Source organism: Chenopodium album, chromosome 2, assembly GCF_948465745.1.
Source record: "Chenopodium album chromosome 2, dcCheAlbu1.1, whole genome shotgun sequence".
NCBI classification, from domain to species: domain Eukaryota; kingdom Viridiplantae; phylum Streptophyta; class Magnoliopsida; order Caryophyllales; family Amaranthaceae; genus Chenopodium; species Chenopodium album.
This window is the reverse complement of record NC_137835.1, coordinates 59411952-59484040: the sequence shown is the minus strand read 5'-3', so window position 1 is coordinate 59484040 and position 72089 is coordinate 59411952. Positions and strand designations below refer to the sequence as shown.

Here is a 72089-nt window from a genome sequence, read left to right as displayed (position 1 = left end):
TATGCCTCCCCCTCAAACAGAAAAAGAAACCAGAGGGTTTCTTGGCAAACTACAATACATTAGTCGGTTTATCAACAAATTGACTATGACTTGTGAGCCAATATTTAAAAAATTAAAAAAAAGAATTAAAACATGAATGGGACAATCAATGCCAAAGGGCCATTGAGAAAATCAAATATTATCTCAAAAGTCCACCAGTTTTTGCACCACCAGTACCCAAACTACCTCTTAGGCTATACATCACGGTTACAGACACCGCCATAGGTGCCATGTGGGCACAAGAGGTAGAAAAAGTTGAGCGTGCAATATACTACATAAGTAAAAAATTCATTCAATATGAAACAAAATATAGCACCTTGGAAAAAACGAGTTTAGCATTAGTGTGGGCAACTAAAAAACTACGACATTACATGCTACCACACTCTAATCATGTGATTTCTCAACAAAATCCAATAAAGTATATGTTTGAACAACCACCTATACATGGAAGAATATCCAAGTGGTTGGTAATGTTGGCCAAATTCGAACTAAATATATTCCTGAAAATCAATAAAAGGGAAAGTAATTTTCGATTTTCTGGCCCAACATCCTATTCAAACGAGTCATGCAGAAACTACTCATCTTCCGGATGAAGAGATTCTCATGACATAAGATGACAAATGGGTAATGAACTTTGACGGTGCATCCAATAAAAAAGGATGTGGCCTGGGAGTGTTACTCATAAGTCTAGAGGGAGCACATACCCCAATCTCTGTCAAACTAGACTTTGAGGTTATTAATAATGCCGCAAAATATGAAGCGTGCATTATTGGATTAGAAGCAGCAGCTAGCATAAGTGTGCAAAAATTAGAGGTATATGGAGATTCTAGTTTGATTATAAATTATATACTAAAAAAATGGAAAAGAAAGAACTCCACAATAATATTATACCAAGCATACCTAGAGAAACTCATCGAGCATTTTGAACATATTAATTTAAATATCTCCCAAGGGACGTTAATCAATTTGCCGATGTGCTAGCAAAATTAGCCTCAATGATCAACATTCCAGAACACTTAAATATGATGCCATTATGCGTTGATAGAAGAGAAGAACCAGCATATTGCAACACAATAGAGGAAATAAATGACATCGAAGGAGACAATCCTTGGTATGATCATATCCTCCAATATATTACCCATGGCACATATCCTAAAAATACTTCATCGAAAGACCAACGAGCCTTGAGAACACTCGCGGCCCAATATGGTTTATTAAATAGTCAATTATGCAAAAAGGGGCCTAATGGTAAAAGATTATTGTGTATAGACCAACCCAAATCCACATGCCTTATGGAAAATACTCACAAAGGTGTTTGTGGACCTCACATGAATGGTAAAATGCTTGCTGAAATAATTTCACGACAAGGGTACTATTGGTTCACTATGGAACATGATTGCATACAATATGTTAAAAAATGTCCAGAGTGTCAAATGTTCGCTAATTTACAACACCTTCCAGCATCCGAACTATACAATCTTGCTTCCCCTTGGCCATTTTTGACTTGGGGAATTGACATAATTGGAAAATTTTCTCCAACCGGAGCAAGAGGGCACGAGTACGTATTAATTGTAGGAGTTTATAGGTACTACGCAGCGGAAAAACATGAATCATATTCAATCAAGTACCAATCCCAAGAATCACATGCATAACACGCAAGACACATAGTCATACCTTTGACGCGTGAATTCCACGAAGCTATTCGACAGGAAAATCAGGGAGAGAATAGAGCCCCAAGCGTTGCTCCTCTACTTAGTCCACGAGATTCGAACGAGCCGTCCACCAATACTAGATTGGTCGAGTGATTGAGGAAAACCGCGATCACCACCTTTATGGACAACCGACCACCGCACGAACCACCACCACCACGAGACACCACCGGCGCCTAGGAGGCGAAGAGATCCGTGTGAGAGAGAGGACTATGAGAGGGTTGGGTTTCGTGTTTGCTAATTAGGGTTTGATCACACTGATCAGTTAATTGCATACTATACTGCAAACCTAGGCACCTAGTCTATTTATAATCTCATTATAATTAGACTAGGGATGAAGCCCAAAAACCTCTTAATTCACCTACATGCCCGGCCACCTAGAGTGATGAGGCCCGTGATGGGCCTCGTCCTCTAATGCTCGATCTAGCCCCTTTGTGTGACCTTATAGGATCCGCCCAATTGGGCTTTGGCCTATTTTACTAGTCCAAAGATCGTTAGTACCTCTAGCTATGGCAAAACGACGACCCAAAAGTACGAACTTAATTATCTCCATAATTTGATCCAATTATATATCTAGTAATTGCACACGACGAAGACATAACTCCTTCAATCTCCCACTTGTCTGAGACAAGGGTGCAATATTCAAATTCCTTAAGTCAGTATATGTGTCGATTTGATAATATGATTGCATCACATGTCGAGATCATATTAATCTACAAATCGTTTCTTGAAATCTGAGTTAGAATTACAAAACCAAATGATTATTGTGTAATGCATTTGAACGCGGCCACGTATTTTCTGAATTCTCCCTCTTCAAGCGGCCATGACACATTTCCTAATTTAATAGGTAGTCTCTATCCAATCTTGTGGTAACATGACTCCCACTCAACTTCTGAAATAACCGGGAAACACCCTTTATAATCTCCAGTTACGGCTAGATGTTTGAGTGTACCACATTCACAACATCCATTGAATGAAATCAATGTTCCACTCATGTCAAAGGAATCCACTAATATATACGGAAGCTCTATACTTGAACTTCAAAGTAGGTCAATAGTTCGATCATGCATCATTCATGCATATCCAAGTGATTGACCGAGCATCACTATGCCCCTATAGCCTATGAAACTGCGCTATCCAATCAATCTTACATGCTAGTTCATTTATTGAAATCATTTATGTCCACTTTAATGATCTCGAACTAGGAACTTAATAATATATGAATTTTGTTCACCTGTGGGGTTTCAATTCACCAGGTCATCAACCTGATGAGCCCATCAATTCATAATTATTTTGGACATTTTATTTAATTTCCAAAGCCATAATTAAATAAGAGAAATAATAATTTCTATTTTAAACATAATTCTGCAAATTGATGCATTTCTCATGTAATATGTTTTCTCAAAACATATACAACTTAAATTACATAACTTGCTTCAATCCTAAGACTTTAATATGACTCTCATATCTTAGTCCATGGAAGGGGTTTAGTGATTTCTCACTCATAATAAAACTTTGCAGAACACGACATTCCGCTGGTCAATGATCTCATAATTGAGGTGATATCTCATATCCTTTTGTTTGGATTTGTGATGTGACTCTAGCTCCTTTGTTCTTGGGCAAAGGTGACCTGTTAGTCACATGACATTTTAATCCGAACTTCCTCTGTAACTATCTGACTATAGTTTAATGCACATATTCTGACATTGAGTATGCAACAGTGCTCTGCTTTGAACTCTTCAAGCTCATTGTCCTTTTCCATCCAGACACATATATGCATTTAGATCACCATCTAGAATCATCTTGCCTGTTTGGAAAACTTGCATTCGTGTAACCTTTTGACAACTTGCTTAAATTACCATTTAACACAATAGCTAGAAGAATTCCTTTTAGTGCTTCTCAAGTACTCAAGGGCTGTTCTTGGTAATTCTCCGTATGCTTATTCTGATTTTGCTTGAAACTTGCTACATATGTACAAGTCATATGCAACATATTGCTTTGTACATTTCATGGCACATGTAATGGATCCTTTTGCAAAATCATAAGGTACATTATCCATACAACTCAACTCTATTGGCTTTTGAAGCACTGAGTTTTACTGAGTGTAAATACCATGAAACATGGGAAGACATCCTCTCTTAGAGTCTTGCTTCATGAACTTGTCAAGATCCTTATCAACATAAGTCTCTTAATTCATTCCAATCGTCCTTCAAGATTCACTTTATGGATCTTAATTCCCAATATGTACTCAACATCTCCTAAGTCTCTCATATAGAAACAATCTTTCTAATCGCTGCTTGACTTATTCAAGCATTGATATATCATTTCATATGAACTGTATGTCAACTACATACTAGACTAAGAAGACCAATTACTCCCACTAAACTTCTTGTCTCTACAAGATTCCCTTTTCGTTCTTTTAAGGAAATCAAACTGTTTGATTGCCTAATCAAAACGAATGTTCCAACTCCTTAATGCTTACTTCAATCCATTAAATGAATTTTTGAAGTTTGCAAAACTTTCTAGGAATTTCTGGATTTCAAACTCTTAGGTTGTATCATATACATGTTCACCATCAAGAACGTTTCATGAAGGTGATTTTGATATCCATAACTAGAATAATCCGAATAGGCTTATCCAACTAATAGGTTTGACCCTATTTGTAAGACTATTATGGACTTAACACATCTTTACAAACATGGAGTCTATACTGGATAATTTCATGGCTTTAAGCCATTTCTTGAGTTGGCATTTGTCAAAAGCTTGCTTGTAGGCCATGGATTCTAACCATTCTAATAAGAAAATTTTAGAATCCACCTTTTCTTAGAATTTCAACAAACTGTTTGTTTTGATCCCAAGTCACCTACGATAGGTATGAGCGACAATAGAATTATTCTCTTCAACTCTTTGAAGCCTTTCATTCTAGTGGGACGATAGAAGCCTCGCTAGTGGAATTAGCTTGCTTCGACATATGTTTTATCAAATTAGCTGATTTCATATGCCTTCGTCTCTGATGTAGTGTTATCCACATCCATTTGTTGCTCGTCTCGAATCTCAATCGAGATTTAACTTTACTCCCACTTGGCTTTGTAGGAAGACATTCTTTCTATAAAGACTCTATCGCGAGCAACAAATACTTTGTTTCTACGCGATTGTAGGAATAATACCTCTTAGTTTCCATGAGAAAACCCATGAAGCACTATTTTTCCGATTTAGGGTGCATTATGTCATCGTTGTAAACATTTTACATTGATTTCATAACCCATAATCCTGTTTAGAAAAGATAACTTCTGGAACATTTCCAAATCATAACTCTTATGACATTTTTCTACTGCTTTGGTTAAGTTTCTTGTTTAGTATATTCGCAATTGTTGTTGTTCTAATGCATATCCTCAAAACGATATTTGTAAATCATGGATCGAACAATGGCAAGCAAAGTTTGATTCCTTCTTCATAAACATACATTTTAATTGTAATGTTTCTGGATTGTGAATTAATTCAACAATTCCCTTTAGATGATCATTCCTTTTGAGTTAAATATTTATCACAACAATCATATTGTGGTGTTAAATTATTTATCTTAAACTGATTTTACATTTCATTTTTGGAATTTTGAACATTTCAATGTTTCCAAGATTTACTTCATTAAGTAATTATTGATATATTTACTTAAATCGTCAGTAAAAGCGATGAAATAGTTAAATCTCTTTGCTAATTTTGAACTTATTGGTTCACATACATCATATGTATGAGTTCCAAAAGGTCATTTTAGCTTCTTTTACCCTTTCTACTAAAAGGCAACTTGGTCATCCTAACTTATCAAGCATGACTTCTAATTCTCAAGTGATTCATAATCATATAAGAATAGGAGTCCATCCATAACTTTGGATGTGCAAATGGTTAATGTGACCTAGCCTTACTTGTTATAAGTAAGTGTATTTTGAATCATCTAAACTTTACTTTTGTGATCTACTTATATCAATGTCATAAAACAAAATTGACTCATATCTAGCAAAATGAAAACAATTTATTACCTTGGTCATGGATCAACACTTGTCCAAGCCAAGTAAACCAAATTCAGTATTCAAAACAAGAAAACCGAAATATTGTCTCATCAAAACTGGAAATTGTTCTAAAATCATGATAAACTAATCAAAATTTAAAACTATGAAGCTATCTCTGGCCACTCAAATACTTCTAGTGCACCTTCAAGCTCCATTTCCTTGCTAGCTTCACTTGTTTGCAGTTCCTGCGCAACATCACTATGTTAAGCACTGCAACTTGGTATCTCATACCTAAGTGAAAGTTAAAATGTCTATTAACAAGAGTGTTAGGTAACTCTTACCTGTCACTTCATCCTAGTGAGGACATCCTTGTTCAAGCACTGGCTTATTCTCCTTTCAGATAATCCTCTGCATAATTCTTGAGTAAATCAACTAGTTTGATTCCAGAATCTTCATCATCTTGACAAGGTTTCTCGAGGTCAAAACCATCATGTAGAGAATGCAGAATTATATCATGAACTTGATGATCTTCATATGGTCTCCCTAACATACTCATGCGGTCAAATAGTTCAACCGTCGTATCCACATGAATCTGTACTGACTGGCCCGACAAGAGTTTTCTTTAAATTATCTCGCCATTGAGCTTGTAGGTTTCAAACCTAATACTGCCAGTCCTGGAGTCCTCATTATTGGGAACCATATTAATGATTTCCTTGACGTTTTCATCCATTTCTCCATCAACATGGGAATTCAGAATTCCATAGCAAACATCACGTAAGCACTTGAATAAGAGATAAGGTTCATAGTTCATGAATCTTTTAGCCCAATCTTCTGCAATAGAAGACAACATCATATGCACAATTCTCTCACAATCTGAAACATTTCTCAAATGCTTCTCAAGAGTCATGCCTGGACTAAATCTTCCCTCGATTGGTAAGTCTAAACGAAATTCAAGATTTTCGTTCCTTAGAACGCTTCTAAGTTCGCTTTCCCAATCGTTGAAGTTGAGAAAGTTAAGCCTTGTTATCATCGTTGGAGGTAAAGAATTGTCATCATTGTTATGGCTACCCATCTATGTCAAAATAAGGCAAAGTTTAATAATTATGTTTAATTTAAATTAAAGTACCATAAACGCATTCATTTGGTAACTTTAAAACACTTTATTCAATAATTAATTGATCCCAATTGAATTTTAAGTGATTCCAAGATCCTTTATTTGTGTAATAATTGACCAGACTGAGGCCCTACCATCAACCATTACATTTTCAAGGTGAGTAAACTCTTTACTGATTACAACTCTTGTAACTCTTGGTTGAATAATTAATCATCACATGCTTAATTATTACCCTTAGCTTCAAGGTTCTAAACTCTTTAGGTAACCTTGTTGAGTATAACCAATTAAAAGTGTAAAAAGTGATTTACCCCCACTCCCCTAAGATATAATATGACACCCAGATGAGGCATGACCCATCATAAAATATCAAAGGTTTCATCGGGTTTTTAATTGGAAAAGCTACCTCAATATTACTGGGACCTAGATTTATTATGTTGTGATTATTTAGTGAACTCTAGCGCATCATCAATCAACATAAATAAAATCTAACATGCATAATCTACTAATGCAATAAAGCATGACATAGTATGGCCCCTTAGTCCTAAGAAAACTAGAAATGAAAAAGCTCCCACTTGAATCATTATGGATCTCCATCCACCTTGCTCCTTTGGGCCTTCACTTCATGGGCTTCTTTGAACTAACACTATTTAAATAACTATTCTATTTACTTTAAATAAAAGTTACAAAAATACTTAATTGTAAGCAGACCGTATTTAGATTACAAAAATACATCACGATGCGCAGATCGTATTTAAGAATCTATGGGCCATACTAGTCTATATATAGCAACATAATATCATATATTATAAAATTTCCATATAATAAATCACTCAACATGCTTTTCTAAACTACAACATCGAATGTTCATAATAAAGTCAACGCATTTCCTAAAATATCTCATATTTTAATCATAATTAGATAATATCATATATTATTCATGACCGTTTATAAAAAATCATATATTTAATTTAGTCATGAGATAGAATCAAATCATATTTTAATCTAGAAAGATAAATCATATTTAATCTTCCATGATTACCATAACAAATTTAGGAGATTCTATCCTAATTACTAGCCAATCAAATAATTTTAAAATCAATTATATCCTAATCTAATTATGGGATAATCACATTATTTAAATCAATTATTATCCTTTTAGAATATGCTCAAAATATCCTAGTCAATCTTATCCAAAATTAACCACTTTAATTAGGATAATTACCAATTTAACAACTTTAAATATGGATAATATCAAATATAACAACTTTTGAATATTTGATTTTATCCTAAAATAAAAGATTTTATCCAAATAAAACCAATTTTATCTTTTAAAATAAAAGATCATATTTTCAAAATATTTTAACTTATCCAAAATAAAACTGATTTTATTCCAAAATAATTCACAATTATCTTGAAATAATTTTAAAATAAGATAATTTAATTTTTTTTTGAAATACCGCAAGCCACCACTGCCGGCCACCGTGGTTGGCTAGCCGAAGCTAGCCACGGTGGCTGGCTGCCATAACAGCAGCCACTGCCGCAAGGCAGCAGCGGGCAGCTGCTCTGGCAGCCGTGGCAGCAGTCGTGTAACACTTGCACGCTGCTGCCCACAGCCATCCCGACCTCCGCCCTCCCCTTCCCTCCTTCTTGGACCACCACCTGGTCGGCAGCCGCCGTGGCTGCGCCACCCAGCCGCGGTTGCCGACCAAAATAAGATTTTTTTTTTGTTCTTAATTTAATTAAAATAACATTTATTAAAATTAAATTAAATCTGTCCAAAAATTTAAAATTAAATCAACATTCAATCTTAAAATTAGGGTTCTTCATAAAATTAATCCCAATTTATTCTAACTTTTAAAATTAAATTGATGATCATACACAAAACACTTTTATGCATAAATCAATCCGATTAAAATTATGAATCATAAAATAAATTGAATTAAATCAAAATCAAGCACAAAAATCATATTTTAGGGCTAAGATTTTCGAAAAATTCAAAATTTAGGGTTATGGGGTTCGAAATTTTCGAACAATTTAGGGCTAAAATTCGGTCTCTTCATAGCTATTTTGAGCATAATTAAATCATATTTAATCGATTCCAAAAGTTTAATCACATTAAATATAATAATTGAACCATAATTAAATTAATTTTTCCCTCTTAATTGATTATAAAATTAACGTGGACATCAAATAATCGTATTATTATGATCTAGCGCGTTCATGCGAGAGGCTAACTGATACCAGTGTAGGAGTTTATAGGTACTATGCAGCGGAAAACATAAATCATATTCAATCAAGTACCAATCCCAAGAATCACATGAATAACACGCAAGACACATAATCATACCTTTGACGCGTGAATTCCACAAAGCTATTCGACAGGTAAATCAGGGAGAGAATAGAGCCCCAAGCGTTGCTCCTCTACTTAGTCCACGAGATTCGAACGAGCCGTCCACCAATACTAGATTGGTCGACTGATTGAGGAAAACCGCGATCACCACCTTTATGGACAACCGACCACCGCACGAACCACCACCACCACGAGACACCACCGGCGCCTAGGAGGCGAAGAGAGCCGTGTGAGAGAGAGGACTATGAGAGGGTTGGGTTTCGTGTTTGCTAATTAGGGTTTGATCACACTGATCAGTTAATTGCATACTATACTGCAAACCTAGGCACCTAGTCTATTTATAATCTCATTATAATTAGACTAGGGCACGAAGCCCAAAAACCTCTTAATTCCCCTACATGGCCGGCCACCTAGAGTGATGAGGCCCGTGATGGGCCTCGTCCTCTAATGCTCGATCTAGCCCCTTTGTGTGACCTTATAGGATCCGTCCAATTGGGCTTTGGCCTATTTTACTAGTCCAAAGATCGTTAGTACCTCTAGCTATGGCAAAACGACGACCCAAAAGTACGAACTTAATTATCTCCATAATTTGATCCAATTATATATCTAGTAATTGCACACGACGAAGACATAACTCCTTCATTAATAGCCATCGATTACTTTACCAAGTGGATTGAGGCCGCTTCTTACGTGAATATCACTTTTAAACATTTCGCAAAGTTTCTCGAAAGAAACATCTTTTGTAGATATGGAGTTCCATACGAACTAATTAGTGATCAGGGATCTTAATTCAAAGTTGAAGTCGAGACCCTCTTAACTCGTTATAAATTAAAACACCATCACTCATATCCATATAGACATCAAATGAATGGAGCTGTAGAATTGGCAAATAAAAACATAATAGTCATCATTAAGAAAATGGCAGAAAATTATAAAGACTGGCCGAATAAACTACACTTCCCTCTATAAGGTTATAGATAGTCCATACGAACATCAATAGGAGTAAATCCATACTCCTTAGTTTTAGAATGGACGCAGTTCAACCAGTCAACAACCGATCCAAGAGGGAAATTCAAACCTAATTGGATAGGACCCTACCGCGTAATTGAAATTATAGAAGGAGGAGCTGTCGGATTAATGGATATTGGAGGTGAAATTCTCCAATTAATAAACATTGATCGACTTTAAAAATATTACATATGAAATCCAGATAAACTCGTTCATTCATTAAATAAATCATTTTCTTTAGCATTCAATTAAAAGATTATAAGTGTTCTGCACTTTACCGAATAACACGGTAAAGTTCATTACACTTGGGGGGGGTAATATAAAAAATTAAACATAAACCAATCAAGTGTTCAGATTTTTTCAAACATCACGAAAAACTCTTCACACTTGGGGGGTAATAATGCAAAAAAAAATTTAACGCTCGTAGCACATATATCACGCGTAAATAAAACAGTTGCACGTGAATGTCACGCGCAATGGAATCTGTTGCGCGCGACAGGCTCACGCAACCTTAGATGTTGCACGCCACCTAATGACGAAATACGAACCCGGAATGTTTGCACGAGAATAAAATTGTGATTTTTACTTGCGACAAAAAAGGGGGCGTTTCTCGAAAATAATATATACTCGGAAAATAAAAATTAAGCTTTGATTTAAGTTATTAAACAAAGTTTGATAAATTTTTCATTCAATTTCTACATAAGAGGTTGAAGAAAAATTTAAAAAAAATATAATAATACAAACTTTGCAAAGAACTACATAAAGGCCTGATTTCGTAATACGAATACGTAGGTGTAGGGAATAATTTCAAGCCTTTAAAATCCCAGTAGCTTGAACCCCACTATGATCATACACTAAAGTACGGTGGCGTCCAAAAGGGAAGAAGATAGAGCAAAAGAGTCGCCAACAAGTTTTTAAGGAACTTGTAAACCATCATGAGGTGAAGGTTACACCCCTTAACGATCCAAGAGATCGTCAACTCCATAAGGTCATGAACCAAATAAGGGTTCGGGGATGATGGTACAAATCCAACCTAAAAGAGATTGAACCTGCCCTAATAATAGGCCTCTACTTTATTCTGCTCGTATTCATGTGCGCTTTTTGACTAACATGCAATCAATAGGATTAACCCTAAACCTGTTTATCTATGTTGGTTGAATTTAATGCACAAATAAACTATTATTGGCGATCACTTGAAATTATAATCACAATAACCCTAACAAGATTATTAATTATTTTATTAAGCGTGATTGCAGATACCAATTCCCTTTAACATGCAATAAAAGGTGACCAAGCAATAAAGAATAAAATAATATGCATCAAGAAACATAATAAATAATCAATATCATAATAAATAATAATAATCAATCATAATAATCATGTTAAAGCATAGCAAGATCCTAGGCATGATACTAACAAGATTAATAACAAACCCTAGCATGTCACTAAGCAATAAAAATCAAAGCTTTAGCCCTAACATGATACTAACATGGATTAATATTAGGAAGAGAATAAAAGGCATCATAACAATCATATTTAATATTAAAAATACCCTAGACATGATACTAGGAATCATAATAACAATCTAAACATGATGTCTACATCATAAAATCAATTAAACCAATAAAGTACTTACTTGGATGCCTCGTACCTCTTTCTAATTACAAAATACACACGTTAGTAACTTCAAGGAAAATAATAATCAAACAATTAAATTAAATAATTGAAAGAGAGATTTGGGACCAAACCCTTAGAAATTAAACCTTTCACGTCTAGGACGAAGGCAACTTCGAATATGGCAAGGTGTTTCAAGATCTTGTGAATGCGGAATTTTGTGTTAAAAAGAAAGGTTTAAAAAAGAATACCAAAGAATGAATGATGTTGATGAATGATTTGATTATAGATGAATGCTAATTGATGAATAATTTGTGAATGAAAAGAGTTGATGAATGAATATTGATAATTGGTGATTATTGGTGAATGAAAACAGAGTTTTTGATACGATATTTATAGAGAAAATCATCCAAAAAAGATAATTTAACAAAACAGAGTCTGGAGATCGCAAAAACACTTTGGCGCCAGCCCTGGCTAGTTGGCGCCAGGACCAATGGCTAGCGCCTGGCGCCAATCCTGGTTCCAGGCGCCAAGGCCTGGGGTTGGATGCCAAACTGATTTTCCACGCGTTTTCGAAAATCTGATAAATTTCCTGTACTGGAAGATAAAATAATATAATTCCAATCGAAAATGCTATTTGATCTGATTAAAACTCTGAAGAGTCCTAATTGAATTAAGAATGATAAGAACCTTCTAGAATGTTCTAGAAGACTAAAACCATTCCTAATTACATTAGGAATGATAAATTATATTAGGCCCTCCCCTAGATCATTAGGCCGTACTTAAAGCTCAAACCGGGCCCAGTTTAGTAAATTGGCCATAATTTCCTCAATATTCATCGGAATTGGGCTTATAATATATCGTTGGAAAGGTCTTTGCAAGCCCCATCCAACTACACCACTATTGGACCCATATCATGGACCAACCAAACTGGATTGGCTGTTTTCTTAAAATAAAGTTTTCATAAACAGGGAGAAGAGAAAAGAAATAAAACTTTCCGCAACACTAGACCTTTCCACACTTCGTTTCATTCGATTATGATTCGACGTGAAAGGCACTCATCACTGGGTTTGGTTTTGGGGAGACACAAATGACTGTCTACAGAAGCCCCCACTTTGACTGAGTTTGGAGAAACGCAAGTTTCAAAAAACGAAAGCCAAAGTAACGATAGGGACGGAGAATGATTCAGGACGTTCTGCGATCCTAAATCAATCTTGTAACGCCGATACCTGCAAAACTAGCATTAGTTAAACAGATAAAAGAGTTAAGAAACGCGTATCTTGCACCGTCGAGCACACGTCTCTGAAAGTAACCGATTGTTGTTGTTGCTGTTGTTTTGATGACCTCCTGCAAGCTAGAGAACGACATCCCGCTTGAAAACCGCTACGCCTTGTAACTGCTTCCAAATTAGAAGATTGCTTCGCCCGAAACTATCCTCCCCGCTATGACAATATTCCACGTCCAAGGGAATATCATTGAAAATTATTTCTCTTGAAATAATTCTCATCCGCATTATGATCATCTTCCATGCCTCAGGAACTATGATCGAAGACAACTTCGCCCGAAATTACCTTCAGTTGTTTGTGACAACTTTCCGCAAGCTAGGGAATGATGCCGAAGACATCTTCTCTTGAAGTCATCCTCATTTGATGCGATAATTTTCCCAAGGAAAATACCGAAGATCCACGCCCGTCGATCTTTAAAAGTTCGCCTGAACTTTGCCTTTGCTATGCCTGTACGTCAGCGCTCTTTTGCTTTGAATCTGTATGTCGGTGCCCTTTGCTCTTGAACCTATACGTCGGTGCCTTTTGCTCTTGAACCTATATGTCGGTGCCTTTTGCTCTTGAACCTATATGTCGGTGCCTTTCGCTAATGAGCCAATGCTTAGGCGCTTTAAGCTAAGTGAGACGATCTTTTCATCAGGTCGATCACTCTACGTAATCAAGCCGATTACTTAATCATGTCAAATTGTTTAGAGGGGCTAACTGGCGTACCAAGGAACCCAAAATATATTGCAGAAAGCTAGCACAACCCTCAACAGGTGGCTGGCTGCTTTGGCGTCGCTGAAAATCCATCAGCGCCAGCCATAAGGCATTAGCGCCAGGCGCTGGCGTTCGCGTCAGGCGCCAAGAACAAAACGTGACGCCAATGCCTAGGGACTGGCGCCAGCACGGGAATCTCTTTAAATTCCCGTTTTCGTTCATTTCTTGCTCTGTTCGTCGCGAAACTGCCCGAGAGAAGTCCGAAAACTTCAATTGATCGTTGCTTGCTCGTTTCTCAACCGAATTCGCTCAAATTTGTTGCAAATCAAAGCTCTTTTCATCTATATTCCCGATCTATGTAAGTTTTCCTCAAACTCACACCGATTTTTATGAATTCTTGGCATGTTTATTCACAAATTTCATGAAAATTCGAAATTTATAATGCTCAATTTGCTTTGTTTATCAAGTTTTGTGCCATGAAATTGCTTGTTTATGTTTGTATATTGCCTTGGGAGTAATTTAAGACTTGTTTGACTCAATTTGGTGAAGAAATGAGCAATCCGCCATTGTTGGACCTCTTAAGGTCGTGAAGAACAATGTAGCTTGTTCTTGATGTTTTGCTAGCAATTCTTGTTCAATTTGTCACAATAATCACTATAGTGTTGCAAGAAATTGTTTGATTGCTTGAAAAAGTGCTGTCATGCTCAATTTGAATTTGTGCTCTGTTTTAGTACTACGTACTCTGTTTTTTGCGAACATAGTATCATGCGGCTAGGCGAACCTTTAGATACTATAGAACCTTAATTCATGATGATTCTGCACAATGTAGCATGGCTAGACAACGAGGTTCAGGTTCACGGTCCCGAAACTCTAGACGGGAGCATGAGGTTCAGGTTTGGAGGACGACACTACACCGTCCACTTCGCTTGGTCGATTCCCGGAGTGGGATGAGTGGACCTTGTTCTTTGTCCCTGTCCACCACATTTCTGAGAGGGTGAGACGGGGAACCGAGCCTGGGAGGACACTGCATCACGACTATGGCTGTGATGGTCTAGGCAATTTGTACAGGATGCATATCGCCAGGGACCGAGAGACGAGACTCCTATGGGAGTCTTGCGGACTAGTTGCCTTGTTTGAGACCTCCGAGGCTATGGTCGCCTCCAGCGGGGGTCACCATGTAGTACGCGCTTTGGTGGAGTTCTTCTGGGATACCACCAACACCTTTCATTTTCCCTGGGGTGAGATGATGGTCACTCCTACAGACTTCAGTCTCATCACAGGACTGGAGTTTACTTCTGTGCCGCTGCCGTTCGACGGCGGCATCGACGTCTTTTCTCCAGAGGTCGAGGAGCTGTTGGGGCCGATTGCTGTTCGAGCTCGAGCTGAGGTCGAGACGACTCAGTTTAGTGCTAGGGGAATTCGCCGCTCTACGCTGGCAGCGGCTCTTGATGATGATGCGGCCACCCGAGAGCAGCGGGTGCGCATCTTCGTGCTGATGTTGTTGTAAGGGACATTCTCCCCTGACAGGGGTAGTAGGGCGTTGCTTTACTACCTCCCTGTTGTTCGCGATCTCCAGCGGATCGGGACTTATGACTGGGCCAGCTTGGCCTACACTGACTTCGTTTGCGCGCTGAGGGACTCGTGTCGCCACCGGTCCTTTAGGACGAATGTCGCTTTGTCTGCTTTCTGGAAGGTCGTAGAGGTAAACATTATTCCCTATAAAGTTTTGCCCTACCTGTTAGTCAGCATTTACTCACGCTTTTAACTTCCTGTAGATCTGGTTCTACGAGTACTTTCCTTCCATTGCGCCGGCGAGACCATCGCCGAGGGGGTATCCGGTGAGCGCCTCTTGGGGCGGCCACCATGTGGACCTGTCTACTGCACGTGTCCGGAGTCGGATCATCTCGGTACGACTTTTAGTGTTTATCTTGCTCTTCTGTGATGTTTTGGACATGTTCTTACCCGATTGGTGTCTTTTATAGGGACCTGAGGTAGTATACCGATCATGGGGCGGTTGGACAGTCCCTGGATTAGCCGCACAGTACTCTGCTGAGCACCGCTACTTTCTGGGGACCTGTGGAGCGGTTGTATATTTAGGGGAGAGAGTCGCTATCCAGCACTCTTCTGATGTTTTCGTCGTTCCTGCCCCTCCGCCGCGTCATATGTTCGACGAGAGAGAGTTATCGAGCATGGCTGAGGAGTCTGGTTCCCTCTGGCGGTCCCATGTGATCCTTGGGCGGAGTTATGCCGAGGAGCTACTTCCTTTGTTAGCTCCAGCCCCTATGCCGGCCGAGGATGTGAGGGTAAGATCTTTAGCTTTTTATTTTTCGCTAAGTAGCCCCCGAGTAATACCTTGCTGATTTCTTTCCGTCTTATCAGGATGGTCCCGCTAAGTTCGTGCCACCCCGTATGTCCATCCATTACCAGGGAACATACGGGCCGATCGAGGAGATGATTTCTCCGGCTCCTGAGGGCGAGCGCTTCGTGGAGCGGTCGATTCCTCGTCACCAGACTAGGGTAAGCCTAGTTTTTAATACAGATTCTTGTATTCAGTCATCATGCATTTCCACTGACTTATTTTCTTGACAGTTCTCACGCGAGGTGGTTTCGGCTATGGCACGATGTATAGATGCCTTCCGGAGCCAGCTCGTTCGGATGAGGAACGCGGCTACCTGTCGTTGAGACGACGCTGTCCGAGAGGTAACTTTTCTTCACTTATTATCTCTGCATTATGCTTCAGTTTTACCTTGTTTCTGATTTAATTCTTTTTGCAGGGTCAGCCGATCGCTTCTCACACCCGTACGAGGCCTGAGGGGCGGAGAGAGCCGGCGAGGTCTAGCTCGAGACGTCGTCGCACTTCGTCAGGAGGTAGAGGTGGTCGTTCCGAGGCTGCTCGAGCCAACGTTGTTGAGGGCTCAGGGTCTTCTTCTGAGGGTGCTCCTGCTGCACCGATAGGAGAGGCTACCTCGGCTTTCAGAGGTGGTGGGATGTACGAGGTTGGCTCGTCATCGCAGCAGCCTCCGCGGTCTCAGCCTCAGGTTGACCTTGGCTGGAGCGGTCCTGTTTTGCGTTTCCCTCCTCCTACGGAGACTGGAGCTGGTGCTGAGGTCGGAGCTGGCGGAGAGGTGACTCCTCGGACGGCGCAGTTTTATGGCATGATGGGCCTACGTCCTCCGGCGCCGTAGTTTATTTCTGTATATGTATTTCATTTTGACTTTTTATAGAACTTTGCCTTTGACTTATTATTTAGACACTTTGTTTGTTATGTTATTGTAAATTCATTATTATCTTAGTGTATGTTAGTGTGTGCAAGTATGATAATAATTTTTGCGCAAAAATTCCGTCATTTTTATTATTGATGGAGGGTATTATCCGACTCTCTCCCCCAAAAAGAAAATAAAAAGGAAAAATAAAACGGAGAAAAAAGCTGATTTTTGAAAATTAATATAAAATCCAAAAAGGAAATTAATTAGCTAAAAATAATTGCTATATTTAATTAATTAATTAAGAAAAGGATAGAAAAATATTTAGAAAAAATTAAAACGGGGCCATAAAGTCATTAACCGACTCAAGTTTAATATCAAAACGCAATTGAGCACGCGCGGCCTCCCTGCTGACTTGGCGTCAGCTGGCGCCAGCCTGTGGCGTGTGGCGCCAGGCGCTACACTTAGCGTGTGGCGCCAAAAGCTGATGGGTGACGCCAATGTCGAGTGTGTGACGCTAATTGACGCTGACTCCGTATTCCAGTCAGATTGAAATTCCTCGTAATTTGTGCATAAATAGCCCCCTACTCAGCCGATTCTTCACATAATTCCAGTGAAAAAATTATTCATCTCTTTAGAAAAAATAATACTCATGTCTTTAGCCACTAAAACCTTCACCCAATATTCTCATGAATGGTGTCGATCTCTTAATGCTAGAGAAAGAAAAGAATTGGATTTATTTCACTTGGGGGGAATTTATGGCATCAAAGGGGTAGATTTAGACCTAGACTTCATACATACCGCTTTGGAATTTTGGAGCATTGATACACATTTTTTTAGAATAGGGTATGATGAAATTAGCCCTTTGCCAGAGGAATTTGGTGCTATCTTAGGCTTCCCTGCAATAGACCTGGTAGTAATCCCTAGAGTAGATGCATATTACTATAAGGATTTTGAGCGCTTCTTTAACTTGAAGGAAAGGGATTTATCAAAAATAGTAGATGGCAATGTGGTGAACTTGAAAGAATTCGCACGCTACTATTTTGATAAACCTCTTTCTGAATCTTTTCACATATATAGAAGAAGGGTGTTCTTATTCTGCATGCTTAGTCAATATTGTCTTAGTAGTGGTAAAATTAATTAGGGACAATCAATTATAACCATTGTGCTAGAACAAATTGAATCAGGGAGAAATCCAATGCCATTGATAGTTGGAGAGACTATGATTAGTCTAGATGAATTGAAAAGGGACCCAAAAGCACCTCTTCGCGGTTCTCCAATTTTATTACAGGTAGAAAAATAATATTTTTAATTACAGAAATCAAAAAATATATTTTTGTATTGTAATATTAATTTATTTGCATTGCAATTTTTTTTTACAGATGTGGCTAATGGAGAGGCTAGGATTAATTAGCCCTCCGGACGACATTGAAAATTATACGCCCACTTGCTTTGTGAGAAGGAAGAAACGCATTCCTAAAATTGGGCGCCATGGGTGGAGAAAATTCTTTGAATCACGTGATTTTGCTATCAAGTGGGTCATCCCATGGTGGAAAATAAAAAGGATGGTTGGTGTTAACAAGCAACAATTCTGCCGTCTCCCAAGCTTGTCTCGCGTAACATATTATTATCCCTGTAGGGTAAAGAGACAATATGGCTTGCTTCAAAATATTCCTTCCGGGGATCTTCGTCCTCCCTATGAGTATCCCGTATCTCAAGAAGTGGATAAATTTGACACTTACTGGAGCGCTAGACCTTTATGGGAAGTGATTACCCAAAAGGTTCCCCCTTCTTTACCTAATGATGTAAAGAAGTGGTTGTTGAAGAAGTCTTCAATTGATCAGGGTAGAACCGATGTGAAGAATCGTCTAGGTGACAGGGTGACACCGGCCAAAGAACGCTGAGGTGCAAGAATTGAGTTCAAAACACCTACAATGCCTAAGAAAAAGAATACTACTAAAGACAAGGAGAAAAGGAAAGCGACAGACAAAAAGATTTGGGTGGAAAAGAAGCATGGGGTGTTAGCTGAAGGAGAAACAATTTATTCTAAAATTGAATGTAGGTCCTCTAAAGGATGCCTACTAGCTAAAGTAATGGATGAAGAGGAGGAAACAGAAAAGAATTGGAAAAGAGCAAAGAAGGAGAAGAAAGATTAGAACATTGCTTAGCTTTAGATTTATTAGATTGTTAATTTTTATTTAAAGTTAATTTATTTCAGCCTTATTTAAATTCCATTAACAATGTAATTTTGTTTTATTAATGAAATTTCAGCTTTCAATTAAATTGTCACTTTAAATTTATTTTATTAAAGCAATGAAAAACCGGAAAAAAAAATTGATTTTCCATAAATCTTTCGAGTACGGAAGTCGAAAATTTTCCGAAAAAACACCGAAATTCGCCCAGATTTTATGACTGATTTGGCGTCAGTAATTGCAGATTGGCGCCAGCTATTGAGGTTTGGCGCCAGGCGCCAATTCCCTCGTCTGGCGCTAATGGCTTTTGGCTGGCGCCAGACTCTGTTCTGCGACGCCAATAATTTTCCGACTTTTGTTTACCTTTTGTTGATTCTGGAACGCGGAGATGTCGAAAAATAAAGTGGCCGCACCCGTAATGGGTTGCCTATGTATCCTTTCCTAAGGAATCAGGCCGAACGTAGCTCTCTTGAGTGTCCTACTCAAGTAATTATGGGTAGTATTTTTTAAGTTGGTCAAGATTGGTCATGTTTGAGAATTCATTGCCATCCATGTCAGTTAATTTTGCTGCACCACCTGACAGGATTGTTTTGACAATGTAGGGGCCAGACCAATTAGGTCTAAACTTTCCCCTTGGGTCTAAAACATTTTTCCTTAACGCTTTTAATACCAAATCTCCTACTTTGATATTTCTTGCCTTGACCTTCTTATTAAAATGTCTAGCCATACGAGTTTGATAGCATTGAGTGTGATGTAGAGCTTCTAGTCGTATTTCGTCGAGTAGGATCAATTCTTCATATCGTGCCCTGGTCCATTCGACTTCATCGAGTTTACTCTCTAGCGCAATACGTAGAGATGGTATTTCTAGTTCGACAGGTTGTACGGCGTCCATTCCATATACCAAAGAAAATGGTGTATTTCCTGTTGACGTACGGATTGACGTGCGATAACCCCATAATGCAAAGTGAAGCTTGTCAGGCCAATCCTTATAATTTTCTGTCATTTTCTCGATGATAGTCTTTAAATTCTTATTAGCTAACTCGACTGCTCCGTTTGCTTGAGGTCTATAAGGGGACGAATGATGATGTTGGATACCATATTTATGTAGCAATTCTTCACATTCGCCTTGAAAGTGAGTTCCATTGTCACTTATCATTTCATGTGGGACTCCATATCGACAAATGATATTTCTCTCGATAAAGAGTGCTACATGTTTTGCAGTAAGTTTAGCATATGATTGCGCTTCAACCCACTTCGTAAAGTAATCAATTGCTACTAGAATAAATTCGTGGCCTCCCGTCCCTGGGGGAGTGATCTTGCCGATTATGTCAATTCCCCATGTAGAGAGTGGCCATGGTGATGTGTAGGTGTAGAGCAAAGATGGAGGAACGTGCTGTAAATTGGCATAAATTTGACACTTAGGGCATCTTTTCACATATTGATGGCAGTCCCTATTCATGGTAGTCCAATAATACCCTTCTCACATTATTTTTTGGACTAACATTTTGCCATTTACATGAGTTCCACAGATTCCTTCGTGGACCATTCTCATTATTCTTTGTGCATCCACCTTTCCTACGCATAGGAGAGCTCGACCTTTAGGTACCCTTTTATGTAGCTCGCTGTCTATGAGTACATATTGAGAAGCCAAAAGTCTCAAGGCTCGTTTTGCTCTTTTGTCAGCATGAGGAGGGTATTCTCCATTGGTGACATGGTTGAGAATGTCTGTGTACCATGGTTCTTCTTCTTGTTCTTCTTCTTCGTCTTGGACTGGGTCGTCGTCTTCTATAGCCTGTATATATGCTGGTTTGTGCCTTTTTTCGATAGTTAGAGGCATTTGCTCGATATCCGTGGGAATCCTAACCATTGAGGCTAATCTTGCCAAGGCATCAGCAAATTGGTTTTCTTCTCTAGGTAGATATGTGTATTCTACCTTCTCTAACTGATCAGTAAGAGTTTCCAGATAAGTTTGGTAAGGGGCTAGGCTTTCGCTCCTTACTTTTCACCTTTTAGATATTTGATTGATAATTAAATAAGAGTCTCCGAATATCCTTAACTTCTTTACTCCCAATGCCAGAGCTGTTTCAAGGCCTACCACACATGCCTCATATTCAGCAGCATTGTTGGTAACGTCGAAATCAAGCTTTATTGAGATTGGGACGTGTTCTTCTTTAGGTGATACTAGTAGCACTCCGACACCACATCCCTTTTGGTTTGAGGCTCCATCGAAATACAAGGTCCAAGTATCATCTTCGGTGACCATCAAATCTTCGTCTGGAAATTCATTGTCCTGTATTGATGTCGAGTCTTCTATTGGAAAGTCTGCCAGAAAGTCTGACACCACAAATCCTTTAATAGCTTTTTGTGGCATAAACCGCACATCGAACTGGGCTAAGTTGACTATCCATCTAGAAATACGTCCATTGAGTGTTGATTTCTCGAACAAGTATTTGAGTAGATCCAATCGAGATACCACGAAAACGGTGGTCAATGAAGCACATCCTCTCTTGGAATTGCCGGAGTTTGGGGAGTCCCCGGGCAGTCAATGTGCTCAGGCGTGTTGTGATTACTAAAAATCACGACATGGTGTTCTTACAAGAAACAAAGTTGAGCCAAGGTGAAATGGAGAGAGTCAAAACAAAAATAAAAATGAGTAATATGCTTTCTGTTAGTTGTACTGGAGGGGGGAGGAAAAGAAGTTGTGGTGTGGCTCTATTATGGAAGGAGGGGTGGAAAGTTGACATTAGTTCTTTCTCCAAAAATCACATTGATGCAATTATTGCAGATGGTGACAAGGTGTGGAGGTTTACTGGAATTTACGGCCACCTGGATAAAAAAATACTAACTGGCACCTTAATCAAATCTCTTCAAGATGCCTATAATTTTTCGTGGATGTGTGGTTGTGATTTCAACTTGATGTTGTGGTCCTCAGAGAAACAAGGGGGGTGCTAATTTTAAATTTGGCGATGCTACAATTCTGCACCAAGTTGTTGATTCATGTGGACTTAATGACCTTGGATTTATGGGTCACCAATTTATATAGAATAATAATAAGGGAGAAGATGAGAATATACAAGAACGTCTTGACAGATTTTTTGCTACCCAAGAGTGAAAGGATTTATACTTGGGTTCCTTTGTCTCACATCTAGAGAAAAGAAAGTCAGACCATCTACCTCTCTTACTTTGCTTGAAGGATCACATTCATTCCACGAAGTAGAAAAAGCCAAGGAAACTTTACAGATTTGAAGAGATGTGGTTACGTGATGATGGGTGTGCTGATGTAGTAGGGAATGCTTGGGGTGAAGGGGATAATATTTCTGCTAATATAGCTAGAACTGTCAGCTTACTCGGATCATGGATCAAGGAAACGTTTGGTGATTTAGGAAGAGAAATGAAATATTGCAAGCAGCAAATTGCGGCTCTTATGCAGTGTAGTCAGACTCATGAAGTTCTTAATTAGATGAGGGCCCTTGAAGAGCGGATGGATGGGTTAGAGGAGTAGGAAGCAAGGTATTGGCGCCATCAAAGTAGACAAGATAGGCTTCAAGTTGGGGACGAAACACAAAAAAATTTCATGCTAAAACTAAGCAACGTATGAAGAGGAATAACTTTAAAAAATTACATGATGAAGCTGGTAATACTTATGACTCTTAAGACCAGATTTCCAAGATGCTTGTTTGACAATTTGAGAACCTTTTTGGCTTGGCTAATTTGGTTGATATAGCCTCGGTTATTGACAGAGTATGTCCCATGATCACGGATGATATGAAAAAAAAATGCTTGAAGCTCCATTTGAAAGCAAGGAGGTGGTCAAATCTATTAAGCACATGCATCCTACTAAAGCTCCCGGCCCCGATAGTATATGTGCTATATTTTATCACAATTTCTGGAATATTGTTGGGAATGATGTAATTGATCGTGTTCTTAATATTTTGAATAACGAATAGGAAATTGGTTTTATCAATCAGACTCATATTGCCCTAATCCCGAAAAAAGATATATGTGAGTCTCTTGTTGATTTTAAGCCAATTAGCTTGTGCAATGTGTTATACAAGATTGTGGATAAAACACTTGCTAACAGATTAAAATAAAGTGCTCCCTGATATTATTCATGAATCTCAAAGTGGATTTGTCCTTGCGAAGGGGTGCCCTTGCGAAGCGTTGCATGAAAGTTGACAGCATTTGTCCTTGTTGTAGGGAGACGGAAGAATCATTGATGCACGCTTTAGCTCAATTCCATGAGGCTCGTATTGTATGGTATGTTTCCCCTCTTAGGCTTGATATCCCCTGCTCCTCTTCGCTCTCTTTCTCTGAGTGGTACTATTCTCTTGTGACTAATTTCAAAGAGAAAACATGGTGGGATCTATTTTGGTGTATTTTGTGGGGCATATGGCTTAAAAGAAATGCTTTCCTCTTTGAGAAACGCAAGATTGAAATTGTTGATGTTATGTTGAAGGCAAATGGGTTAGTGGGTGAATTGGCGAAGGCTAATGAAAAGCGTGGCGTTGTGGGTAACTCTTATCAAATTATCCAAACCTGGTCTCCTCCTAGACTTGGTTTCTACAAAGTTAACGCTGATGCAACTTGCTTTAATGACAATGTGGTGGGTGTAAGGGTTGTTATGAGAGATTCGATACGGGATGTGATGGCTGCGACCTGCTGCACGATGAAGGGTCAGTTCAAGATTGATGTGGCAGGACCACTTGCGGCTAGACATGCTCTGACTATTGCTATGGAATCTGGACTACTACAAATTGTGCTTGAAATGGATACCTCAATACTCTGTCATAAGCTGAAGAACAACATTCGAGAGTACTTAACGTTGGGTAGTATTGTTTATGACAATTTGTATCTTGGCAGCCTTTGTTCTTCTATTGAGTTTTCTCATGTGGGGAGAAGAGTGAATGGGGTTGCTTACAAACTGGATAATGTTAGTAGAGTTTATAATGAGTTAAGGGTGTGGATTGAGGAGCCCCCCCCCCTAGTGTAGCTGCTGCTGTTGATTTTGATGTACACTAATCTGTTTCTTCCTATTAATAAAACTTGCAGCGTTTGTCAAAAAATAAAATTGGTTAGTGAAATTTGTGCATGTGTTTGCTATCTTGAGGAGTGATCAACCTCAACTATCGTGCTAGATTGCATAATAGGTTTTAATGACACGAACAATCGATTTGGAAACTATGATTATTGATTAATCTCAATTTGCGATTTTCCTTTGAAGTCATTTGTAGAGGCGTCTAGATTGACCCTAGGAAATAGCCTATTGAGTGATTTTGATTGAAATTGTTGCTTTCCCTCGCATTTTATGTTTGACCGACTTCTGTTCCAGGTGTGGATCCAAGGGTTCTACTTGCACAAGCTAGGTCCCATCGACGACCTATGTAAGGCAGCACACGAAAATTGCCATTAAGGGGTGGCTCGAGGAACCCCCCTCCGATGCATAAGTTAGAATGTGTTTAGAGAGAGAAAATGTACTTAGAAAGATATAGAGAGTGTAGTAACTTGTGTGTCTAACCTCCTTTCCGTTGTACTTTGTCCTCTATTTATAGGAGTACGATCCCCTTTGTGGATAGTCGTACTTGGTTAGCCTACGGGCTGACGCTATTGGGCTGAGGATCCCCATTGACTATCCTTCCAACTGTGAGTGCGCACCTTGGGGGCCAATCTGGGAGCTGGCTGATAGCTCAGCAGGAGCTATCCTATACAATTAGCCCCTCAAGAGGTGGTATAAGGTCACTCATGCCGGCTCTTGCTTGCACGGCTAATTTCCTTTCATAATTGTTCCGGCTAGAGGAGACAGCTCAGCAGGAGCTATCCCCTACAACTAGCTACTCAAGAGGTAGTATGAGGTCGCTCATGCCAGCTATTCTGAGCGTATGGTCTTATCGGCTGGTTCTCAACAGGTTGTCCGACTAAAATTCCTCATATACCACTAGCCCCCCCAAGTCTCTGGATTGGCGATGTGATTCTGAGACTTGAGTGACCATGCTGCAGGTTGGTGTAGATGCATTGCGCTAGAACGTTTCATTTATTTCTGCTGATAGTAGGGGGAAAATTTTTTATTAGACTTAAATTGTTCTGTTTGGAATTCAAGAAATGACGTTCTTGTAGGAAGGAATTTCGATTACTCCCGCTGAAGTCTGAGAATTGACGAGCTTGTAGGGAGGAATTTTGATTACTCCCATTGAAGTCTGAGAAATAACGAGCTTGTAGAGAGTAATTTTGATTACTCTCGCTGAAGTCTGAGAAATGACGATCTTGCAGAGAGGAATTTCGATTACTCCCGCTGAAGTCTGAGAAATGACGAGCTTACAGGGATGAATTTCGATTACTCCCGCTGAAGTTTGAGAAATGACAAGCTTGCGGGGAGGAATTTCGATTACTCCCGCTAAAGTCTAGGAAATGACGAGCTTACAGGTAGGAATTTCGATTACTTCCGCTGAAGTCTGAGAAATGACGAGCTTGCAGAGAAGAATTTCATTACTCCCGCTGAAGTTTTTTTTTTGGTGCGAACAATGTGTTGCATGAATGGGACATATATCATCCATCTGAGTGGTCATTTTATTTTTACTGAGACATGGCGGTTCGAATTTATTGTTTGCTCAACCGCCTGTTTATTCCCCTATTTAATTCATTGTCTTCTTTTTTACCTTCCTTATTTTCTCATCTTCCTCTTCCCTTATAATTTTCAAATTTCTCGCCTTTCGTCTTCTTCCTAGACGCTCGTCGTTCCTCCATTGTTGTTATAAGTTCTCGTCTCTTCATTCTCGTTCTTGCTTTATTTTCGTGTTGTGCTTGCTTGTTTTCTTTTATTTTTCCTTTTCACTGAATTTTCTTACTTTCTTGGTTGCAATTTGAAACCCTGTTCTCCATTTGGTTTCTCGAACCACTATTATTGTTGTGTCCTGCTGTTTCTACAACTTCTTGCTATAAAGGTACTTACTTTGTACCTTTTCTTGTGTGTATATGCCCAATTTTGTTTCTTTTTGTATTTTTCTTCGCAAAATTGTGTCTTTTGGTCGACTTTGACTGTCTTCGCCCAATTCATCCCCTTCTGTTGTTATATTTGTATTCTCAATTCACTGCTACACAACTGACCTAAGGTAACACCACATGGTATCACTTTAAATGCTAGAAACTTAGCTAGGTCATAAGTAACATTATTGTAACACTTTGATATTATGTAACATTTGACTGTAACACTTTGATATTAAGTAACACTATATTGTAACACTTTGATATTAAGTAACACTTTATTGTAACACTTTGATATTAAGTAACACTTTATTGTAACACTTTGATATTAAGTACAAGTAGTAAAAAACAAAAAAAGAAATATAGCTCAAATAAGTCACTGATTCTTAATTAAAAACCACTACACCTTAATAGCTTGTCTAAACACTAAAAAATGAAAAATCCAGCCTCAAAAGGTAATAGTTTACAAAAACCAATTACCTTAACTTATTATAGAGGTATTGGTTAAATATGAACCGCTACCCTTAACTCGCACTCACTCCGTGGCTACGTCCCTTTACTTTTACCCCGATTTCTATTTTAGATGTCCCTATATTTTTGCCTCTTTACTATTTTGTGCCTTGGTCCTTATCATTAAAAATAACTTACTTTATATAAAAATATCTAACTACCCAATTAATTTTAAATCACACTTTTTTTTATAACTAATTATCTCACGAGAATTCACACTTAAATTATCGGAGTACTACCTAACCCAAAGTACATATTGTTCCTCAACCCTCAAAGTGACTCAAACCACCAACACCATCACTAGTTTTCTCTCTCCTCCTCATTTCTCACAAACACTTCCCTTCCCACCACCACCACCACCACAACTTCTCATCTCCTTCAATTTTCACGGCATCAAAGGTGAAAAAAAATTTCACCACCTCGCTCAAGCCGAAGTCGCGCATCCACCATTTGAAAGCCGCACCATCACCTCTATTGTCCTCCTGCTAAATCGCGCCATCAGCAAGCACCTCCAATTGTATGTTTTATGCTTTTTTTTTCGATTTAGGATTCCTTATTTATTTTAATTTATGAATTGTTTTTATTTTCGGGATTTTGTTTTTATTTACTTATTATTTTGATTTTTCGATAACAAATAAACCACAGTTCTATGAATTGGGTTTTTTTTTTTTTTTTTTTTTTTTTGTTTTTTTACTTTGTGAATTGTAATTAGCTATTCTTTATTTCTTGCTGCTTTAAATTTGCTAGGATTAGGGTTCAAATTTTGGGTAAGGGTTTGAATAGGAGGATGAAAATAATGATTAAGCGTTCCACAGAGCAAGGATGGTGAATTAAGATGGGTTTGAGCATAATTAGAATAATCATAATTATAATCAGTTTAGCAATGGTAGGAATGGAAAGATGATGGAGTCACGGAATAAATATGGTTTAGTGGTTTCTTATCATCCACCTATTGTTGGCCCTGATAATATTTGAAGATGGTTTTGATTTTGGATCTTCTCTGTGTTTTTTTTTTCAAAAGTTAGTAAACTTTTCTAATTTCATTAATTTTTTGTTTTTGATAATTTTGAGTTTGTGTGAAAGTTTTGATGTGTTAGATTATTGAGTTGAATTGTGAAATTTTATTGTTTGATTTATTCTGATTCTTGGGTAGTTGGTTTTTTGTACTGGATTGTTGTGTAAAATTGAAACTAGTTTTAAAATCTCTAATTTGATCATCTTAGTAGGATGTGTTAACTTTAGAAAGGAAAAGGGTCTACTTTTTTTTCTCGATTTGTTTGTGTCATCCTTGCGCAGGGGCCCTGCTAATCTATCTTATCAAATGTCTCCAAAGAGACGGATCTACTTTTGAAAGTTCTAGTTTTCCAGCTTTGATAGCTTGATTGTCAGTTTTCCATGTACTTGTTATCTCAATCTTTCGGAAATTATTGTCAATAAGATAGTGTAAGTCAGTCAAAAATAGTATAGTAATGAAATCTAACAATATCACAAGTTTACAACTAATTTTTTTTTATTTAGGTGGTATTTATCTGTTTTGGTTTGGTATTCCTTTATGTAGTAAGTTTATACTCGTTGCACATGGAGGCTTTAAATTTGATATGATTGAAGTGAGGATAATAGGTATTATGGGAATTTTCTTTACCTTACTTCAGTATCTTTGGTCTTGAGTATTTTGTTTTGAAATGTCGCATGTATTAGAAATCATTTGGGTTGCTGTTATGATTTTGGCAAGAGTTGATCTCAAGGTATATATTAGGCAGCATGATTTGACCCACCGTCACACAAACCACCTTGGTACTTTAATATATGGAAGCAAGTAAAATAAATCACTGGTAGAGCAAATACTGAATTACTTTCTTTCTTAGTTTAAACATGATTAAGATGGCTTTGAGTTAGCTTAATGGTAATTACAGTAGTTGTTTTTCTGTGCCCAATTCTCTGTAGTAAATTATATTAAATTTCATCTATCCTTTCCATTATCTGTTTGTTGCCAGTTCAAAATTATGCTTTCATTGTGGTGGAGCCTTATTTCTCTTTTGTACTTTGCCTTCCCTATCCCTTTTCTCATGAGCCATCCGCAAACACTTATCGCATTGAAATCTTAAGTAGGTGAAGTTGTTATAACTTTTTTCATAAGCAACACACGAATAGTCGAATACTAGTTCTAGCTCAAATTACACTATCAACATATGATCCAATAGTTCAAATTACACTATCAGGTATGCGATTGCTTATATAGTTACTTGACTTGCTTAAGTAACTTTGATTCTGTTTGTTGGAGTATGGATGTTGTGTATCAGCTTTTATAGTGACGTGTCACTCTCTTGGAAACTTTGATTGATTTCAGGTGTCAGTTATTCATGGAATCTGAGATCATTAATATGAAGTATGTCAATTTTAGATTTTTTTTTTTTATTCATTTGTCTTACAATCCTTAGAAATTAGAAATGGCAACTTGACATAGCTTAACTGCATTCTACTAGTCAAATTTGAAAGTGTTTTTTTTTTATTCTAGTACTCTGAAAATGGCCTTTATAACAGGGTTTTATTTCTATTCTTAACAACAGAGGTTATTTTATATTTGTTTCAAGATTGATGGTGGATGCTCAACACCTTCTATATGCACAAGCAAACCCTAGTAAGAAGTGGTATGTGTGGAGTTCTTTAGTAATTTATTTACTTCCTCTTTTTAGGCTATTTTGAAATAGTTTTAAAATGGTTCCAGGTTTTTCTACTCACTTTTTTCTACTATGAAGACTGATGAGATGCAAGGAAACGGATTTACACATCAAATATTTCTTTTACTAGGGTATATTCAGTCACTTAAGGTTTTTATCAGGCTTCCTACTTAGTGAGGTTATGTTAGTGCCCTTCTATTGCCAATAGTGTTGTCCATGCTACTTCACATTCTGCTCTGAAGGGTCGCTACTTCACATACATTTTGCCTTACTAGAGAATATGTTGTTGTTGCTAGTTTTGCTCGGCTTGATCTACTACTCTTGTTTTTGTGACTTCTTTTTTTCAAGTGTAAAGTTACAAGTTATTTTAGGTATACTACAGTTTTTTGTATGAATCCATGATATTTTATCCATTCAAATTATTATATATCGTATTGGTTAATTTCACATATGTGATTATTGTATATGTTAATATAATTTTTATATTTAAAATAATAAAAATTGCATATTTTTCATAATAATAATAAATCTTATCTATTAGTTAATACGGTGTTACATTAGTTACCAAAAAGTAATACATAATGTCGAATAAAGTGCTACTATATGTTAAAAGATGATTGAAAAATGTTACCTTATAGTAAAAAAAAAAAATGAAAAAATAAAAGGTGCTACATTAGTTTGAAAAAGTGATACATAATGTTGGATAAAGTGTTACTATATGATTAAAAAATGTTACTAAAGATAAGTAAGTGTTACCTAAAAAATAAAAAGTAACACTTTAAAAATGATACTAATAATATAAAAAAAAGTGTTACATAAGAGAGTTTATAGTAGCACTTTTGAAAGTGTTACCATACGCTGTCCAAAGTGTTGCATACGACTTTAGGGATCATGAGCGGAAGTATCACCCAATAAAATGTTACCTATTGTCTTTAATAACACTTGTACCACTTTATGTAACACTTTTTGGGTGTTACTTAAAGTTAATTTTGCAATAGTGATTCTTTCTTCCCATTCTTGCGTTGTTTTTTTTTGTACTTGCTCTTTTGAGACTAAACTGATCTTTGAATTTTTTGGCACCCCATTTTCTTCATCTTCTTTGGGGGGCTTTTTTGTCTTTGCAGATCTTAGAGTGTCTGACACTTCTGACAGTCAGAACATGAGTGAGCCCCGCGCGACCACTGAGTCATATTCTTCTTCTGAGTCATCTCACCCAGGTGAGCGCACTACGCACACTCCTTTTGCCTCTCCTACTTCTCCCCCTTCTTATACAAATGGTTATGCCCTTTGCTTGTCCTTCTGCTGCAGGCAAGGCGGGTACTGTTGCGGCTTCTTTTGTTGTACCTGAGTCGGGTAGTAGTTACCCTGTTAAAAGCAACAAATTTCGTCCTTTTTGGCCTGAACCACGTCCTGATTTCTTTAACCCTTATTGCAAGTGAGAGCTTATTCAGAATGGGGTACCTGTACCCTACCTCGCTCATTTAAGGAGGCGCGCGATGCGCCATGAGATTTTAGCTGACATGGTCAAGGCTAATCCCCTTGATGTTTCCCTTGTTAGCCCCATTCCCCATGTTCAGCCTTTAAACAGTTTTGCTTTGCTTGATAACATGGCTGATGTGAATCGATTTGACCATTATGTAGTGCGGGTTGGCAACGCTGCAACTTCTTCACCATCTCCCTCTCTAGTTATGAACTCGAGCAGGATGACTAAGTCTCGTAGTCAGCGTGCCTTCTATGACTGCCAGCCTACTTATGTGATTGAGCCCATGGAAGAGGGAAAATCTGACTTCTTTTTAGATTATAAGTGTCATAGTCCCAAGAAATACGTGCTGGACTCTACCTAGCGTAAGGATACCAGGAAGTTGAATCTTGCCGTTGTGGGACAGAAATTCTATGGTTTTGGTCAAGGTTACAAGCTAGTCTTGCCAACTGAGGGTTACAAGCTTTCTGCACCTCCTGCCGGTCATATTGCAGTCTTCGCTTCTCAGCTAGACTTGGGCTTAAGATTTCCCCTTGACCCCATTCCGGAGAAGGTTTTTTGTGCTTTCAATCATTGCATTGCTTTGTTACATCCTACTTCTTTGCACACTTTGATATGCTTGCTGTGGTTTATGCGATTTCGGAGGTATCCTAAGTCTCTGCATCTATTTAAATCTTTGATGAGTCTGAAGAGGTCTGATTCTGGCTCTGAGTCTGGGTGGTATTACGTGGCTCCAAAAGAGGGTAGAGTCTTATCTTACCCTAAGCTTGGTCGCTTCAGGGACTGGGCTGGCAAATTCTTTTGGGTTGAGAGATACATACTAATATGGCTGGGGATATTGTTTCCCCCTGTGATCCTTCCCGTGAGACAGAGGCTTTTGATGCTTTGCAGGGAGTAGGCACAGGTGATGCAAAGTTCCCCAAGGTTTGGCTGCCAACTCTATGTACATTGTAGGTAATGCGTAGCTTTTTGATATGCGCTTGTGCTCTACTCACGAGTTTGGTATGCTTTGCTTTCACTTTTATATATCTCTCTAAGTATTTGTCTTATTTAGTTTCCGTATGTGCTGCTCCCTTATGGTTTTATCTCTTTTTCCTTTACCACCTAATTTTCAGGCTACAACAATCTAGATAGGAGCATTCTTGGGCTAGTAGACAACTGGAAGGACCCTCTCACTGCCACACCTGAAAATCGTCCAGAACTTTTTGAAGCCTTGAAAGTTTATGAAGGCTCTATGAAGGGTGAGGTGCGTTTGGCTCCGTTGAGCTGAGAGCTGTTTTTGGCACTATAACCGCTGCTGGTCATGCAGGGTCTAGTCGTGAAGAAGTGGAGCCTTCTTTATCTACTGTAGGGGGCTAGCGGGACTCTTGTCCTACACCTAAGGAAGTTGCTTCAAGGTCTGAGGCGTTAGTGGCGCAGAGTGTTTCTCCTAAGAAGCATCCTACTGCAGCTTTTGGCCGAGTGGCACCTCAGACCTCTGTGGCAAATGAGCCACTGAATCAAGATGTTGATGATTACAAAAATAATGTTGATGATTTTGCGGACAACATTCTTAAGTTTCCTACTAAGGAGGCCGAGACTACTATTGTGGTGGGTGAAAAACCCACAACTTCTGCTGAGCATGTTCTACTCTATTCTCTGAGCATTGATACTACTGTTGCTGCTAAGGACGCTAATAGTCCTACTACTGAAGTTTTTGATTTTCAGCTCCCAGATGAGACTATCATGGAGCTACCAAGGATTTAACCTCGCCGTCTAGGGTTGCGAGGCCGTCTGCGGAGTGCTAGCAGGGGAGGGCACTCTCAGCCGGGGGGTTCACACAAGCGGGATTATCTAGTTATTAATCTGGAGGATGATCTGGTCTCCACCTCAGCTGATGCTAACCAGCCCGCTGCTAAGAGGGCCCGTACGTCATCTGCTCTTGATGCCCTCACTTCTTACTCTACCAATGTTGGGCTTTTTAGTGAGGATATTGCTAAGGAGACTGGCACCTAAAATTCCAGTGAGCTTAATAGTTGCGTTCACCAGTTCTTAGGTGATGCCTTTGAGAACCCGCTCTCTGCGACCTCGATTTATGCTAGAGGCACTTTTTGTCCTACTAGACCTATAGAGTTTTTGGAGGTTCCCATTGATGCCACACTTCGCCCTACTGGAGCTGAGAATGCTCCGTTTTGCCCTTTGATGAATGTTAGGGCTGATGAGTCCCTGTTTGTGGACAACCCACAAAACGGTGGCATGTTGGGATACCTCCTTACTCAAGGGGTTCGTTTTCCTGCTGACTCTACTAGTAGCTCGTTCAGTCTCTATGTTACCACTCTATGCCATGATCAGCAGAAGGTCAGCTTTTATCTTTAATTCTTCTTTTTGCTTTAGCTTCCTCTTTCTGCTTATTTATTTATTTATTTATTTTTGCCTTAGTATGTTTTGTTGCCTTGCTTATTTGCTTCAGCTTATTTTTCTTTGTTTTTACCTTGCCTTGCTTTCCTTTGCTTCTGCCTTAAATAGCTTTTCCCTTACTTTTTTACCTTAGCTTGTTTTTCTTGCTCTTGCCTTGGCTTATTTTTTTCCCTTTGTTTGTGTATAGCTTACCAAGTCTGTGGGTGACTTGACTAACGCCTTGCTTACAATGGAGAAGGAGTATTAGAACAAGAATCTAATCCTTACTCAGAAGGTTAAGGAGATGCAGTAGGCTCGCTCTGAGAGGGATGCAATGGCCGGTGAGGTAACTCCCTTGAGAGAGAAGGCGGATGCCATGCAACTTCAGCTGGGAGAATTTCAACTCACCAAGATAAAGATGGCAAAATGTGAGGAACAGTTGGGGACTTCTCAAGCCAAGGTGCAAGCGTTAGAGGCTGAGATGGCTGATGTGCAAGCTAGACGAGAGAATGAGTTTGAAGCTAATAAAAAGGAGGCACTTAGGTCTTTTGTGCTTTCTCCTACTTTTGCCAAGCTGTTTGCTGATCGCCATAATGGAGGTTGGGCGGCTGCTGCTCGCTGTGTTAGTGGTCTCTATGGTGGGAGTGAGGAGCAGCAGGCTCGTTTTAACGCCTTTTGAGATAAAGTTGAGGTCGCTAGAGAAGCTACCCTTTTTGATATGATGCCTGCTGACCATCCTCGCGTTGCTAGCTACAAAGTCCCTAACCATGCTATACTAAACTTGGAGGTGCCTTTATGCACTAATATTGTTGTGGCCATTGGGGTGGAGACTTTGGCTGATGAGAAATAAAGGTTTTGGCGGCTATCTCCCCCTTACTCCAGCAGTTCATCGAAGTTTCCTTCACCTAGGTCTATGGTCATTAGGTAGCTTTTGTTATCATCTTTGGGGTGTATAGCCGCCAAAGATTGTATTTTTTGTGTGTTTGTCTTATAACATTTTATTTTTTGACTGTTGGGCTTGTCCAACTTGACTTGGATTATGTATTTCTTTAACTGTTTTGCTAAATGTTTCTTCGTCCTGGTGGATGAGGGTTCAACACTATGAATACTTATAGCTTTCTTGCTAGATGTTTACTCTGTCCTAGTGGGCAGAGGTTCAGCTTTTAAGCTTATGCTTCGTGTTATTTTTCTTATTGCTTATCCTGTTGTCTGTATGCTTGCTTATACATGTTGCTGAGCCATGGTGTAGTAGTACCTAAACCTTAGTTCAGCAGCCCCTTTGTCATTCCAAGTGGAGCCTCGTAGGTTGGGCTTTCTCGTTATTCTTTCTTGAACTGATTTTCTGACTTTGTTCCCTGACTTGGCTACATAGGGATTTTACTTTTTGGCCTTCTGTCCGATTTGGTGGGAACTTGTGTTATATCTTCTACTTAATTTTTGTAAAGAATTATTTGCACACCATTTAGTTTGCTTGGCCATAGTCTGCTTATGTATCGTTCAACCTGTTTTGCTATGACTTTTTCATGTCATCTAGCTTACTTTGCTATGACTGATTTATGTTATCCATTTTTTTGCTGTAGTTTATTTTATGTCGTTCAACTTTATTGCGACTTATTTATGTCTTTCAGCTTGTTTTGCTGCGACTTATTTATGTCGTTCAGCTTATCTTGCTGCGATTTTTTTTTATGCATCTTACTTGTCTTTCGTAAGAGCTTACCGCTGGTCCATCTTCTCCCTTCCTCACAAAAGAGGTCATCTAGGTGGGACCAAGAGGACCTTGGTGCTGCTTGCTCAGCTTGTTCTCTTGTTTTTTCGTTTACTTTTCCCCGCTCAAGTTGAACGCGTCAGGCCTCCCTCTCAGGCGTCCCTCAGGTGGTGCCCTGTTTTACTTTGACCGGGTAAGTTAAACTTAGGGAAGTGCGTTCTCCTTTGCCTAATGGTGCTTTGTTGCACCTTATTATGGTGCTTTTAGCTTTTAATGCTTCTATGTCATTTTTAGCATGATAATGTACAATGCTAAAGCATAACTTAACACGTTTAAACAAGTTTGTGTAGTATACTCCACACATAGAGGCTCGTATTTCATTGAATTTAAATGGCTTAAATTACCTTGATTAACACAGCATAAACTAAACAGAGTGCGTGCATAATTTAGGAAAAGTTTTTCAATTTCTACTTAGCCATTTGCCTCTTAAACATAGTATTTCTTTAACACATCAGCATTGAAACTATTCATTAAGACCTGACCTTCTTGATCTGCAAGGAGGAAAGCGCATGTCTCTACCTACTCCTGGATGATGAAAGGGCCTTCCTAGTTAGCTGACAGCTTTCCGTGCTGATTTCCTGTCCCCACTGTCGATGTCCTTCTGAGGACTAAGTCTCTAGGCAGCAACTCTCAGTGCTTGACTCTCTTGTTGAAAGCCTTTAAGATCCTACTTTTCTGGGCTACTAGCTTAGGAGCTGCTTTTAGCCGTATCTCGGGCAGAAGGTCCAGTTACTCCAGCATGCACTTCTCATTTCTTTGCTGCTCATAGTGCTAGATTCTTAGGCTGGGGATTTCCACTTCCATTGGAACTTCTACGTCTGCCCCATAAGCTAGGGTGATAGGAATTTTGCTAGTGGATTCATTTTCTGTTGTTATGTTTACCCATATTACCTTTGGGTCTAAGTCAGCCCAAAGGCCTTTATATTCTTCCGACTTCCTTTGCAGGGCTGTCAGGATTAGCTTGTTTGCTGCTTCTGCTTAGCCGTTGCTCTGTGGGTGGCAGATTGAGGCACTTGCATACTTGGTGCCCATTTCCTCCAAGTAATCTTTGATGGTTTCATAGTCAAACTGGCACCTATGATAAAAGGCTATGCACTGCTGCACCCCGAATCTTGTTATGATGTTCTTCCAAATGAACGTCCTCACTTGGACAACCTTTATGTACTTGGTGGGCTCAGCCTCAATCCACTTAGTGAAATAATCTGCTGCCACTATGAGATACTTCCTCCCCGCTGACCCAGTGGTTAAGGGGCCTAATATGTCCATTCCCTACTGGGCAAACGGGATTGGGCTGAAAATTAGAGTTAGATCGTTTGCCGTCTGGTTTATGACTGGGCGTACTTTTGGCACTTTTTACACTTCTTGATGTATGATGAGGATTCCTGCGTCAACGTTAACTAGTACGCTCCCCTTCTAAGCACTTCCACTCCCAAGGCTTTTCCGCCAATGTGGTTGGCACAGATTCCTGAGTGTGCTTCTTCCATGAGTTTCTCTTGCTCTCATTCCGGAATACACCTCAGCAGTGGTTTTGAGAAGCCTTTTTTTTTTTTGAGATCTCCATTCATCACCATGTACCCATTAGCATCCTTTTTTACTTTCTTGGCTTATGCCTCGTCATCTGGTAGTGAGCCATGTACCTCGTAGGTCAGTATGTCAGTGAACCATGCTCGCTGCTATCCGGTGTAGTTCACCTGCTTGCTTTCTACGATGCTCCTTTCCTTTAAGACTTCCACCATGAATGTTCTTGTAAGGCTTTGTAGGGTGGAACTGGCTAGCTTTGATAATGCATCGGCTTGGGAGTTTTCTGTCCAGGGGACTAGGTCTATCTGAAAATGTATTAGCTGGGCCACTAGTTCTTTCACCTTAGTTGTGTACTTTAGCATTGTAGGCTCTTTAGCCTCATACTCTCCCTTCAGCTGGCTAGCTACCAACTGAGAGTCAGTCTGCAGGTGAACTTTTCTGGCTCCTGTTGCTATACTCATTCTCAGGCCTGCCAAAGTTGCTTCATACCCTGCTTCGTTGTTTGATGCCTTGAATTTGAACTTGATGGCATATTCAAATACATTGCCCTCCGGCGATGTTATTATTATCCCTACTTCGCTTCCTGTTTGAGCTAAAGATCCGTCCACTGCCACTTTCCATGTTCCGATTTCATCTTTTACTATGAAATCCGCTAGGGCTTAAGCTTTGATAGCTTCCCTAGGCTTGACCTCAAACTCATATTCAGAGAGCTCTATTGTTCACTTTAGGAGCATGCCTAAGGTGTCCATCTTCTGCAAGGCTTTTTCCAGCCGGTGATTTGTGAGGTTTTGAATTGTGTACGCATCAAAATAGGGTTTCATCTTTCTTGCTGTTATCACCACTGCAAAGCCAAATTTTCCACTAATTGGTATCTTTGCTCAGCCTCTGTCAGCACGTGGCTTACAAAGTATACTAGTTTATGTTGTTTTTTCCCCTCAACCAGGAGGACTGACGCGATTGTTTGTATTAAGGCGGAGATATAAAATTGTAGCTTTTTGCTCAGCTCCGGGCTGATCATGGTCGGGAGTTTGGTCAGGTGCTCCTTGATCCCTTCGAAAGCTTCTTTCTCTACCGCATCCCATTAAAACTCCATGTTTCCATTCACCAATTGATAGAATGGTAGAGCTTTTTCAGCTAACTTGCTGATGAATCGAGTCAGTGCTCCAATCCTTCCTATCAGCCGTATAATGTCTTTAGTGCATTTTGGCTCTGGGAGGCTTAAGATGTAACACCCTAGAAATTCCTTTCTTTTAAAGTACCTGTTTTGCCCTGTTTAAAACTTTAAATAGGAATATCTAAGATATTACCGCCACCATGAAAACGGCTAAGGCAACTATCAAAGACGCATAGCGGAAGACTAATTTCAAAACCTTTCAAAACTAGTCAACTTGAAAAGTCAACCAACGAAAATAAAGTCAAACCAAAGTTAAACGAAGTAAAATAAAATCAACCTAAAACTTGGAACCATTATAGGCCCTTATTAAAACCAAACCAACTTTAAAACTTTTGCATTAGTCATGCATAGCAATATCATAAATAATTAAAGCATTAAACACATCATATACTTATGGAAACTAACATGATTTGCTCTTCACTCATGCCCATTCATGAATATGCTTCATCACCTGAAAAGCTTCTCTCTACTTGTTCCCACTACACTCCATTAAAAATGGGTTATCATAGGGCCAAGGTAAAGACAAGGCCAACAAACACACAGAACACACAATCAGCAAAGTTGAGTACATAAGCGTAAATAACACACTAGCATATAATTCCCTATCATCACACAACTTACCTCGTTGCACCTGTTTTTCAAGCATACAACATTCAATAAAACTTCTCACTAGACCACTACATAATTTATTTAATGTTGACTACTGTAGGCGTCGTTTGAAGTGCGCCTACGTTAAAGCATGTGTGAATATGCTTGGCACTCTTAGGAAGTGGGAATTGACGTATACGATTAGGGACAAGGAAAGAAGGGAGCCGCCAACAAGTTTTTAAGGAACTTGTAAACCGTTCACGGATCATAAAAAGGCAACCACGATAAGGGACAACGATAGGCAACAACGATTGACCCGTGAAGTTTACACCCCATTCATAATCCATGAGATTACTAACTCCATATGGTTCGGAACCACGAAAGGAGGATCGGGGATGATGGTACGAAGTAAGTCATGGAGTCACATTCGCCCGTATTGGCCTCTACTCGATTCTTATAGTGAAATGTGATTCCTGCGATCTCAAAGGCATACAAACAAAAATTCAATTTGCTCCAAACTATTATTAAGCTAAATTGGTTGAATATTAATGCAACACATAATTCTAAAATATCGTGATCACTTAATTTAATAACAAGATTAAAAAGGAACCTAAACCAGTTGTCCAAATTATCTTATTACGCATGATTTTCAATTACATATTCCCTTTAACATGCAATATGGTGATCATAAATAATAATAGAATAACATCAATATTGGAAGCAATTTAACAATAATTCTAACAATACAAAATCATTAGAAAAATAATAGAAATAAAAGGAACATAATTCTTACTTTGATTCTGTTTGTTTGCAACTACAAAATAATAAACGAGTTAATAACTTCAAGGAAATAATAATAAAACAATAATTAAATTAAATTAAATAGAATTGATTTGGGGCCAAACCATCAAACAGTTCTACCTTTCACGCCTTGGCTTAAGGACAGAACCACGAGTAAAGTATGGACTCCTGAGAGTGCTTGAATAAGGAATTTTGAAAGAATAAGGGTAGGCTAGTGTTTAGGCTAGAGCATAGAAGAGAGAAAAAACTAGATAATTAATTGATGCCCCGTACATCAGAAATGAGGGGGTATTTATAGAAAAAATGTGCTGAGGGAACACACGGAACCCTAAAATGATAAAAACCCTAAAAAAGTATCCCGCGACACGGCAAAGTGTGCCGTGACACGGGAAATCCCATCGTCAGACGGGAAACCTTCCTGTGAAACGGTGCAAATTTTGTGTGACGCGGGAAATATTTAGTGAACGGGGGAGAAAACGCGTTAAGGGTTTACGCGGAAAGGACACGGAAATTCCCGTGTCACAACAGGTGTCCCGTGTCACGGGGAATCCCACCGTCAGACGGGAAAGTTTCCCGTGACACGGTGGACTGTTGCTGTGACGCGGGAATTTTTAGTCCGCTTTTCCGTCTAAATTCATTTTTAACCCTAATTTCGTTCAGCATTTTAAGTGTCGATTGATAATTTTGGGCCATTTCTGATTTTATTATTTGGGCTAAAATAAGAAAATAAGTAAATAAAATAAATAAAAGGTTTGGGCCAAAATAAATAATAAAACAAATAAAAAAGGTTTGGGTTAAAATTAAATAATAAGTTTGGGCTGAAATTAAAACTATGCTTTGACCAAACATCAAGACTAATCCATGGACTATTCAAAAATACGAGTTTAATTAAATACGATTTTTAAGCACTCTCGGGATTAAATACTGAACCCGACCAATAGTGGCGGTGAAAGGTTGTTCATCATCGGGTTTGGTTTTGGGGAGAAATTTTTAGGTGTCTACAACTACACATCGAATGGGTTTCCCACTCAACCTCCCCCAAATAAATTGAGGTTACTGACACGAGAGCTAACCGTGCCAGCTTCAATAACCACACATAGGTGGCGGAATTCCTGCGCATAATAATAATAATAAAAGGAATGTACAGCGTCCAGTATTCCAATAGAAGTTTTGATTAAATATAAAGTCACATAACTCCCCCATATGTTCATACTCAACGTATATACGTTCCAAGAGTTTTGGTGCGTAATCTCTTTCACTTTACGTTATTCACAGATTATTAAACCCGGTGATGACTCCCAAACCATAATTGTTCAATCAACAATAATTATTCAATCAATCAAATATACCAATTTAATTGTTGAATAATTAGTGACCACATAATATTTAATGTTGAATCCTTTTTAATTTTACCTCGGTGTCAATGACACCTTAAACGCATAAAGCGCCACAAATCCTATCCCTCGGTGTTAAAAACACCTTAAGTGCACTAAGGCACCAACATACAATTTATTCCTTGTGTACATAGAGACTTATATAGCTCCTTCCTCATGCTTATAGCATCAATAAAAATTATAGGTACCATAATAAAATTCCTTTTTAATATACCAAACCAAATTAAACATTTAGTTTAATTAAACATGCTCTCTAACATGCCATAAATAATTATGTGGTTCATAAATAATATTCCACTATTATTTTCATTCAATAATCCATCACAAATATATCATGCTTCATAATCCAATCACCAATAACATCCAAATCATAATTTTCATTCCAAATCTAGTATGATACTACTTGTAATCAATTAAGCACATTTAGCATGCTACTACATCAATAAAATTATTCTAAGTACGCGAACATACCTCAAATAAGCTCTTAAAATAGCCGAGTACAACACTACAACAATTCCTGAACCAAGTCTCCTACGTAAAGGGACAATAATACTTGTATACACAATTTCCAGCAATTTAAACTCACTTTAAACAACTTATAATTATCTGAAAATTATAGTAAAACCCTTAATTAATCTCTTATTTAATGGGTAATTAAACCCTTTTCATGAAACAGAATAAAGACAAATCAGAAAATGCATGTATAACTCCCTCGAAAGAAAGGGTTTTGCTCTCTAGCATTAGGGTTTTGTTGTCACGTTTTTCGGTGGCTATTCTACCAATCTCTGGCTTGTTTTCGTGGAGGTGGTAGAAGAGATTATTACAAAGTGCTCAAATTTAAGAATTGATGATGATGATGCTGGTATCGTGGACCTTGGTGGTGTTGTTTCAACTGAACAAGCAAACAATTTCGATCTTCTCAATAGGGAAGGTAGTGAATGATCGCCCCTACAACGTTGAAGCGTTCAGGGCAACAATGAAGAAGGTTGGGCTCCTTTGAACAACCTGGTGATTAGGGTGCTTGGACCGAACCTGTATGCATTTCAATTTTTCCATTGGCGAGACAAGGAGAAGGTGTTGAATCGACGTCCTTGGTGCTTTGACAATATGCTTTTAATCCTAAAGGAGATAAAGGGTAATGAACAACCTGAAAAAATTCCCCTGATTCATTCACCTTTTTAGATTCGAATTAAAAAACACCCGTTCAATTGTCGATCGAATGATGATGTGAAGGCCTTGGCTGCAAACCTGGGTGAACTAATTGAAATTGAGGATGATCTGCTAGGGTTGGAGCGTTCTTGGCGTGTGAAGGTGCTGCTTGATGTGACTAAATCCCTCCGTCGATCGTAACGTATCCTGGATAAATTAGGGAAGGAAGTGCGTATTGAGTTTGCGTATGAGAGGTTGCCGGTTTTTTGTTTTGCGTGTGAAGTAATGGGGCATGCTGAGAGGGATTGTAGTGTAGTCTCAGAGGAAAGCCGAGAACAGAGGTTGGGGTGGGGGAGATGGCTGCGAGCTTCCCCACGCAAGGGGAGAATCAGGGTTATGGAGGAAATTGGTGATATTATTGCAGCGAAAAAGACTTTATTTGTCACAAAAAATATTAAAGCTGACGTATCTGAAATTGTGAAAGTGCATGGTGATGAAAGTAAGGAGAAGCAAGCAGGAGAGTCTTTTTCAAATGCTTTTATCAATGCTAGTGATGTGAATATAGATGTACCTATAGTGCAGATGTCTGAATTGAAGGATAAAGGGAAGGAGTGTGATAATACTACCTTTTATTTCATCGGGGAGGCAGTGAGTGACGGGAGTGGTGCTAGGAGGGGAAAGAAGTGGAAAAAAGTGGCTAGATCAATTGGGGAGTATGATAGCATTATGGCAGATGCAAATAATATTGTGGAGTTGGGGAAGCGTAGTAGAGAAGGGGGAAAGGATGATGGTGTTGTGTTTAAATCTCAGAAAATCAGGAGTGAGGGTAGTACTATTTCTGGATGGCGGGAGGCGGAGGTTGCCAATGAGCAACCCTACCAAGCTCGATGAGTATACTAAGTCTTAACTGTAGAGGGTTAGGCAATCCCTCTACAGTTAGTAGTCTCCGTCACCTTATACGGAGAGAGGCCCCGTCTATGATTTTCTTATCAAAGACGAAATTGAGCTCATCTGAATTTAATAAAGTTCGAAGAAAATTAGGTGATTTTGAGGGTTTAGCGGTGGATTCTATGGGGAGGTCTTGGGGGTGGCGCTTCTTTGGAGGAAGGGTATTGGTGTGGTGCTTAGAACGATGTCTGTTCACCATATTGACGTTGAAATTAAGGATGGTTTGGGAGATAGGGAGTGGAGATTAACGGGTTTTTACGATTGGCCAGAGGTACAAAATCGGGTCTTGTCGTGGCAGCTTCTAGAGGATCTTGCTTCTCAATCATCTTTGTCGTGGACGTGCTTGGGTGATTTTAATGAAATTTTATTTGCGACAGAGAAGTTGGGAGGTAATGATAGAGCGGAGTGGCAAATGGAGAATTTTAGGAGGGCGGTGGCTGTATGTAGGATTTGGGATGTTCCTTATTCGGGGTATAAGTACACATATGACAATGGTAGAGAAGAAGGGGAAAACACTCATTGTCGTCTTGATCGAGCACTTGCGATTGATAACTGGATGGCTTGCTAACCCAATGCTCATTTGTTTAATCTTGATAGAGATTGGTCGGATAACGCACCAATTAAACTTGTATTGTGTACTAAGGGTAGGGAGAGATCGAAAGACAAGCCGTTCCACTTCGAGCAGATATGGCAGGCTGATGCAACATGTGAGGGGGTTATTGAGAAAGCATGGTTGGGTGGAGTTAACTTGGAGGCGAAATTGGGGATGTGTGCAGCAGATTTGAAGCAGTGGAGTTCAAAAAAATTTGGTGAAGTGTTTAAGGAGCTTAGCAAAAATAGGAGAAAACTAAGTAAGCTCAACAAAGGAGGATTGTCAGCTTCTCAATTAGAGCAACGGCGTCGGCTAGTGCGTGATATTGCTAATTTAGTTCAGCATGAAGAGATCTACTGGCGCCAAAGATCTCGTGTTTTGTGGTTAGAAACAGGGGATAAAAACACCAAATTTTTTCACCAAAGAGCATCGAGTAGGAAAGCGAAGAATACAATTAGAAAATTGGTGGATGATAATGGTGATGTACACGTTGGAGAGGAGGAGATCAGTAGTGTGGCGGTAGATTATTTTTAAAATACTTTTACCTCCTCAAACCCCCCTTTAATTATGCAAGCTGTCCAAGATTTTCAAAGCCGTGTTATTGAGGAGATGAACAAGATTTTACAAGCTGAGTATACGGAGGATGAGTGTAGACACCTAAAAATGTCTACCCAAAACCAAACCCGATGATGAACAACCTTTCATCGCCATTATTGGTCGGGTTGAGTATTTAATCTTTGGATTTATTAAATCCATATTCAAATCCGTATTTCCATTTCATAAACCAACCCAATTCCTAGCCCATTTCCCCAAACCATAACTTATTTTCCTCTTTTCGTGCCTTTAACCCAAAATAACTCATTTTTTGTCCTTTTTATAAAAACGTTTGATCCAGTTTATTTTGGTCCATAATCTGGGTCTAATGATGAATAGTTGGATGGGGCTTGAAAAGAGCTTTCCAACGATATATTATAAGCCCAAATCCGAGTTATAACGAATAAGTTATGGCCAAAATATTAAACCGAGCCCAAACCGATCCTAAGCCCACCTTACCTACGCCCCAATGATCATGTGGAGGGTCCAAATTATTTAATCCCATTCCTAAACCAATTAGGATTAATTGGAAGCTTTTATAAGTTTCTAAAAGATCTTAATTATCCTTTTTGAAAAGATAAGATTAAATAGTTTGAAATTGAATAAAACTCCTTTTTTTTAAAATCCTATTTATATCCGAATTGAAAGACGTTCAAAGATAGACAGATATTATTTTCGTGCATAATAGTTTTTATCCAAATTTTATATGGTTGGATATCCCTTGAATTTTTTTTCCAATGATATATTATAATATCAATTCCGAGATATAACGAAAAAGATATGAATTAAATAAAAAACCCTATCCAAAACTGACACCGTCCCACTATTTCGGCCATATATTTATTTCTACAAAATATTTTAATCTGATTCTAATTGTTTTTGAAAGTAGACTTCAATAAATTTCTAACGATATCTTATTCATCTTATTCCGATTTCTGGATCAAAAGATATGATAAAAACAAAAACAGTAAAAACTGCAGTCTATCAAGTTTTATTCCGATTTAATTCGGATCTTATCTTAATTTTTTGACCCTTCTTTTTTTTTTTTCTTTATAAATAGATGTCATATAACCCCTTTTCTAATCATCAATAAGCTTGATCATCAAATAATTTTCTTCTCCCTCTTTAGCCTAAACACTAGCTTACTATTCTTTCATCATTTCTTCCTTAAACACTCCAAGGAGTCCATACAATACCCAAAGTTCTATACTTAAACCAAGGCGTGAAAGGTATAATTGACTGAGGGTTTGGACCAAATCAAGTCTACATTTATTTAATTGAATTTCAATTTGATTTATATTTTAATTGAAGTTACTAACAGTTTATTCAAGATGTAGCAATTTCAAGGAAACGCGAAAAGTGAGTAATTAATCACTTAATTACTCTTATTTTTATTCTTGTTGCTAGTACCGTGATTAACATTTATATTTGATTTGACTAACAATTTATTGTTAAATTGCTTCCAATATTAATGATAATTCAATTATTTATTATTGATCACCATATTGCATGTTAAAAGGAATATGTAATTCAAAATCACGCCTAATAAGATAATTTGGACAACCGGTTTAAGTCCCTTTTTAATCTTGTTATTTAATCAAGTGATCACGATATTATAGAATTATATGTTGCATTAATATTCAACCAATTTAGCTTAATAATAGTTTGGAGCAAATTGAATATTTTATTTGCATACCTTTGAGATCGCAAGAATCACTTTTCACTATAAGAATCGAGTAAAGGCCAATACGGGCGAATGTGACTCCATGACTCACTTCGTACCATCATCCCCGATCCTACTTTCGTGGTTCCGAACCATATAGATTTAGTAATCTCATGGATTATGAATGAGGTGTAACCTTCACGGGTCAATCGTTGTTGCCTTTCGTTGTCCCTTAATCGTGGTTGCCTTTTTTGATCCGTGAACGGTTTACAAGTTCCTTAAAAAGTTGTTGGCGGCTCCCTACTTTCCTTGTCCCTAATCGTATTATGTCAATTCCCACTTCCTATGAGTGCCAAGCATATTCACCACATGCTTTAACGTAGGCGCACTTCGAACGACGTCTACAATTTGGCGACTCCACTGGGGAGGATTCTTGGTTATTTATCGATTTGAGTGATCGGTATTTAATTGAGACGAGTGGATGAGACTTGAGAGATTCTTGAATTGTATTCCTCCGATTTAATTGGCATTGTCACATATGCATATGCATTTTAGCTTACCTATTTTTCCACAATAGTACGTGTTCTACGTATGTGGCTAGCCCGGGGGATTTATGCTCTATCAACCCGAAAACGCTCATGGCAATAAGGGTTCATCCAAGTTTTTAAATCCACCCAAACCATGGAGTCAAGTTCGATTTCATTACGAACTTGCGGAGCCGCCCGTTGGCATACTCCCTCAAGGGAGGCTGCCTTGCTAACGCGTCCAAACTCTTAACCATGGTACCCTTTGACACCCAAAAGCTTGACCATAGTCGAACATAGAACTTGACTTTAGGTTGCGAACTTCATTGCATCATGCGTGACAATGTGCTTATATGTGCATTTTTTTTACTCTTTTTTATTTATTTATTTTTCTCTTATCATGCCTTTTTTTTTATTACTAGAGTCAAGCCATAGATTTTTTTTTTAATTTTTGAGTCACCCGGATTTTTATTCCCGTATACTGCACAAGAGTCTACTTGTTTTGGTCATATCCGGAGTTCTAGAAATAGTTACGTGTTGTACCACCTATGGATCTGTAGCCCCGAGTTTTTTCTTTCATTTAGAATTGGTTTAGTCCACATCAAAGTCACAGATCAAAAGTTATAACCGATATACTACAGCCTGTCCAGTGTAGGTGTCTTTTTAGCGTCAACTTTCTTCCTTTTTTTTAATTTTTTTTTTCTTTTCGTGTCAAGATATTCTTAGCCAAGTCCTTTAATTCGTGTCAACTCGTATAACATAGGATTATAGATTTTTATTTTTATTTATTTATTTTTTTATACCCATGAGTCATAACTCTTCTAGAATTCTAGTCCTCTTCCTAGTTTCTTGTGATTTTTGAGTTAACCTTAACATGTGTTCTTTGTCTTTGATTATGGTTGATCTTATTTATCACTAATTATTGCCAATGGACCGTTTTCACCTAGTAAATAGCATAAACATTAAAATTGGACAAAATTAATCAAGTTAGTTTGTCTTTTAGTCTTCCGTGCTATTTGGTCATTGGGTTTTTTGTTTTTCACAACGTCCTCATGTCTAGCCATGCGATCATACCACGAGTCTTAATAAACTCACCTAATCACACATGTTGAGTAATTGCACACACTTTGTCTTCGAGTAATGCACTATATTGTTTATGATCGTATATTAGGACCATGCATTCGACATTTTCCGTCGTAATAGAAATGAGTGGAGTATCTCCCATCAGATTTCAAAATTGTTTCATACACTCTTCCTTTTCAATCCGAGTATTGAGTGAATGTATTAAGTGAAATAATCCTTACACAGTACTTGAGTCTAAAATCACTAAGCAATAGTTGGAAGAATAAGGGGAACGTCACTCCTTCCTTCTTTCCTTCCAATCAAAACATCAACAACATGAAACTATTTTCCTCAGCAGGCAGCTAGAAGTAACTCATAAACAGCCATGAAGACAATGCACGATGCAAGCTTCTCACCAAGATTTCATGTTTTCTTCTTCTTTTGTTTCAAACCCTTCCCCCTAAAAAGTCTAACATAGGTTCTCCTTATCCATGTGTCTATGTGTCACATTTCTTACCTTTTTCATCAATGAGCATTTCTTTCCTTTTCATTCGATCATGTCATTAGTAAAAAAAAAAAATTCAATTACTGAACTAAACACAAGGTACACCAATGACTTGAGGCACCTTTGCAACCCTGTCATTCCCTATTAACAGCTCAATCACATTCCATTTCTTCATCAACCACTTTGAACCTAGTCTAACGTTTGGCCTTCATTTCTTCAACCCACATTCACTTAAACCTTAGATTGGAAGATGTGTAATTGTATAACATTCAAAAAGCAAGTTAAAAAAAAAACAGCAAAGCAACAATAAAACAATGTCTAAAGGCAAGTGTTCCAATGTCTTTGATATGAACACGTCTCAAATTGCGTCTCTCATCGAGTGCTTGGCACCGTGCCTGAGAAACATGAATGCTAAGTGAGTGATGGACCGCATGATCTGAGATTGCCTACATTGATTCAAAAGAATTAAAAAAAAAAAATCAAAACAAAAAAAATATATGAAAAATAAAATAAACTTGCAAAGTCTAATACATAATTGCATATCTTGGGGGCTTCTCTCAGGTCTTGAGCCTTTTACCCCTTTCTTCCTTAAACCTGCAGCATAATAACATTACAACCCTTGAAAGACCTCTTTGGGGTGTGCACACACTTGTGCAATGTTCGGTTAGAGCTACGTTGGCCTGATTCCTAACGGATACGTAGGCAACCTCACATCGAGGTGCGGCCACATTCACATTCATATCCACATTCATATTCATATCCATGCATGATCCAGTCAAAGAATATCCAATGCTTACCCCTACCCATTTAGAGCTAGACTTGGGGGCTTGAACCCACATCATTTAGCCTACCCAGCCTAAAGAGTCATCATCTTTGACTCTTCTCACATCTATTTCCATCACCATAACCCTTGTAGCCATCCTTAGTATCACATTCACACACTTCACTCACACTCACACATACATATCCATATCACCTTTCCTTCTAGGAACCTTCTATCATTAAATCTTACTTCAACGATGCGCATGTTTCTTCATCATTCAAGACAACATCAAAAGAGACATTGTATACTTGCCTAGCTTCTAGACCTAAGCAATGTTCATTGTTTCATACATCGCATATTGTGCTTAGCTCCTTGACCTATGTGACATTCATTATGCGATACTCATCGATCATTTTATCTATATACGTGCTTAGCTTCCAAACCTAAGTAACGTTGAAGATCATTTCTTTACACCATATGTGATGCTTAGCTCCATGACCTAAGTTCATTCATCTATCGTGTCACATGACGTAATTATCCTTAGCCTCCTAGCCTAAGAACATACATCATGCATACATTATACTCAAGACGGGCAGTTCAATATGACAAGAAGAAAATCCATGTGATTCATTTTGTCTTGCTCAACAAGGAAGTTCAAAACTTCTTCCCTTTACTTATCATGACTTTTATTTTGGGGAAGTTCAAAAACAAAACTTCATTTTTCACGTCTTTCTTTCTCGGGAGAAAGTCGGTACCCTTCACTCATGACAAAAATGACGGAAAATTTTTGCTTTTGTATTTTTAATTGCTTGTGTCAGTGCACACACTCACTCAAGACACACACAATTACAAGTCATACACATGTCATGTCATGTCAAGTCAAACTTGGTCAAGTCTTTTGCTTTTGCATTTTTAATTGCTTGTGTCAGTGCACACACTCACTCAAGACACACACAATCACAAGTCATACACATGTCATGTCATGTCAAGTCAAACTTGGTCAAGTCAATCACAGTATATACGAGTCCCTTGGCAAATTTTATTTTGCAGGTCTTATCTATAGCCCACGTCCAGGGACAAGCGGACCATTTACAGCCCACGTCCGGAGACAAGCGGACCATTTACAACCCACGTCCGGGGACAAGCGGACCATCTACAGCCCACGTCCGGGGACAAGCGAACCATTTACAGCCCACGTCCGGGGATAAACGGACCATCTCTACAGCCCACGTTCGGGGACAAGCGAACCATTTACAGCCCACATTCGGGGACAAGCGAACCATTTACAGCCCACGTTCGGGGACAAGCGAACCAACTACAGCCCACATCCGGGGACAAGCGGACCATCTACAACCCACGTTCGGGGACAATCGAACCACCATCAATCATGACGCAAGGTTCTCGATATATAGAGACTTGCAATCTCATCATTCGTCGACTTTCCTCAAGCATGGAAAGTATTATCTGGTGGATTTCTTCAAGCATAGAAAACCGTCAAATTCCTTTATAGGCTTTCCTCAGGCATGTAAAGCATTAAAGGTGGATTTCTTCAAGCATAGAAAAACGCAAAAATCATATGTCGACTTTCCTCCAGCATGGAAGGTATCATCCGGTAGGTTTCTTCAGGCTTAGAAAGCTACCAAACTCATCTGTCGGCTTTCCTCAAGCATGGAAAGCATTTCAACAAACGTCATCCGGTTGATTCCTTCAAGCATAGGAAAATACCAAACTCATTTGTCACCGACACACTGGTGTCAGATAAGCGTTCTATCCCTTTACTCTTTATCTGTGGAATTAACATTTTTTTGCAGGTATCGGCGTATACAAAGTGATTTAGGATCGCAGAACGTCTTAAATCATTCTCCGTCCCTATTGACTACTTTGACTATCGTTTTCAAAACTGACGTTTCTACAAACTCGGTCAAAGTGGGGGCTTCTATGGACACCTAAAAATGTCTCCCCAAAACCAAACCCGATGATGAACAACCTTTCATCGCCATTATTGGTCGGGTTGAGTATTTAATCTTTGGAGTTCTTTAATCCATATTCAAATCCATATTTCCATTTCATAAACCAACCCAATTCCTAGCCCATTTCCCCAAACCATAACTTATTTTCCTCTTTTCGTGCCTTTAAACCCAAAATAATTCATTTCGTGTCCTTTTTATAAAAATGTTTGATCCAGTTTATTTTGGTCCATAATCTGGGTCCAATGATTGAATATTTGGATGGGTCTTTAAAAGAGCTTTCCAACAATATATTATAAGCCTAAATCCGAGTTATAACGAATAAGTTATGGCCAAAATATTAAACCGAGCCCAAACCGAACCTAAGCCCACCTTACCTACGACCCAATGATCATGTGGAGGGTCCAAATTATTTAATCCAATTCCTAAACCAATTAGGATTAATTTGAAGCTTTTATAAGTTTCTAAAAGATCTTAATTATCCTTTTTGAAAAGATAAGATTAAATAGTTTGAAATTGAATAAAACTCCTTTTTTTTTAAAATCCTATTTATATCCGAATTGAAAGACGTTCAAAGATAGACAGATATTATTTTCGTGCATAATAGTTTTTATCCAAATTTTATATGGTTGAATAGCCCTTGAAATTATCTTTCCAATGATATATTATAATATCAATTCCGAGCTATAACGAAAAAGATATGAATTAAATAAAAAAACTCTATCCAAAACTGATACCGTCCCACTATTTCGGCCATATCTTTACTTATTCAAAACATTTTAATCTGATTCTAATTGGGTTAGAATTAGACTTCAAGAGCTTTCCAAAAATATCTTATTCATCTTATTCCGATTTCTGGATCAAAAGATATGATAAAAACAAAAACAGTAAAAACTGCAGTCTATCAAGTTTTATTCCGATTTAATTCGGATCTTATCTTAATTCTTCGACCCTTCTTTTTTTTCTTTATAAATAGATGTGATATAACCCTTTTTCCAATAATCAATAAGCTTGATAATCAAATAATTCTCTTCTCCCTCTTTAGCCTAAACACTAGCCTCCCTATTCTTTCATAATTTCTTCCTTAAACACTCCAAAGAGTCCATACAATACCCAAAGTTCTATACTTAAACCAAGGCGTGAAAGGTATAATTGACTGAGGGTTTGGACCAAATCAAGTCTACATTTATTTCATTTAATTTCCATTTGATTTATATTTTAATTGAAGTTACTAACAATTTATTCATGATGTAGCAATTTCAAGGAAACGCGGAAAGTGTGTAATTAATCACTTAATTACTCTTATTTTTATTCTTGTTGCTTGTATCATGATTAGGGTTTATATTTGATTTGACTAACAATTTATTGTTAAATTGCTTCCAATATTAATGATAATTCAATTATTTATTATTGATCACCATATTGCATGTTAAAGGGAATATGTAATTGAAAATCACGCCTAATAAGATAATTTGGACAACCGGTTTAGGTTCCTTTTTAATCTTGTTATTTAATCAAGTGATCACGATATTATAGAATTATATGTTGCATTAATATTCAACCAATTTAGCTTAATAATAGTTTGGAGCAAATTGAATATTTTATTTGCATGCCTTTGAGATCGCAGGAATCACTTTTAACTATAAGAATCGAGTAAAGGCCAATACGGGCGAATGTGACTCCATGACTCACTTCGTACCATCATCCCCGATCCTCCTTTTGTGGTTTCGAACCATCTGGAGTTAGTAATCTCATGGATTATGAATGGGGTGTAACTTTCACGGGTCAATCGTTGTTGCCTTTCGTTGTCCCTTAATCGTGGTTGCCTTTTATGATCCGTGAACGGTTTACAAGTTCCTTAAAAACTTGTTGGCAGCTCCCTACTTTCCCTGTCCCTAATCGTATTATGTCAATTCCCACTTCCAATGAGTGCCAAGCATATTCACCACATGCTTTAACGTAGATGCACTTCGAACGACGCCTACAACGAGGTTAAAGTTGCTCTTGGCCAAATGCACCCGATTAAGGCTCCGGGCCCAGATGGAATGTGCCCACGTTTCCTCTAGTCTTACTGGAATATCGTTGGCTTGTCAGTTTCTAGTACTATGCTAGCTATTTTGAGAGGTATGCCTATGCCTTCATATTTGAATAAAACGTTCATAGCTCTTATTTCGAAGAAAAAAGGTGCAGAGAGTATGTCGGATTTTTGGCCTATTTCTTTGTGCAATGTAGTTTACAAACTTGTGTCGAAAGTGCTTGCAAACAAATTAAAAAATTTTCTTGATAAAATTATTTCAGTTAATCAAAGTGCCTTTACCCCGGGGCGTTTGATTACTGATAATATTCTGGTTGCTTTTGAGCTTTTCCACCATATGAAAAATTCGGCTCAGGTTGAAGGTAGCATGGCTATGAAACTTGATATGTCGAAAGCCTACGATCGTATTGAGTGGGGCTTTTTAGAGGTGGTTCTGGAGAAATTTGGTTTTGATAACAAATGGCGTTCATGTGTTATGGATTGTGTAAAATCTGTTTCTTTCTCTATTTTGGTCAATGGGAAGCCAACGGAGGAATTTGTTCCGAGTAGGGGGATTCGGTAGGGGGATCCTATCTCACCATATTTATTTATCTTATGTGCGGAAATTTTATCTCATCTCTTGAGAGGAGCAGAGGAAAGGGTAGCTTGAGGGGTGTGAGAATTGTTCCTACGACTCCTTCAATTAATCACTTATTGTTTGCTGATGATTGCATTATATTCACTAGAGCTTTGGAGGATGATGTGACTGCTATTCAGGAGGTTCTTCGCCTCTATGAAAATTCGTCGGGCCAAAAAGTCAATTTTAATAAGATGACTGTCTCATTTAGTAAGGGGGTTTCTCAAGGGAGGCGTGTGAATTTGGCAAGTAAGCTCGGGGTAAAATTGGTAGATATACATGATAAGTATCTTGGGTTACCAACTGTGGTTGGTAGGTCGAAAAAAGTGATTACAAAGGGGGTAAAGGAGAATATATGGAAGAAACTACAAGGGTGGAAGGGGATAGTTCTATCTAAGGCGGGTAAGGAGATTATGATAAAGGCGATGGCCCAATATCTCCCTACCTACACGATGAGTGTGCTTAAGTTTCCATCTTCTTTTTGTGATGAGATCCGCTCTTTGGTTGCTCAATTTTGGTGGGATCAAAAGCAAGTGGAAAGGAAGATTCATTGGTTAGCATGAAAGAAATTGTGTAGGCCGAAAGGTGAAGGTGGTTTGGGTTTCCGTGACTTCAAATTATTCAATTGGGCTTTACTTGGTAAGAAAGCTTGGAGGTTAATTATGAAGCCGGATAGCCTTCTTGAACGGGTTCTTAAAGGTCGGTATTACACTTCGTCTTCTTTTATGGAAGCGGATTTGGGTAATTGCCCAAGTTATACTTGGAGAGGTATTTGGGAGGCAAAGTGGGTAATTAAGAAGGGCTTTTGATGGAGGGTGGGCAATGGGCATTCAATTAGAGTGTGGGATGATCCTTGGATCCCTCACACACAATCCTTGCGGGTTCTCTCTCATAGGGGGTCAAATAACCCAAATTTGGTGGTAAGTGACTTGACTGATACTACCAGGAAGTGCTGGGATGATACTGCAGTTTCATCAAATTTTCTCCCCATTGATCAAGAGTGAATCATGAGTATCCCATTGAGTAACAGACTGCCAGATGATACTCTTTGCTGGGACCTCGAAAAAGATGGGATTTACTCGGTGCGTTCAGCCTGCAAGGCTCTTTTCGAAGATGATTGGCAGAAGAAGGAAGAAGCTACCTCATCCCCTAGAATGATATGGAAGAAGATTTGGAATGTTACTGTGCTACCGAGAGTGAATGTTTTTATGTGGAGGGCGTGTCAGATTGCTCTGCCTACCCATAAGGGGATTAGCTCGCGTATTTCAGGCTATGATGATACGTGCTATGTTTGTCATCACGAGGTGGAGGATGTTCTCCATGCTATTAAGGGGTGTGCTCTTGCTCAGGATCTATGGGAATGCAGCAATTAAAGGTTTGTTCTTAATTTAAATTTCCGAACCGTAATTGATTGGTGGGAGCACCTGTTGAATGAAGTTGATGAGGTTGATGTGCAGATTATCTTTACTATTTGTTGGGCAATATGGGGTGCCAGGAATTCCTTTGTCATCGAAGGTTCTCAACCTGACCCTACGAACATTGTGGCATACGCTATGAAGGTGTGTGGAGAGGTGAGAAGTGCGAGAGACAGTGGGAGCAAGGGGACAGTCCAGGTTAGAGTTCAGCATCCTGAGTAGTGGAATAAACCTGAGGTGGGGTGGTTTAAGGTGAATGTAGATGCGGGGTACTTGGGTGAGGTAGGGATTGGCTTAGGAGTTGTTGCCAGGGACTGCTCCGGGGAGGTGTTGTGTTGTGCCGTAAGTCAATACAGGGAGAAATGGGGAGTTAAAGAAGCTGAAGCCAAAGCTGTATGGTGCGGCATTCAGGTTGCTAAAGATAGGGGCTTCAAGAAGATCGCGGTGGAGAGTGATAGTCTTCTTGTAGTTCAAGCGTTGCGTGGAGCTGCTGTTGGGTGTAGTAATTTTCATCTAATTATTGAAGATATTAGGGTGGCTTGTTCTAGTTTTGATGATGTTAAGTGGTCTTTTTTTAAGCGTAGTGGCAATCGTGTTGCTCACCATTTGGCTCACTTCCAACCTTGGGAGGTGGGGCAAAGAGTGTGGGTTGATAACTTGTCAATTGATGTTGTTAATTTTTCTTTGCTTGATTTAGTAATTTAATCCTCCCTAGTAGGGGCTTTAAAAAAAAAAAAAAAAAAAAAAAAAAAAAAAAAAAAAAAAAAAAAAACCTTTTCATAAAACCACAATTATACCACTTCAAAAAATTCCAACATTATTACTTGTAAAAAAACTCCTTAAGAACTCATCAAAATCATATCTTTATACTTGGTTAACAATTAAAATAAATGGGTATTCAAAACCCCTAAATTAATTGATAAAAGAACCCTAAAAATCAAGTGTTTATAAACTTTAAATCCCCAACTTTAATTTAATCATATCCAAATCTGAAAATAATACTCATAATAATAATCTGAAAATATAATTTAAAATCTTTAAAACATGATTTTAATACTAATTCAACAAACTTTGAACAATAAAAACAAAACCCAAACTAATAAATAAGTAAGAAAATAAAGAGGAAGGAGAAGAAACAAAGCCACGTGTGGCCGGCAACGTGGGTGGCTCGCCGGTAGCAGGTGGCTGGTCGGAGCTCCGGTGACGCGGGCTGCCAGAGGGTGACGTGGCAGCAGCAGCTTCCCAACCCCACCCACAATTCCACTCAAGTGGAGTTCTACGAGAAAGCAAAAAAAAAAAAGAAAGAAAAGAAAGAGAAAAAAGAAAAAAAAAAGGAATAAGGGAAAAGAAAGTAAAAAGGAGAAAAGAAAAGAAAATAAGAAAAGGGAAAATAAATTTACCTCTTTATCATCTTGTGTGGGCAAATTTTAGGGTTTTGAGAGGTATTTATAGAGTAGAGAGTAGGGTTTAATTTTGGGCTCAATGAATAAATGAGCTTGAATTATAAAATATTTGACCCACAAGGGTTATTCCAATAAGAGTATGTTGGAATAATTTATATACAATATTTTAAACAAGACACAATAATTAATAAATGTTTGACACAAAACATATATTTTACTTTTATAAAACCTTATAATTAAAATACATTAACCCTTTAAAATATTTAATTAAAATACTTGACCCCTTAAAATATACTTTATAAATACTTAAATACTCTATAAAAATACATAAAATATGGAGTATTACATAAGACTACCTCCACTTTCTCCGGGTTGGCATCGATTCCTTTCTCGGTGACCAGGAAACCCAGGAACTTCCCAGAGCTCACCCCAAAAATACATTTCTTTGGGTTGAGCTTGATGTTATACTTATTTAGCGTGGCAAATGTTTCCTATGGGTCCATAATGTGCCCCGCCTATGTGACAATCTTGAAATTGAATCGTCAATATATACTTCAACATTTCTCCCTTTTTGATGCATGAACACTCTATCCATTGTCTTCTGAAAAGTAGCCCCCGCATTCTTCAGCCCGAAGGGCATAGCTATGTAATTGTACACTCCCCCTTTGATGATGAATGAATGTGGTCTTTTACCTGTCTGGTTTATGCAGGCTGATGTGGTGATACCCCGAGAAGGCATCCATGAAACTTAACAAAGCGTGGCCGCTGGTTGAGTCTACTAACTGGTCAATCCGCGGTAGCGGGTAGCAGTCTTTTGGACATGCTTTGTTGAGATTTGTGAAATCAACGCACATCCTCCATTGGCCATTCACCTTCTTTACCATGACCACATTGGCCAACCACTCTGAATAATCACAAAACTCTATGAATCATGTTTCTAGAAGCTTGTCTACCTCCTCCTGGATTGCCTGATTTTTATCCGTGGAGAAGCTTTGCTTTTTCTGCCTGACTGGCTTAATGTTATTTTTCACATTCAACATGTGCATCATGACCGCGGGGTCAATCCTTGGCATCTTGTCTGCTAAAAACGCAAAAATGTCCTTATTGCCTCATCAGCTCTATGAAGTGGACTCCCACTCTAGGGTTAATATCTTTTCCAATTTTCACCGTCCTAGAACCGTCACCCTCTGTAAGCTGAATAATTATGTGCTCCACGCTGGGTGGTGGCCTGGCTGCCTCTTCCTTTGCGGGCTTAAAGTTTTCCATTGCTAACTTCTTCTTATCCTTCTCTTTGTGATACTCCTCCCGCTTTCTTTTCCTTGATTTATTTTCGACCTGCTCGCTGGACCTTGGCTCGAAGCCTGAATGTTTCCTGGTCCTAGTGGGCTGCTTCAAAGCTCTGATATAGCATTGCTAGGCTGTCTTTTGGCTTCCCCTGAGCTTTGCAGACCGCCCTCATTAGTTGTGTATGTCATGGCAAGGTGATAGGTCGATACCACCCCGCCAATTTTATGAACGAGCGATCTTCCCATAATCACATTGTATGGTGATAGGGAGTCTATTACCAAGAATTCTACTTGAACGTCACGTCGCTTGACCTCTCTCTCACTCGGACTGATAGCACAATTATACCCTCAATGATAAGCCAGGACCATTGAACTCGGTGACTTCATAACTCACCTATTTTAGGTCTTTTCTGTCCAACTTTAGCTCTTTGAATGCACTAATGTATAAGATGTTGGCTGAGCTGCCACCATCTATTAGTACTCGGTCTACCTCCCAGTTTGCAATTCTCATTCTCACCACCAGAGGGTCGTCATGGGGGTAAATTATGCCTTCTTGCTCATACTCATCAAATGTAGCTCATGGCTGCGGAGGAAGTGGCGGCCACCTGCGCTTCTCATTGTAATTTATCTGGTGGATCATTGCTCATAAGTCAGCCCGCGCTCTATTCACGGTTCCACCATGCATTTTTCCACCATTGATCACATACACCCTGACCTCTGCGACCTCCTCTACGGTCATGTCCAGACTTGTCCTCCTATCTTCTCCTACAAGAGTCACAATGTTGCTTGAACTGGTTTAAGTATACTCTCCGCACTAAGTCCTCTATGTTGTCTTTCAGGTGCGTGCATTCGTCCGTGGTGTGCCCATGGTCCTTGTGGAAGTCACACCATTTTCTTGGGTCACGACTTCTATTCACCATTCTGGGTGGTCTCTGCCACTTATCTTCAACTTTGTTCACGCTGAATATATGAGTCCTCGAGTGAGTGAGCGGAGTGTAATGGTCAAACCTTCCAAATCAACCTCCTCATTTCTGGTCCGATCTTCTCACCCCGACCGCTCTGTCTGCGTCCCTGTGACCTTTTTCAGCCTGGCTAGGTTGATTCAACTTGGTTGTGTTCCCATCTCGACCGTCTTTACCTCGCTTTACTGGATTGCTTGTCGTTTTTCGGCTCAGCATTGCCCTATTTGTCTCATCTACTTTTATGAATTCATGCGCCTTTCCTAGCACCTCGGCCAGCATTTTAAGAGTCTATCGCCCCATATACGCTCTGAACAGTGAACCCAAAAACAATTTTCTTTGCATTGCTAGCATCGCTGCCTCCTAGCTAATGTTTGGGATGGTTGTTGCTTCCTTATTAAATCTGGTGATGAACTCTCACACGGGCGGCTCATCTTTTCCTTGCACTAGTGGCATCAGCTCGGTGGTCATTTTTGTACGATCCACCAGGGTGACAAAGTGCTCCATGAACATTATCTTCAACTGATTACATGATTAAACGGACCCTTTTGAGATGGCTCCGTACCACTCCGCTGCCAGCCCCTCTAGGGTTAGCGGGAATGCCTTACACCAGACTGAGTCTGTCATGGTTTATAGTACCATGTGATTCTCAAATGTCTAAACGTGGTTTTTAGGTGTTGTGGTTCCATTGTACTTACAGCTAAGCATCTTTATCTTCTCCATCGGTTCCTTCAGAATCTCCCTATAAAATGGGGAATCATCAGGAATAACTAAGATTAGCGCTGCTCGCTTCTCCCTGTCCAGGCTCGTTCTCCGCTCAGAGGCCGGTGACCTCCTGCGGGTAACTCGAGCCTCCGGGCTGCCCTTTTCTTGGGTTGCCTCGTCCACAGTCCACTCCCGATTCAGGTTTCTAGCCTCCAGCTCCAGCACCTTCTTCCTCAGCTGGACCAACTCTACATGCTCCGGGGTGAGATTCATAGGTGTCACCTTTTTCAAGGCTGACTCTATAGTTGTAGCTACTGGTGAAGTGCCTGTCCCTTTACCGAAGTTGGTAAGGACTGCTGTCATATCTACCAGCTGCTCTTTACTGCACTTAGAGAGGTTTTGCCAAATGCCTGGCATATTGACTTGTTGCGGTTTTTAGGTTACTGTTGTTGAAATGATGGGTTCGCTGCTCTTGCCTGTTGGTGGCATTCCGGACTTAAAAGAAGAACTAGACCCTATCGGATCTGTTGGTTTCGCCGCCGCTTTGGTTGCACCTGACGCCGATCCGGCGGGATTAGATTTTTGGGATATACTGGATTTGGGTTTTTCGATTGGTCCTTGTGGATCGAGGGTTATTGATGTTGTTTTTTGTGGTGTTTGGTTGGCGTCACTGATATCAAGAGTGGTGTTTGCAAAGCTTCCTCTTCGGCCATGGCGGTTTGTCAACTAGTCCCTTGCTCAGCTGATGAACCTCAAGTTAAATGATCCTTCCCCTCCTTCTAGCTCCAACTGTTCCAGGTGTGGATCCAAGGGTTCTACTGGCACGAGATGGGTCCCATCAACGACCTGCGCAAGGCAGTACACGTAAACTACCCTCGAGGGTTGCTCGATGAACCCCCCTCTGATACTTAAGTTAGAATGTATTTAGAGAGAGAAAGTGTACTTAGAAATATATAGAGAGTGTAGTAACTTGTGTGTCTAACCTCCTTTCCGTTGTACTCTGTCCTATATTTATAGGAGTCCGATCCCCTTTATCGTACTTGGTCAGCTTGCGGGCTGACTCTATCAGGCTGAGGAGCCCCATAGGCTATCCTTCCGGCGGTGAGTGCGCACCTCGAGGGCCAGTCTAGGAGCCGGGTGATAGCTTAGTAGGAGCTATTCTGTACAATTTCCTTCCCAATTAACGTGCTTATCATGAGTATGTGTGAATCCCAACTACCTAACATTCTTTATATCTTTCTAGTAATCGTTTAATTGCATCGTTAGACTTGTTAGACCAACCCTCATTTAACCTTCGGAATAGTTTAAGCTTGAGACCGCAGTAAGTACCACATTCCCTAGGGTTTGACCCGGACTTACCCCTATACGTAGGGTTGGGTTTGGTTTTACAAATTTTGTTTTGATTAAGGAACTTAGTCACCAACGACCTAGGTTTATCCCTCGTCACTCTCTCCTTCTGAAGGCCCAACAAATGCTAACCTACCAATGACTAATTTTTTATTCTGTCTTTTATACCAATCAATGCTTGTCAGATGCATCCCAACGATAGTGCTCTGAAAACTCATTGTATAACAATCCTGTCCCAGAAGGTAGCTTAGAATGCATTCGAAAAAACTATGTAAGACAGGTTCTAGAACGCCTATCATCTGAAATCATTGATGTAAGTTTTTCATGGAGCTTAAGCTGAATCAACTGTGAATTGGGCAAGTGTACAGGAAGAGGCAAAACTGGTGGGTTCATTTCGTACATATCAAAACCAAAAAGGTGCCAAGCAGCCTCATAAGGGGAAACCCATCGACCTGATTGATACTGTTCTATTTCATCATAGACAGGCACAACATCTTTGGACTGAAAAATATTGAAAGATATTCTGTCATGACCTTTATAAACAAACTAATATAGATACTTCACCGCCGCTATAGTAGAGCAAATTTCGACATTTAAATGACATTAAAAATATGATTGATATGTCCATTATATATAGTGTTTTACCCTCGTCCCTTGGTCATAATTGGTAGTGTTTTTTGCTCTTTATAGCAACTTTTATTACTAATTGGTGTTTTCTAGTGTTTTCGTAGTTTGGGTTGACTTTTGTAGAGAATTACTCTTTTGGAGCATTTTCCCGGGATATGATGAAGTGGCTACGAGCATTGGAGGAGCACGACCATCCTTTATAGCCCAAGGCCAGTTAGAGTCATCGAACCGGTGATTAAGGGCTCAGCATTTGAGATTTCGAGACATTTAGACCGAGTATTCAAGACCCAAAAAGGAAATCTGGATTGGGCCGAAGAATCAGAGCCCAATCGAAGTCCAAGCTTGCCCAAGTGTCCTTGCCTGGCCAAGGTGATGAAGAAAAATGCCTCGCGCCCGAGCTCGCGCGCGGCCGGGCGCGAGAGACGCCCATGATTGAAAAAAGGCGGGCCCGGTTAGGCGGCCCTTCGCCCGATCGGGCGCGAGATTTATAGGAGTTCTATTCAGCGGAATTTCTTAGTTTTAATTAGGAGTAATTATTTGGTATAAATACGATTTAATGCTTTTAGTTTTAGGATCTTTTCTCTTAGACTTTGTCTCTCCACTTAGTTTTAGATTATTTTCTCTCTCTACAACTTTGTTCTCTACTTTGTTCTTAATTCAACTCTTTAAATTCGATTACTTTGGAAACGATTTCTTCTACTTTAATCTCAGTTATTTACTTTATTTCTTTCATCATTTTTTTAGATGAATAGTCAGTATAAATGCCGCCCGTGGTATTTATACTATGACTATTCGTCTTTCCACGGGTACGACTAGGACATACCTTTTAGGGGGACCGGCTAGGGGGGGGGGTTTCAACCTAACTATTTTGGTGGCAGCTCTTCTGGTGCAGGTGGTAGCGGTGGAGGATTCGGCTCCATGGATGAGGATGATGAGGATTAGCTAGCTGGGCTAGTTCCCAAGATAATAAGGACATTGTCTGATTCTAGCTTGGGGGAGATTTTTGGATTTGGTATCTTTCTTTTTCCCTTTTCTTTTATTTTTTGTGTGTTTTCTTAGATTAGATTTATTCCTTTCTAGTATAGTTTTATTGCTTTCTTATACGAAAATTACAAAAAAAAATATTGAAAAATAAAAAAAAATCAAAAAATACGTTTTAATGAATTGTAAATCATGCTTCCCAGTGCCCCTTACTTGAAAAAATTATATTTTGATTCATGGTACATGATAATGAGCATTGTGAATTTGTTGATCATGATTTGAAGTTTGATTGCTTGGATGCCTTAACATGCGTCAATTTTATCTAACTGCTTCTGACTATTGTGCTTGACTAGTTGATTTGGTTAGGAATGTGTGTTAGTTCCTGGTATGTCAATGAATTTGAGTATTGATTTGCAACTATGAGTAGTGTTCCATGTCTCATTATTATGCACATTGTGGAGGACGAAGGAATTTGTTCTTTTAGGTGGCCTTCAGATGATTTTAGATGCATTTGTTCCCTTCTTGCTACCCGTGTTGTTGCCTTGACTTTATTTTGTTTATAAACCACATTACAAGCCTATTTTGCCCCATTAGTTACTAGTCCCAAGCTTGTCTTGGGGGAGCTATTAGTGAGTGAGGTGAGGGAGTTTGTAGTGTGCTTATTATTTGCACAATTTGGGTGGGTTTTGAGAAGTAATTTTGTTCTTGATCGAAGTTTGTTTTTGACGAGTTTGAAATCTTAATCTTCTTGAGAAAAAAATAAAGTATGATCATATAAAAAAAAAATTGAGAGAGAAGTTCAAGAAAAAAATTGAAAAAAAAAGTGAACTTCAATAGAAAAAAAAAGAGCAAAAAAAGGAAAAAAATTGTTTAATGTTCAAATGTTCTAGTTGAAGGTTGATCAAAAGAAACAAAGAAAAAATTGAGTTTCAATGAAAATCAGAGTTTGGAAAGTAAAGTTTGTTTATTCACTCAAGTTCTACATTGTTATACTTTTGTGAGTGATATTGTAAATGTTGGGATTGTTTGTTATGTTTGGATTTATATTTGGTGAAATTTTGTTGGAGTTGAGTATGTTGGAGATGATTGGTCATTATATATTTTTGACCTTAGTTTTATTAGGTTTTTTCTCCTTTAAGCATGGATTTTCTCTCAATTTTTCCCAAATATTTCCTACCCTTTTACCCTAGCCTTACATTACAAGCTTTAAAGACCTTCCGACCTTGTGCATAGAGTTGTGCGAATGTGAAAGTGTTGTCTATCAATGCAAGGAATGACTTGATATATTTCGAGTCGACTATTAAGTTGAGTGCTTGTCTTTTTAAACACACGAGAGTTGTGAGTTTAGAAGGGCATTGTTCACATAAAGGATTTGGGATGGAGAGTGGTCGAGTACATCTTTTACTCGCCACATAAATGAGAATTGAGTGTGTAAGCACTAGTCTTGAATCCTATATGCTCTTGTGGTTTGCTCTATTTGACAATTGTTAGGGAGGACGAGTGATTGGATAGATGAGATTGGTTGATGTTGAAGCATGTTTATTAGATTTGCCTTGAATTTTTTGTGCTTGATTTTTACTATTTAGGGTGAGGCATGTATTTATTGATTCATTGATGAGATATTTGCTTAGGGACAAACAAGGGTTTGGCTTGGGAGAGTTTGATATCTCCATTTTATATAGTGTTTTACCCCCGTCCCTTGTTCATAATTGGTAGTGTTTTTGGCTCTTTAGTGCCACTTTTATTACTAATTGGTGTTTTTGTAGTTTTGGTTGACTTTTGTAGGGAATTCCACTTTAAGAGCATTTTCCTGGGATATTATGAAGTGGCTACGAGCATTGGAGGAGTACAGCTATCCTTTATAGCCCAAGGCCAGTTAGAGTCATCAAATCAGTGATTAAGGGCACAAAATTTGAGATTTCGAGGCATTTGGACCGAGTATTCAAGACCCAAAGAAGAAATCCAGATTGGGCCGAAGAATCAAAGCCCAATCGAAATCCAAGCCTGCCCAAGTGTCCTTGCCCGGCCAAGGAACCTCCCGCCAGAAGGCGCGCCCGACTAGGCGGTGTGATGAAGAGAAATGCCGCGCGCCCAAGCTCGCGCCCGGCCGGGCGCGTAAGACGCCCATGATGGAAATAAGGCGGGCCCGATTGAGCGGCCCTTCGCTTGGGCGCGAGATTTTTAGGAGTTATATTCAACAGAATTTCTTAGTTTTAATTAGGAGTAATTATTTGGTATGAATACGATTTAATGCTTTTTGTTTTAGGATATTTTCTCTTAGACTTTCTCTCTTTACTTAGTTTTAGATTATTTTCTCTCTCTACAACTTTGTTCACTACTTTGTTCTTAATTTAACTCTTTAATTCCGATTACTTTGGTAACGATTTCTTATACTTTAATCTCAGTTATTTACTTTATTTCTTTCATCATGTCTTGTTTAATTGCTTTGATTAGTTTAGCTTCAATTATGTCTGAGTAGTTTTCTTTCTAGGGTTTATGGGGATCCATAAACTATATGAAGGGGTAAATTATTGTTGTTTATTATCAATGCTTGATTAATTTCCTATTGATTGATTTAATGTTCTGCAACAAGATTAGTGCCGGTCTTTTATGTATGAGTTTAGCAATATTAATTCTAGATTTGAGAGATGAGAATTGATATTTATGCTTAGTTTCAATAGGTAGGTTAATTTATAAATGGTTAAGTCGAGATGAGATTTAATACCGGTAGATTAACTCTGTGATTGTAATACGTAGTGAAAGCCCTTTATGATCTGATTAATTGATGCATTGATGATTGATTGTTATGTATTACCCTGGAATATTATTTATTGGTGAACCTATGCCCTGTGTCTTTTATTCCTTGATTTTCCTCCTACTTTTATTCTTTCCCACTTTTTCTCCTAGTAGTTTAGTTCTCCTTTATAATAACAAATTGGTTACTTAATAATTTAGATTGCTTTAATTAATTAGGAATAGAAAGACCAGTTTCCCTGTGGATTCGACCCTACTTCCCTATCAGCATTAGTTAGAGGATTTAAGAATTACTTTTGATTAGGTGATACGACTTTAGCCTGTCAAAATTTGGCGTCGTTGCCGGGGAAACGGTTTTATTTTTATTTCTGTTTGTTTTCTGTAGTCTAGGTTATTTCTTCTTGTCTCAGAGAACGTTAGTTCTTTGAGGCAAGTCTCATATTATCTTTTTAGTTTTTTGTTTATGCCCAGGTGTTCCAGATTAGGTTATATCCCATAGACAAAAGAATCTTTACAGGCAAATCCTGTCGGGTTCTGGGGATAACAATAATTGCCGAGACCCTCTAACTGATTCTAGTGATTCAGAAGTACCTTCAGATTCAGAATCAGAGATGACGACACCTAAGAAGCTCAGTGATTATTCGCAGCCGACGCTTACAGATTTTTCTCACCTTACTCCCACCCAGGCTCTTGATGGGGTACAATTCGAGATTAAACCCCAATTTATCACGATGATAGAAAGGAAGCAATTCAGTGGAGCTAAGAGTGAAGACCCAAATCTTCATATTGCAAACTACTGTCAATATTGTATTACCATCAGGCAAGCTGGGGTCACACAGGTTCAAATAAGGGAGATTCTCTTTCCTTTTTCTTTATGTGGAAAAGCCAAGTTATTGTATAATGGATTAAATAGAACTGCACGTGGTATAACTAACTGGGAGACTCTTATTTTAAATTTTTATAATAAATATTAACTTCCAGAGAGGACAGTATTTCTAAAAAGCGCAATTCAAAACTTTGCCCAAGAGCCAGATGAAAACTTTGTATGAGGCTTGGGAAAGATTTAAAGATCTACAGAGGGAGTGTCCCCACCATAATTTGGCACAGTGGCAGTTGATCCAAGCCTTTTATAATGGGATTGGAAATTCATCTAGAATAATATTGGATTATGCAGCTAGTGGGAGGTTTATGAACCTTAATGTTGATGATGCACAGTTGTTGAAGATATGGCAATCCACAATTCCTAATATGGGAATTCTAGAGGCTTTGCTAACAAAGGGAAACATAATGTCGACTCTGTATCCTTTTTACAAGCTCAATTAACCTCTATTTGTCAGAAATTAGTGTAGACGCCCATTTATGTCTCCCCAAAACCAAACCCAGTGATGAATACCTTTCATGTCATTTGATTATCGAACAAAGTGAAAGTGTGGAAAGTCTAGTGATGAGGATGTTTTTATTAAAATATCTCTTCTTTCTGTTTTTGAAAATATTTCTTTTCTTACCCTATTTTTGAAAAAAGTGCATTCCAGTTTAGTTTGGTCCATGATATGGGACCAATTATGGTGTAGTTGGATGGGGTTGAAAGGACCTTTTCAACCATATATTATAAGCCCAATTCCGATGAGTAATGAGGAAGTTATGGCCAAAATACTAAACTGGGCTCGAACCAGATCTTACCTATGACCCAATGATCATGTGGAGGGTCCAAAGGTTTAATCCTATTCCTAAAATAATTAGGATTAATTAGAACCATCTACAAGCTTCTAAAAGATCTTAATTATCCTTTTTGAAAAGATAAGATTAAAGAATAAAAACTTTCCTATTCGAAGTTAAAGATGTTCAAAGACAGTCAAATTTTATTTTTGTGCCTCATAATCTTTATCCAAATTTTATATGGTTGGATATATCTTGAAATTATATTTCCAATGATATATTATAATATAAAATCCGATCTGTAACGAAAAGGATATGAATGAGATATGAAACTCTATCCAAAACTGACACCCTTCCACTATTTCGGCCTTATCATTTTATCTACAAAAGATTTTAATCTGATTTCAATTGGGTTGGAAATGAGAATTCAAGAGCTTTCCAATGACATATCGTATTCCTTATTTAGACTTTTGGATCAAAAGATATGATAAAAACAAAAAGCATGAAACTGATTATTAGCGCCTGGCGCTAAGGCTTGGTGCCTGGCGCTAACCTTCAGCGCCTGGCGCTAATCGTGTTTTATTCTCGTTGAAACTTTGATTCGTTTTTTATCTATCTGACTAATTTTCTCTATAAATAGCCTCTTAAAATTCTGTTTTCAATCATCAATTCTCTCTTTCAAATGTCATCAATTCTCTAATTCTGTCTTTCACAATTCTCATCAACTCTCATCAATAACTTCTTGATTCTCTCTCTCTTTCTAAACCAACCCTTTTACAAAAACAATTCCATATACATTAGCACTAGACACACCTATCCAAGTTCGAAGTTGCCTTCGCCCTAGACGTGAAAGGTTTGATATTTCTAAGGGTTTGGTCCCTAATATTTATTTCAATTATTTAATTTAATTTTTATTTATTATTTTCCTTGAAGTTACTAACGTGTGTATTTTGTTATTAGAAAGAGATACGAGGCATCCAAGTAAGTGCTTTAATTAATTTCTTTGTTATTATGATATAGAAATCATGTCTAGGTTGTTATTATGATTCCTAGTGTCATGTTAGGGTGTTTTGATCTTCTTAGTATCATGTTTAGGGTAACAACTATAATTTCTAATATCAAATATGACAATTGTGTTTCCTGCGATGCTTCTTATTTTTGTCCTAATATCATGTTAGTATCATGTTAGGGTTAAAGCTTTGATCTTTAATGTTTAGTGACATGCTAGGGTTTGTTATTAATCTTGTTAGTATCATGCCTAGGATCTTGCTATTATTATGCTTTAACATGATTATTTTAATTATGATTATTATGATGATTGTTATAATTGTTATAATTTATTATTATTATTATTATTATTATTATTATTATTATTATTATTATTATTATTATTATTATTATTATTATTATTATTATTATTATTATTGTTATTATGATAATTATTATGTTGCTTGATGCTTATTTATTGTTATTGCTTTATCACACCTTTTATGCATGTTTAAAGGAAATTTGTACTTGTAATCATGCTTAATAAGATAATTAATAATCTTCTTTAGGGCTAATTTGATTATAATTCAAGTGATCGCCAATAATAGATTTATTTGTGCATTAATATTCAACCAACATAGATAAACAGGTTTAGGGTAAACCTATTGATTGCATGTTAGTCAGAAAGCGCACATGAATACGATCAAAATAACGTAGAGGCCTATTATTAGGGCAGGTTCAATCTCTTTTAGGTTGGATTTGTACATTCATCCCCGAACTACCAGTCAGGGTTCTAGACCTATTGGAGTTAACGATCTCCTGGATCGTTAAGGGTGTAACCTTCACCCTGTGAACGGTTTACAAGTTCCTAAAACTTGTTGGCGACTCTTTTGCTCTATCTTCTTTCCCTTTGGACGCCACCGTACTTTAGTGTATGATCACAGTGAGGTTCAAGATAGGGATAATGCTTGAAATATTCCCCATAATTAGATAAAGTTAGTACTGCAAATATAGGTAATGTTTCAGCAATTAATAATAATGCTAATGAGGCTTTCTGCGAAAACTGTTGAATTGTGGGTCATTGAGAGCAAGATTACAAGATTTCCGTGGAGCAAGTCAATGCCTTTCAAGCTTATAGGCAGAACGACCCATACTCCAACACCTACAACTTGGGTTCCGGAATCATCCATATCTTTCTTACCGGAGCACCAATGTTCAAAATCCGCCACCACCACAACAATCACAGGCACCACAACAACCACAGCAGCAATATTACCACCCCAATGCTGGCCAGAAGAACCAACCACAACAACCCTCCTCATCTTCCGACCCTGCTTTGGCAGAAATTAGAGCGATGCTGGCTAGTATGCAAAAGCACATGGAGAGTAGAGACGCTCAAATTGATTCGATCATAGCACATAATAAAATTGTAGATAATCAAATTGCGCAGATTTCTTCTACTCTACAAGCCCGTCAACAGGGAACCCTGCCAGCACAGCCAACCAAGCCTACGGATCTAGCTTTTGCAATTCCTCTAAGGAGTGGTTCACCCTATGAAGGGCCCGTATGCCTAGAGATGATGAACCTGTTCTAATGAATAATGCTAATCTTGATTCCATTAAACCTGGCAATGTTGCTAATAGCCCTACAGGGATAAAGAGTAGTACTAACATTTCTGATAATACATTGCAGGGTACAACTCCAGGGAAGGTAGCAGCTCCAGCTAAGAGCAGTAATGCTCCAAAGCCGGTTATTAAACTTCCATTCCCCAATCGTCACTTAAAAATAAATTTGGATTAGTAGTTTTGGAGATGGTTAAAGATTTGCTGGTAACGGTTCCCTACACAAAACTAATTACACAAATTCCTGCATATGCTAAATTCATGAAGAAAATATTGACTAGAAAGAGATCTATTAGTGAGGTAGAGACAGTCGCTTTTACTGCAGAATGTAGTGCCGTACTACAAAATAAATCTCCACCTAAACTGAAAGATTTGGGTAGTTTTTCTATTCCTTGTCATATTGGCAATCTAATGATTGATAATGCATTATTTTATTTGGGTGCTAGCGTTAGTGTCATGCCATTGTCTGTGTGTTCCAAGCTAAATATGGGTAAATTAAAAGGTACTAATATTATTCTACAAATGGCTGACCATTCTTTTAAATACCCCTTTAGTGTTTTAGAGGATGTTCCTGTTTGTTAGAGTAGGTAAATTTTATATACCTGTTGACTTTGTTATTCTTGATATGGTTGAGGATTTACAAACTCCAATTATTTTGGGTAGACCATTCCTTAACACTGCATGAGCAATTATAGATGTGAAATGTGGCATACTGACACTATTAGTAGGGGTGATAAAATTTCTTTCAATTTGAATAATACCCCTAAGAGCCCCATGACAGAGGAGAAGTGTTTAGTGTTAATGTGGTTGATAATTGTTCTAATAAGCCCCAAGCTCTTGTAAAAGATCCCTTGGAGGCGGTATCTTGTGTTGCATTTTCTACAGATGAAATAGACAAATGGCAAAAGCAAGTTGATGCAATAGAAAGAGCCCTCTACACTGTCGGTCCTGGCTTTGAAGATGAGAAGGTGTAAAAAAACAAGCAAGTTGCGGAAACTGAGCCCATAGTGAGTGTTCCACCAGATCGAGTTGCAATTGCTCAATCTAGTGATAATTTGAAGCAACCATCGGCCAAAAAGGGGTCTCTTGCGAGTAGTAGTAAAGAACCCCCAGTTCACGACAAGGAGGATCCGCCAGATAAGGTGAATTGGCGTTCCATAGGATATGTCAGGAAGTCGCGTCGTGGTATAAACACCGCTCGATCGGGTGAGAAACCGCCTGATAAAGCGGTAGGCCAAGGGTCTTAATTTTTAATCTTGTGGTAAGAGGGTCGTGCGGGACCCGGATAAACTAGCTTTTTGCGGGAGGCAACCCGTATTTTCTTGCTTTTTAGTCTAGCTTTATTTCTTTTCTTGTGAGGGGAGAGAGGAGGGAGTTTAATGAGTTTATTGAGTTTTTGTACAGGTTTTAAGGAAAAGAGTTAGTCAAATTTGGAGAAAAGAAAAGAAATTCTCGCGTACAAAGTATTGTCTCGGGCCCGACCGGGCGAAGCACCGCCCAACCGGGCGCGAGAGTAAGGGTCAAAAATCAGGAATTTTTGCCCGACCAGGCGAAGGGAGACCGACTAGGCATGAGAATTGACGAAGTACGGTACTGATGATCGCTCGACCGGGCGCGAGAGTCGAAGAAAATCGAGCGAATTTGTCGCCCGACCGGGCGCAAGAGCTATACGATTTCTGGGTTTTTGATCCCCTGACCGGGCGAGAGGCCGCCCGACCAGGCGCGAGCTTCTCCTTCCAGCTTTTCTTCTTCTTCCTTCTTTATTTTCTCATTTCCTTTTCTTTCCACCATTTTTTCTCTCTCTAAAACCTTGAACTCTCTAACTTCTAGATCTTCTCTCCAATTCTCACCCAAATCCAATTATTCTTACATATTTCTAACCCTCTCTTCATCCTCTACATTTCTATACCAAAATCCCCAAATTCCAATAAAAAAAATCATACCCATTTTTCAAGTATGGCATCAAAGAGGTCAAGGACGACTCTTGACAGGAGTTCTAGCACAAGTCAACAATATGATCCGGAATTGCAACTTCCGCAATGGCCAACCATCAGAATTGCAACCTGGGAGCAAAAAGAACAGCTTAAGCAACTCTACGGGCGAGAGGTAATCCCCTTAGGGTGGTTACACTGCTCTACTCTTGAATCTTATTGTTTATATGATTATGTTAAACGTTTTTTGAATGATATAGAAATGAGGTAATTTGTCGATATGCACTACCCTACTTATCATGAATTAACGTGTGAATTCCTTTCCTCTTTGTCTGTTTTAAATAGCAAAAATGGTCCGAAATTGATGTTTAGGTTAAATAATAGAAATATTGTTTTAACCATTGTTGATTTTTGTAAAAAAATTTATTTGAATTCTGAATTACCCATCAAATGGAATGAATAATATAAAATGGAAGATATCTATCATGTTTTGACTGGTTTACCGCCATCTAACGCCCAATGTAACACCCTAGAAATTCCTTTCTTCTAAATACCCACTTTACTTTTTAAAATACGATTTAGGAATATCTAAGACATTACCGCCACCGTGAAAACAGCTAAGGCAACTATCAAAGATACACAGCGGAAGACTTTAAATTAAAAACCGTTTAAACAAGTCAACTCAAAAGTTAACCAAACAAAAGTAAAGTTTAAAACTAAACAAAGAAAGTCGAATAAAATCAAACTACAACTTGGAACCATTAAAGGCCCTTATTCAAAATCGTTCCAAAACCAAGCCTTCGCGTTATTCCACATGAAAAGTATCATAAATAAACAAAGCATAAAACACATCGTAAACTATTGGAAACTAGCATGATTCACTCTTCACTCATGCCCCGTTATGAATATGCTTCAATACCTGAAAAGTTTATCTCTACATGTCCCCACTACTCTTCATTAAAAATGGGTCATCATAGGGCCAAGATAAAGACATGGCCAAACACACAAACACACACAATCAGCAAAGCTGAGTACGTAAGCGTAACTAAACACACTAACATGCTTTCACCTATCAGCACACACACTTACCTCAATGCACCTGTTTACAAGCACACACAACAATCAACAAGACACTTTAACTAAACACTGAATAATTCATTTAGCATTGATTACGCATTGAACGGGTTTCCAACTATACCTCCCCCAAATAAATTGAGGTTAACTAACACGAGAGCTAACTGTGCCAGCGACAAAACCACTCAACGGTGGCGGAATTACTACGCATAATAATAAATAAAAAGGAATGTACAGCGTCCTATACTCCATTAGAAGTTATGGTTAAATATTAACCCCCATAACTCCCCCCATTGTTCATACTCAAGGTATATACGTTCCAAGAGTTTTGGTGCGTAATCTCTTTCACTTTACGTTATTTACATATTATTGGACTTGGTGATGACTCTCAAAGCATAATAAATAAATCAACAATAATCATTCAATCAACCAAACATACCAATTTAA

The 72089-nt window shown here is 38.5% G+C and overlaps 3 protein-coding genes, 2 long non-coding RNA genes and 1 pseudogene across 5 annotated transcripts; 5 read left to right on the top strand and 1 right to left on the bottom strand.

Moving 5' to 3' along the window:
- The first annotated feature begins 23326 nt into the window (after positions 1 to 23326).
- Positions 23327 to 24205, top strand: LOC145573561 (uncharacterized). The gene has a single exon (XM_081631797.1). It carries the CDS (start codon positions 23327 to 23329, stop codon positions 24203 to 24205), a length of 879 nt encoding a protein of 292 aa, XP_081487923.1.
- Positions 24206 to 27947: 3742 nt separating this feature from the next.
- Positions 27948 to 28037, bottom strand: LOC145607063 (U6 spliceosomal RNA; annotated as a pseudogene).
- Positions 28038 to 29541: 1504 nt separating this feature from the next.
- LOC145599043 (uncharacterized) lies at positions 29542 to 31662 on the top strand. The gene is made up of 3 exons (XR_014103690.1): positions 29542 to 29749; positions 30503 to 30595; positions 30687 to 31662. It is a non-coding gene; the product is annotated as an uncharacterized LOC145599043 (long non-coding RNA).
- A 9-nt stretch (positions 31663 to 31671) lies between these two features.
- LOC145599035 (uncharacterized) lies at positions 31672 to 34393 on the top strand. The gene is made up of 2 exons (XR_014103688.1): positions 31672 to 33195; positions 33443 to 34393. It is a non-coding gene; the product is annotated as an uncharacterized LOC145599035 (long non-coding RNA).
- Positions 34394 to 42758: 8365 nt separating this feature from the next.
- On the top strand, positions 42759 to 43700 carry LOC145573545 (uncharacterized). Its single transcript, XM_081631796.1, has 2 exons — positions 42759 to 43045; positions 43172 to 43700. Exons 1-2 carry the CDS (start codon positions 42759 to 42761, stop codon positions 43698 to 43700), a joined length of 816 nt encoding a protein of 271 aa, XP_081487922.1.
- A 10202-nt stretch (positions 43701 to 53902) lies between these two features.
- On the top strand, positions 53903 to 55015 carry LOC145573514 (uncharacterized). The gene is made up of 4 exons (XM_081631795.1): positions 53903 to 54155; positions 54245 to 54270; positions 54353 to 54466; positions 54563 to 55015. The coding sequence occupies exons 1-4, from the start codon at positions 53903 to 53905 to the stop codon at positions 55013 to 55015; spliced, it is 846 nt and encodes a 281-aa protein (XP_081487921.1).
- The last annotated feature ends 17074 nt before the right edge of the window (positions 55016 to 72089 follow it).

Bases quoted from the DNA above. Each gene is read 5' to 3' on its own strand.
- LOC145573561 (XM_081631797.1), top strand. From the start codon at position 23,327: ATGAATCTCAAAGTGGATTTGTCCTTGCGAAGGGGTGCCCTTGCGAAG.
- LOC145573545 (XM_081631796.1), top strand. From the start codon at position 42,759: ATGTCTGTTCACCATATTGACGTTGAAATTAAGGATGGTTTGGGAGAT. The intron at 43,046-43,171 runs GTATAAGTACAC...TAATCTTGATAG, and splicing joins TGGGATGTTCCTTATTCGGG to AGATTGGTCGGATAACGCAC.
- LOC145573514 (XM_081631795.1), top strand. From the start codon at position 53,903: ATGAGTATCCCATTGAGTAACAGACTGCCAGATGATACTCTTTGCTGG. The intron at 54,156-54,244 runs GTATTTCAGGCT...GCTCTTGCTCAG, and splicing joins CCATAAGGGGATTAGCTCGC to GATCTATGGGAATGCAGCAA. The intron at 54,467-54,562 runs GTGAGAAGTGCG...GGGTGGTTTAAG, and splicing joins CTATGAAGGTGTGTGGAGAG to GTGAATGTAGATGCGGGGTA.